At 47.2% G+C, this 72,089-nt stretch overlaps 1 protein-coding gene across 6 annotated transcripts; it reads right to left on the minus strand.

Annotated features, from left to right (window-relative positions):
- Positions 1 to 30,127: 30,127 nt before the first annotated feature.
- On the minus strand, positions 30,128 to 35,821 carry LOC123148284 (uncharacterized). 6 transcript variants are annotated; one of them, XM_044567688.1, is made up of 10 exons: positions 35,594 to 35,821; positions 35,456 to 35,484; positions 35,054 to 35,331; positions 34,384 to 34,928; positions 34,212 to 34,295; positions 34,058 to 34,105; positions 33,910 to 33,946; positions 31,368 to 31,475; positions 30,678 to 31,191; positions 30,128 to 30,601 (listed from the first exon to the last, which is right to left on the minus strand). In XM_044567688.1, exons 8-10 carry the CDS (start codon positions 31,457 to 31,459, stop codon positions 30,371 to 30,373), a joined length of 837 nt encoding a protein of 278 aa, XP_044423623.1. In that variant the 5' UTR covers positions 31,460 to 31,475; positions 33,910 to 33,946; positions 34,058 to 34,105; positions 34,212 to 34,295; positions 34,384 to 34,928; positions 35,054 to 35,331; positions 35,456 to 35,484; positions 35,594 to 35,821; the 3' UTR covers positions 30,128 to 30,370. The 6 variants fall into 6 exon arrangements, 5 of the variants coding, with proteins under 5 accessions (XP_044423623.1, XP_044423629.1, XP_044423608.1 ...); XM_044567694.1 differs by having other exon boundaries at positions 33,814 to 33,946; XR_006473753.1 differs by having other exon boundaries at positions 31,368 to 33,946.
- Positions 35,822 to 72,089: the final 36,268 nt, after the last annotated feature.

Here is a 72,089-nt window from a genome sequence, read left to right on the forward strand (position 1 = left end):
GATCTAGTGATGTTGAATTAATTTTTGCTTGGAATTAATTGGTCTGAGTTAACTGGATACCTCTATCCAGGTGCCTAGGGCTAGCTTGTAGTACTTTTAGTTCGTCAATTTGATGAATCAAATATATGTGTTAGGTTGGTCATAATGGGAGTAATTTAGCTAGTAAGAAAACGCACCCCAAAGCATTTTTGCTTATGTGAAAGTACGTAGTTAATGAGAAGACATGTGTTTGTGTTAACATAAATGTTATCGTGACATAACGTAGCTCAAGATAAAGATAAATCTACATCTAAATAAATGAACGCTTACTTGATACTCCTTCTTTCCGGTTTATAGGGCTCAAATGTGAAATTTCATCAACCAAGGCAGATAATAAGTGGAGGAATGTATCTCATACTTTATAAAACTACTTGTATTAAACTGATGCATTAATTTGGATTAATTGAGTGCATGCGTGCATAAGTAGAACATTATGCATCCGGGAGTTCTTTTTTAATTCTTTCATGCAAAGAGTTAATGCGCCTCGGAATCTCAATAGGAGATGAAGATGAGCCCTCTAAATTGGAAAAGTAAAAAAAAAGATAAACCCTCTAAACTGGAAAGGAGGGAGTACCACACTTATGTTACCTCCGTCATGGTTTATTAGTCCCCTCTTATTTAGGGTTATATTTTGACCATGTTTTTAACTAATAAAATACAAGTTATACATAGCAAAAAATATATTGTCGGAAACTATATTTAAATACGAATCCAGTGATATAATTTTTTGTGGCATGCATTAACATTTTGTTAGTTAAATTTATGTTAAAATTTAAATAAAATACGAAGGGGACCAATAAACTAGAATGAAGGTAGTAGTCACTACGAAGATAGTAACTTAGACTCACATATGTTACAATCTAAGTTACTTCTCACTTGCCATAGGTGAGTGTAACTTACACTAGTAACATACACATGACCCTAGGCCATGTTACTGCATTCATAGTGGATAGTAACATAAGTATGGTGTCATGCAAAGCTTCATTTATTAGATTATAGACTCATGACTTTTTCGTGTAGGGACTAAAAAAAGTCCCTCTTAGGAGTAAATTGCACAAAACCACCACTTTGAAGGCAAGGATTGCGAAAAACACTACAATACATTTTTTTTTGCAGAAAACACCATGTCTTCGGTAATCTTTTGGCAGAAAGCATTGATCGGCGGATCGGGCTCAGTTAAGTGAGATTATGACAGTTGGGGCCCGTCGGTTAGGCTGACGTGGCACCAATCTCTCACACCGTTACATCAAATCGTTTTGCTTGACAGGGGACCGGCTCGTCAGTGAAACACTCTCTGTGTCAGACCACTCAGTCATTTTATCGAGCAGGTGCAGCTCACCGCGGCCGTGTAGGTGTTGCAGGGCGTCGGAGGTTCCCCGAGGCGGTCTCCGGCGATGCAATGGGGGCGCGAAGCATGGATCCGGCAGAGATGACCCGATCCCGACGGGATCTGGACGAACTGGAGGGCGGCGAGGCGGTTCCCGACGGGTCCGGCTGCTGTCACCGCCGGCGAGGACTGCCCGAGCTAGGACAGACCAGCGGGCTCAGGCACACCACAAACCTCGAGATCCCGTCGTCGTTGGCGCCTGATCCATCGGGCCTGCCGCGCCGCTGGTGACGATGATGGTGCCTGGCCGGGGAGGGCGATGGGAACCACCAGCTGCTGCTCGTGCTGCCTCCTGGGGACTCGGGCTCCTCGTCCACCGGCCGCGGCAGCGACGAGGATGACGCGTCCGGCCTGGGCGAGGCAACGGCGGCGGCGGGCCTGGGCGAGGGAACGGCGGCGGCAGGCCTAGCGAGGCAACAGCGGCGACGAGCCTGGCGAGGCAACGGCGGTGGCGGGCCTAGGCGAGGGAACGGCAGCGGCGGGCCTAGCGAGGCAACGGCGGCGACGAGCCTGGCGAGGCAACAGCGACTGTGGACCTGGTGAAGATAAGATGAACCAGCTTTTTTCCTTTTTCTTCCAATGACAAGTGGACCCACATAGGGATGATAATGTTACCAGACGTTGCCGTTACATGCGAGATGTTAAGCGGTGCCACATCAGCCTGACATGGTGTTTTCTGAACTCACTTATCTGAGCCCGATCCGCCGATCAGTGTTTTCTGAAAAAATATTACCGAAGACATGGTGTTTTCTGCAAAAAAAAAATGTATTGTAGTGTTTTTCGCCAACATTGCCTTCAAAGTGGTGGTTTTATGCAATTTACTCCCCTCTTAGAGACTTTTTTACCAAACGGAAGGGACTTTTTAGGGACTAAACTAGGCATTTGGGACTAAATGAAGAAGACTCTCAAGGAGTCTTTTTGGGATTTTTTGGGACTTTTCCAACAATGCCCCTCCATGCACCCATTGGCCCGCCACCCATGGTGTTGTTTGATTGTTATTTTTCTATATACTAGGGGCAACATGGTCATTTAATAGCCTCTAGGAAGGGACTAGGGACTTTTTAGTCTCTGTAAATAAACAGGAAGGGACTTTTTAGGGACTAGGGACTTTTTAGTTGGGACTAGAAAAAGTTCTAGGACTAGAGAACCAAACACCACCTCATATTGTATTGGGATACTAGCTAAGTTTCTCAAATTACCTCTCTCCTCATTAACTCAATGCTACAATTTGCTGAGTTGGGCTATGTTAATTTTGAACTTACTCCCACTATGGCTATCACCAAATCATATAACGGATGGAGTTTCTAAGTGTATACCTTTTGTCATATATGATACATATCAAATTCCTGACCTAGAAGCATACACACGTCATGTGCACCCGGACAGAGGGAGTATGTAAGCGGGTTAATCAAATTTTCAGTTTATATGTTGGCTTCGAAATATATGTTCCTTTACTTTATTTAGAGCGGTAATACATTTTTTGCATCATTCAAATTGGCTGCATAATTTTTGTGTTGTTCTTGAATAGTATATCAATGCGGAGATCATTAACTTTAAAATAAGTATTTGTCTGTTGAGACACTCCCAGCGGATGTGGCCGCACCCGAGCTGACTAGTTGCAATTTTGTCGGATACTTGGGGCAAACCCAGAAATCCATAGGGACACGCAAGTGGTGGGGCACGCACGCGCCTAAATTGTGTCCAGATAGCCGATTGCTTTAATACTCGTAAACCTGTTTACTCTTAGCCCTGTGATTACCGTAGGTTGAGGTCCATCCATCCATCCGTGCTATTGGCAGCTTTTAAAAGAGCTGCATGCGGCATCCATCTCACAATCCATGTTTTTCCATCCATTATATTTTGAACCAAAAGTTCAAATTAAGTTTGTTTGCATATTTGCGTTCATCACAATGAAAACTTTTGAACAAGACCAGACAAATAGTTAAAAAAATCCATATTTCAAGGATTGAAAATTGTAGTCGTAACATTAAGTTTTACGAAGTTTCATATGCTTTAGGGTTTTAAGGTTCTGGGCTTTAGGGCATAGGGTTTAAGGTTTAGTTTTTGAAAGTTGCTAATTTCACATCGTTCATATCAAGTTTTAGTATTTGAAGCTTGCATGGCCGCCCGATTTGTCTCACAATCCCCACAGTCGTTGGATTCCGCACAGGACACATCAAGTTTTAAGTTTTAGTTTCTAAAACTTGCGATTTTGTCATTCGCTCGTATGAAGTCTTAGTAGTTGAAACATAAAAATAATATAAAGACACATCAGCATGTGTTCAAAATGAATCTTATTTGAAATCCCTTATCGCAGGAAATATGAATCTGAAAACAAAAACTAAATTGGACTTATCGTTCAAAAGCACTACAAGAAATATGTCAACTAGTGACCTTCTATCAGTGACCCTGGAAGAAATGGTCATAGATCTATGACCATTTCAGACCAATTGGTCAAAAGCTGTTCGGGGGGCTCCAAACCCTAAACCATTGCGATAATTTTGGTCAGAAAGGTCGTAATTTCCTTACATGAAATGGTCATAAAGCAAACAGCGCTAGTCCGCTGCCTTATTTCTAGTTGTTAACGACCAATATAGATGGTCATAGCCTTGTAAATTGTGGTGGGTTGCTATGACTAGGCGTCACCTCGTCAGTTTTGCCTATGTGTCATGTCCATGTAGCAGTTTTTGCCCTAGGTTGTGAAGCAACCTATATTTCTATCATTCCCAAAATTCCCAAAAAAATCTCATAAATTCTTTGGGTCATATCTTCATCAAATATGTAAAAACCTTTCTTGCCTAGTTCAAAAATAATTCAAAAATATTCATTTTCCTATTCTATTCAGAACAACATTTTATGAAGGAAGTACCACTTTGGCATGTCCAAATAGTATCCATTTTCTACAGTGCTTTCCTATGCCCAAATAACCATCACTAATAGATAAAGGGGCTTTTGTCCCGGTTGGTAAGGCCCTTTAGTCCCGGTTTTTGAACCGGGACTAAAGGGTCGTTACTAATGCCTCTCCCTTTAGTCTCGGTTCTTAAACGAACCGGGACTAAAGGCCGCGGCCACGTGGAGCTCCACCTTTAGTCCCGGTTGGTAACACCAACCGGGACTAAAGGAAATTTTACGATTTTTTTTTTATTTTTTTATTTTCAAATTTCTGAATTATTTTAATCTCTAATCTCTAATCACCACCCCTCATCACTGCTCAATTTATCCTCTAATCTCTAATCACCCATCATCATTCCAAATCATCTAACTTCCCGAACGGTCACCCATCCTCCCACTCCCCCAGCCTGAGCACGCTTAACTTTCGGGTTCTATTCTCCCTCGTTTCCAAGTCTGCACTTGTTGTTTTCCTGACAATAGTAAGATGTCAATCCTATTAACCTTCAGGAATTTTGCTTGAGCATGAAGTGACACATTTCACTGTTTGAGTTTGAAACTATCGTTTTAAAAAACAATAATTATTTAGTAAAACTAATATTTCTTGAATAATTAGTTTGACCATTGTTTGACCATTTTTGACCACAGTTTGACCATTGTTTGACCACAGTTTGACCATTGTTTGACCATAGTTTGACCAGATTTGAACAAAATTCAAAATAACTGAAATAATTATTTAGTAACACTAATATTGTAGAATAATTAGTTTGACCACAGTTTGAAAAAATTTCGATTTTTTCCACTCTAGATCTAAAAAGGCCCGTAACTTTTTTTCTGTTAGGTTTTTGAGGATTTTGAAAATGTTTAACGGGGTTCTCCCCGTTAAATTTGGATGTAACTTTTCGAGTAGATGATTTTTCATATAAAAAACTTTTTCATCCGAGTTCGTATGCAAAAGTTATGCCCATTTTACTAAATTCTAGAGAGATTTTGCAAATAAAGTCGAAATTCATATTTGTAAATTTTCCCAACAACTAGACCATATATAGCATGGGAAACTTATTTTCTTTTATTTTTTTGACATTTTCATCATTTTCTTTTATTTTTTTAAAACTGAAAAGGCGATCCACAGGGGGGTGGAGTTTGAAAATGGGACCTTTAGTATCGGTTCATGCCATGAACCGGTACTAATGCCTCAAACCCCATTAGTACCGGTTCGTGGCATGAACCGGGACTAAAGGTCTAACCCTTTAGTCCTGGTTGGTGCCACGAACCGGGACTAATGGGCATCGCACCCTTTAGTCCCGGTTCGTGGCACCAACCGGGACTAAAGGGTCCAGACGAACCGGGACAAATGGCCCACGTGGCCCCTGGGCGCACGAACCGGGACTAATGCCCCCATTAGTCCCGGTTCTATACTGAACCGGGACTAATGGGCTAAGCCGGGGTGGACCAAAGCCCTCTTTTCTACTAGTACATCCTCCACCAAATGCCAGCTCAATCCATTCATTATTTTGAGCCGAGCTTCAACATTCATAATTATGTCCAGTGTGGTAGTTTGCAAAGCAAGTACCACCTAGGCTCCTCCTTTTGAGCTGAAAATTTGTGAAGAGGGTCTTCTTAGTAACTGAGCATCCTCAGCCAAAACTCGCGCCCATTAGCCATGTACATTTCCCGAATCTCTAATCAAACACTTGGCTGCTAATTCATGTTTGAGCATCGATCGGTCTCCTCGTGAGAATCTTATGTTGTAATTTTCTTCCTAGCACCTACCTGGGGAGTGCCCAACCCACTAGACATGCCTAGCCTGCCCAGAACACATGGAAACACCACGGTCAGCAGAGGGCGATGGCACCGGTTATGGCGCAGGACCCGGGCACGGTTGGGGTGCTTGGTGACGATATCCTGGACTAAGGGGTATCAACCTAGATGGCCCACAGTCCATGGGTCAGAGCTTATGGCCCGCCGATCTCACAAGGAAGGACTCCAGGAACCCCGAACTCTAACGTGATCAAGACGGACACTGCCGAAGGCTTGGCGTGTACTTCAAGGACTACTCCAGCTATCGGTGTGTATATTTCTAGTTGGCAACCGACCATGTGTAACCCTAGACACCCCTGGTGCCTATATAAACCATGGGGTTAGTCCATAAAGACGTCAATCACGAGTACTAGCCTTAGGGTTTAGAGCACAACAAACGATCTCGAGCTAAATCACCTTGTACTCGATACTCCATCACCAATACAATCAAAGCAGAACGTAGGGTTTTACCTCTTCAAGAGGGCCCATACCAACCATCATGAACCTTTTGTCCATTTCACCATCGTTCCTAGATCCACAGTCGGGACTCCCTACCCGAGATCTGCCGGTTTCAGTATCAACATTGGTGGCCCATACAAGTCCTGTTGTGTGGTCAAAAAGGATCGATGGCTCATCTTCAGATCAATAACAACATCGGTTGTGACATCTTCGTACCCGGGCAGCTTTTCACGTTCAACAACATCATTCTTCATTCCAATTCGACTGGCCGGGTTGACCACGTCGAAAGCTTTGTCCCGAACCAAGTCATTATGTTTGGGAGTCTAGAATACACCGCTGACTCTCACGGTGATCTCGCCCTCTCTGGCTAGATGCCAGATTGGCTTGAGAACTCTTCAGACACCGTGGCCTTGACCCCGGAGCCCCTGATCCTGGTCTCGGATTAGATCTCACATCAGAGCCAACCTCGAGTATGGACCTGATCATCGTCACATCGGACCCAAACCCAAGCATGGGTCGGACCACTGTCTTATCGGATCTCGACCTCAAGTCAAGTCCGAGTTCAGAGTCGGCGTTAAGCTTGGATCCGATCTCGTAGCTGGTGGACTAGGAGTAAACCCTGGCCAGCCAAGACTCCGAAATTGCGTCAAGCAAACCGCAGAGCATATTTCATCCTTGGTTTTATGATCAAATCGTATGTAGTCGGGCCATGGACACCGAGGATCTCTCCCAGCTAAACGAGAGACTAGATCGAGTCCAGAATCTGGCAATTTCATCCTCGGTTTTATGATAAAATCGGATGTAAAGCCGATGATACGGAAAGTTACATCCCTCCCAGCACCCACCTAGTCGCTATGTTCGAAGACTTAACCGAGGTGTTAGACTATGCCTCCGATGAGGCAACTGACATGGATGAAGATATCAAGGGCGCATCAGGAGCGGCGTCGCCTATGGCCACATCCACACCGGCAACTAGGCCAGAACATCTACCTATGATGTCTACTTAAATTTGGATGTAACTTTTCGAGTAGATGTTTTTTCATATAAAAAACTTTTTCATCCGAGTTCGTATGCAAAAGTTATGCCCATTTTACTAAATTCTAGAGAGATTTTGCAAATAAAGTCGAAATTCATATTTGTAAATTCTCCCAACAACTAGACCATATATCACATGGGAAACTTATTTTCTTTTATTTTTTTGACATTTTCATCATTTTCTTTTATTTTTTTTAAAACTGAAAAGGCGATCCACAGGGGGGGTGGAGTTTGAAAATGGGACCTTTAGTACCGGTTCATGCCATGAACCGGTACTAATGGGGTTTGAGGCATTAGTCCCGGTTCGTGGCACCAACCGGGACTAAAGGGTCCAGACGAACCGGGACAAATGGCCCACGTGGCCCCTGGGCGCACGAATCGGGACTAATGCCCCCATTAGTCCCGGTTCTAGACTGAACCAGGACTAATGGGCTAACCCGGGGTGGACCAAAGCCCTCTTTTATACTAGTGCATCCTCCACCAAATGCCAGCTCAATCCATTCATTATTTTGAGCCGAGCTTCAACATTCGTAATTATGTCCAGTGTGGTAGTTTGCAAAGCAAGTACCACCTAGGCTCCTCCTTTTGAGTTGAAAATTTGTGAAGACGGTCTTCTTAGTAACTGATCATCCTCAGCCAAAACTCACGCCCATTAGCCATGTACATTTCCCGTACCTCTAATCAAACACTTGGCTGCTAATTCATATTTGAGCATCGATCGGTCTCCTTGTGAGAATCTTGTGTTGTAATTTTCTTCCTAGCACCTACCTGGGGAGTGCCCAACCCACTAGGCATGCCTAGGCTGCCCAGAACACATGCAACACCACGGTCAGCAGAGGGCGATGTGTTGGGGAACGTTGCATAAAATATAAAAATTCCTACGTTCACCAAGATCAATCTATGAGTTCATCTAGCAACGAGAGAGAGGAGTGCATCTACATACCATTGTAGATCGCGTGCGGAAGAGTTCAAGAGAACGGGGTTGAGGGAGTCGTTCTTGTCGTGATCCAAATCACCGGAGATCCTAGCGCCGAACGGACGGCACCTCCGCGTTCAACACATGTACGGTCAGCGTGACGTCTCCTCCGTCTTGATCCAGCAAGGGGGAAGGAGAGGTTGATGAAGATCCAGCAACACGACAACGTGGTGGTGGATGCAGCAGGGCTCCGGCAGGGCTTCGCCAAGCAACTACGGGAGGAGGAGGTGTAGCAGGGAGGGGAGGGAGGCGCCAGGGTGTTGGGTGCGGCTGCCCTCCCACCCCCCCCCCCTCTTTATATAGGGACCCTAGGGGGCCCGGCCCTAGAGATGGGATCTCTAGGGGGGCGGCGGCCAAGGGGGTAGAGTGCCCCCCAAGGCAAGTGGAGGCGCCCCCTCCCCTAGGGTTCCCAACCCTAGGCGCGGAGGGGGGCCCAGTGGGGGGCGCACCAGCCCACTAGGGGCTGGTTCCCCTCCCACTTCAGCCCATGGGGCCCTCCGGGATAGGTGGCCCCACCTGGTGGACCCCCGGGACCCTTCCGGTGGTCCCGGTACAATACCGGTGGACCCCGAAACTTTCCCGATGGCCGAAACTCGACTTCCCATATATAATTCTTTACCTCCGGACCATTCCGGAACTCCTCGTGACGTCCGAGATCTCATCCGGGACTCCGAACAACTTTCGGTTTGCTGCATACTCATATTCATACAACCCTAGCGTCACCGAACCTTAAGTGTGTAGACCCTACGGGTTCGGGAGACATGTAGACATGACCGAGACGGCTCTCTGGTCAATAACCAACAGCGGCATCTGGATACCCATGTTGGCTCCCACATACTCCTCGATGATTTCATCGGATGAACCATGATGTCGAGGATTTAAGCAACCCCGTATACAATTCCCTTTGTCAATCGGTACATTACTTGCCCGAGATTCGATCGTCGGTATCCCAATACCTCGTTCAATCTCGTTACCGGCAAGTCAGTTTACTCGTACCGTAATGCATGATCCCGTGACCAGACACTTGGTCACTTTGAGCTCATTATGATGATGCATTACCGAGTGGGCCCAGAGATACCTCTCCGTCATACGGAGTGACAAATCCCAGTCTCGATCCGTGTCAACCCAACAGACACTTTCGGAGATACCTGTAGTGCACCTTTATAGTCACCCAGTTACGTTGTGACGTTTGGTATACCCAAAGCACTCCTACGGTATCCGGAGTTACACGATCTCATGGTCTAAGGAAAGATACTTGACATTGGAAAAGCTCTAGCAAAACGAACTACATGATCTTGTGCTATGCTTACGATTGGGTCTTGTCCATCACATCATTCTCCTAATGATGTGATCCCGTTATCAATGACATCTAATGTCCATAGTCAGGAAACCATGACTATCTGTTGATCAACGAGCTAGTCAACTAGAGGCTCACTAGGGACACATTGTGGTCTATGTATTCACACGTGTATTACGATTTCCGGATAATACAATTATAGCATGAACAAAAGACAATTATCATGAACAAGGAAATATAATAATAATCCTTTTATTATTGCCTCTAGGGCACATTTCCAACACGATGGCACCGGTTATGGCGCAGGACCCGGGCATGGTTGGGGTGCTTGGTGACGATATCCTGGACTAAGGGGTATCAACCTAGATGGCCCACAGTCCATGGGCCAGAGCTTATGGCCCGCCGATCTCACAAGGAAGGACTCCAGGAACCCCGAACTCTAACGTGATCAAGACGGACACTGCCGAAGGCTTGGCGTGTACTTCAAGGACTACTCCAGCTATCGGTGTGTATATTTCTAGTTGGCAACCGACCATGTGTAACCCTAGACACCCCCGGTGCCTATATAAACCATGGGGTTAGTCCATAAAGACGTCAATCACGAGTACTAGCCATAGGGTTTAGAGCACAACAAACGATCTCGAGCTAAATCACCTTGTACTCGATACTCCATCACCAATACAATCAAAGCAGAACGTAGGGTTTTACCTCTTCAAGAGGGCCCATACCAACCATCATGAACCTTTTGTCCATTTCACCATCGTTCCTAGATCCACATCTCGGGACGCCCTACCCGAGATCTGCCGGTTTCAGTATCAACATTGGTGGCCCATACAAGTCCTGATGTGTGGTCAAAAAGGATCGATGGCTCATCTTCAGATCAATAACAACATCGGTTGTGACATCTTCGTACCTGGGCAGCTTTTCACGTTCAACAACATCATTCTTCATGCCAGTTCGACTGGCTGGGTTGACCACGTCGAAAGCTTTGTCCCGAACCAAGTCATTTTGTTTGGGAGTCTAGAATACACCGCTGACTCTCACGGTGATCTCGCCCTCTCTGGCTGGATGCCAGATCGGCTTGAGAACTCTTCAGACATCATGGCCTTGACCCCGGAGCCGTCCCCTGATCCTGGTTTCGGATCAGATCTCGCATCAGAGCCAACCTCGAGTATGGACCTGATCATCGTCGCATCGGACCCAAACCCAAGCATGGGTCGGACCACTGTCTTATCGGATCTCGACCTCGAGTCAAGTCCGAGTTCAGAGTCGGCGTTAAGCTTGGTTCCGATCTCGTAGCTGGTGGACTAGGAGTAAACCCTGGCCAGCCAAGACTCCGAAATTGCGTCAAGCAAACCGCACAGCATATTTCATCCTCGGTTTTATGATCAAATCGTATGTAGTCGGGCCATGGACACCGAGGATCTCTCCCAGCTAAATGAGAGGCTAGATCGAGTCCAGAATCTGGCAATTTCATCCTCGGTTTTATGATAAAATCGGATGTAAAGCCGACGATACAGAAATTTACGTCCCTCCCTGCACCCACCTATTCGCTACGTTCGAAGACCTAACCGAGGTGTTAGACTATGCCTCCGATGAGGCAACTGACATGGATGAAGATATCAAGGGCGCATCAGGAGAGGCGTCGCCTATGGCCACATCCCACACCGGCAACTAGGCCAGAACATCTACCAATGATGTCTACTTAAATTTGGATGTAACTTTTCGAGTAGATGATTTTTCATATAAAAAACTTTTTCATCCGAGTTCGTATGCAAAAGTTATGCCCATTTTACTAAATTCTAGAGAGATTTTGCAAATAAAGTCGAAATTCATATTTGTAAATTTTCCCAACAACTAGACCATATATCACATGGGAAACTTATTTTATTTTATTTTTTGACATTTTCATCATTTTCTTTTATTTTTTTAAAACTGAAAAGGCGATCCACGGGGGGGTGGGGGTGGAGTTTGAAAATGGGGCCTTTAGTACCGGTTTATGCCATGAACCGGTACTAATACCTCAAACCCCATTAGTATCGGTTCGTGGCATGAACCGGGACTAAAGGTCTAACCATTTAGTCTCGGTTGGTGCCACGAACCGGGACTAATGGGCATCGCACCCTTTAGTCCCGGTTTGTGGCACCAACCGGGACTAAAGGGTCCAGACGAACCAGGACAAATGGCCCACGTGGCCCCTGAGCGCACGAACCGGGACTAATGCCCCCATTAGTCCCGGTTCTAGACTGAACCGGGACTAATGGACTAACTCGGGGTGGACCAAAGCCCTCTTTTGTACTAGTGCATCCTCCACCAAATGCCATCTCAATCCATTCATTATTTTGAGCCGAGCTTCAACATTCGTAATTATGTCCAGTGTGGTAGTTTGCAAAGCAAGTACCACCTAGGCTCCTCCTTTTGAGCTGAAAATTTGTGAAGATGATCTACTTAGTAACTGATCATCCTCAGCCAAAACTCACGCCCATTAGCCATGTACATTTCCCGTACCTCTAATCAAACACTTGGCTGCTAATTCATGTTTGAGCATCGATCGGTCTCCTCGTGAGAATCTTATGTTGTAATTTTCTTCCTAGCACCTACCTGGGGAGTGCCCAACCCACTAGACATGCCTAGCCTGCCCAGAACACATGGCAACACCACGGTCAGCAGAGGGCGATGGCACCGGTTATGGCGCAGGACCCGGGCACGATTGGGGTGCTTGGTGACGATATCCTGGACTAAGGGGTATCAACCTAGATGGCCCACAGTCCATGGGACAGAGCTTATGGCCCGCCGATCTCACAAGGAAGGACTCCAGGAACCCCGAACTCTAACGTGATCAAGACAGACATTGCCGAAGGCTTGGCGTGTACTTCAAGGACTACTCCAGCTATCGGTGTGTATATTTCTAGTTGGCAACCGACCATGTGTAACCCTAGACACCCCTGGTGCCTATATAAACCATGGGGTTAGTCCATAAAGACGTCAATCACGAGTACTAGCCTTAGGGTATACAGCACAACAAACGATCTCGAGCTAAATCACCTTGTACTCGATACTCCATCACCAATACAATCAAAGCAGAACGTAGGGTTTTACCTCTTCAAGAGGGCCCATACCAACAATCATGAACCTTTTTTCCATTTCACCATCGTTCCTAGATCCACAGCTCGGGACTTCCTACCCGAGATCTGCCGGTTTCAGTATCAACATTGGTGGCCCATACAAGTCCTGCTGTGTGGTCAAAAAGGATCGATGGCTCATCTTCAGATCAATAACAACATCGGTTGTGACATCTTCGTACCCGGGCAGCTTTTCACGTTCAACAACATCATTCTTCATGCCAATTCGACTGGCCGGGTTGACCACGTCGAAAGCTTTGTCTCGAACCAAGTCATTAATTTTGGGAGTCTAGAATACACCGCTGACTCTCACGGTGATCTCGCCCTCTCTGGCTGGATGCCAGATCGGCTTGAGAACTCTTCAGACACCGTGGCCTTGACCCCGGAGCCGTCCCTTGATCCTGGTCTCGGATCAGATCTCGCATCAGAGCCAACCTCGAGTATGGACCTGATCATCATCGCATCGGACCCAAACCCAAGCATGGGTCGGACCACTGTCTTATTGGATCTCGACCTCGAGTCAAGTCTGAGTTCAGAGTCGGCGTTAAGCTTGGATCCAATCTCGTAGCTGGTGGACTAGGAGTAAACCCTGGCCAGCCAAGACTCCGAAATTGCGTCAAGCAAACCGCAGAGCATATTTCATCCTCGGTTTTATGATCAAATCGTATGTAGTCGGGCCATGGACACCAAGGATCTCTCCCAGCTAAACGAGAGGCTAGATCGAGGCCAGAATCTGGCAATTTCATCCTCGGTTTTATGATAAAATCGGATGTAAAGCCGACGATATGGAAAGTTACATCCCTCCCAGCACCCACCTAGTCGCTATGTTCGAAGACTTAACCGAGGTGTTAGACTATGCCTCCGATGAGGCAAGTGACATGGATGAAGATATCAAGGCCACATCAGGAGCGGCGTCGCCTATGGCCACATCCCACACCGGCAACTAGGCCAGAACATCTACCTATGATGTCTACTTAAATTTGGATGTAACTTTTCGAGTAGATGATTTTTCATATAAAAAACTTTTTCATCCGAGTTAGTATGCAAAAGTTATGCCCATTTTACTAAATTCTAGAGAGATTTTGCAAATAAAGTCGAAATTCATATTTGTAAATTTTCCCAACAACTAGACCATATATCACATGGGAAACTTATTTTCTTTTTTTTGTTGACATTTTCATCATTTTCTTTTATTTATTTTTTTTAAACGGAAAAGGCGATCCAAGGGGGGGTGGAGTTTGAAAATGGGACCTTTAGTACCGGTTCATGCCATGAAACGGTACTAATGCCTCAAACCCCATTAGTACCGGTTCGTGGCATCGCACCCTTTAGTCCCGGTTCGTGGCACCAACTGGGACTAATGGGCATCGCACCCTTTAGTCCCGGTTCGTGGCACCAACTGGGACTAAAGGGTCCAGACGAACCGGGACAAATGGCCCACGTGGCCCCTGGGCGCACAAACCGGGACTAATGCCCCCATTAGTCCCGGTTCTAGACTGAACCGGGACTAATGGGCTAACCCGGGGTGGACCAAAGCCCTCTTTTCTACTAGTGCATCCTCCACCAAATGCCAGCTCAATACATTCATTATTTTGAGTCGAGCTTCAACATTCGTAATTATGTCCAGTGTGGTAGTTTGCAAAGCAAGTACCACCTAGGCTCCTCCTTTTGAGCTGAAAATTTGTGAAGACGGTCTTCTTAGTAACTGATCATCCTCAGCCAAAACTCACGCCCATTAGCCAGGTACATTTCCCGTACCTCTAATCAAACACTTGGCTGCTAATTCATGTTTGAGCATCGATCGGTCTCCTCGTGAGAATCTTATGTTGTAATTTTCTTCCTAGCACCTACCTGGGGAGTGCCCAACCCACTAGACATGCCTAGGCTACCCAGAACACATGGCAACACCACGGTCACGCGGTGACCACGCGGCGGGCATGCGAGTTTATGCGCTCTAGAGTTGGGGGCCTCGGCCACCGCCCAAACCTCGACGTATCGCCACCAAACGATGTATTTATGATTAAATAGGTACTTATGTAACTAGAAATGATTTTTGGAAAAAATAAATAGCAAACTATGAGGCAGCTGCAGTTCAAATTTGACCCGCTTCCAGCTGAATCGGCGGAAATTTGTCTTTTTCACGAGAGGTGGATCAAAAAATTTTACACCCAACCATTTTGTCAATTGTGCATTAAATATGTCCTAGTATTTTATAAAATTGATTTGGTCCAATTTTGCAACAATTATTTGGCAGGACCTTCACAAAAAAAAACCTCCTTTGGGGCACTCAAAAAATGGAAAATGGTTTTTTCGTCCATAGAAAATGAAAACTTCCTTAGGCAACATTGTTTGCCATTCCAATATGCACCCTTGTGCACAATATGAGATCACTTTGAACAAACTATGCCATGAATGTGGCCATAAGATTGATCATTTGGCTTGAAAGCCATTGATCTCCACACGTGATAGCTCGTTTCTGACAACACTTTTTTAAAATAATTACCGTAATACAAGTTTGTTATTTTTTCTGGGAACTTTGCCACATATAATGACACAATGCGAAGGTTTCCCAATTTTTTGATTTTTTTTGAATTTTTTATGCTCGTTTCAAAATGCGGTCAAAACGGCAGGAATGACCGTTCCTAGCTAGTGGTTGAATCTTGGAATTTTTTTGGTGTTTCTCTGATTAAATAGATACTTATGTACCTAAAAATCTTTTTTGGAAAAAATAAATAGCAAACTACAAGGCAGCTACAATTCGAATTTGACCCGCTTCCAGCTGAATCGGCGGAAATTTGTCTTTTTCACGAGAGGTGGATCAAAACTTTTTACACCCAACCATTTGGTCAATTGTGCATTAAATATGTCCTAGTATTTTAGAAAATTGATTGTGGTCCAATTTTGCAACAATTAATTGGGAGGACCTTCACAAAAAAAACATCCTTTTGGGCACTCGAAAAATGGAAAATGGTTTTTCCGTCCAAAAAAAATGAAAACTTCCTTAGGCAACATTGTTTGCCATTCCAATATGCACCCTTGTGCACAATATGAGATCATTTGAACAAACTATGCCATGAATGTGGTCATAAGATTGATCATTTCAATTGAAAGCCATTGATCTCCACACGTGATAGCTCGTTTCTGAGAACACTTTTTTAAAATAATTGTTGTATTACAAGTTTGTTATTTTTCCTGGGAACTTGGCCACATATAATGACACAATGCGAAGGTTTCCCAATTTTTTGATTTTTTTGAATTTTTTATGCCCGTTTCAAAATGCGGTCAAAACGGCGGGAATGACCGTTCCTAGCTAGTGGTTGGATCTTGGAATTTTTTTGGTGTTTCTCTGATTAAATAGATACTTTTGTACCTAAAAATGATTTTTTGAAAAAAATAAAGAGCAAACTACAAGGCAGCTACAGTTCAAATTTGACCCGCTTCCTACTGAATCGGCGGAAATTTGTCTTTTTCACGAGAGGTGGATCAAAACTTTTTACACCCAACCATTTGATCAATTGTGCATTAAATATGGCCTAGTATTTTAGAAAAATGATTTGATCTAATTTTGCAACAATTATTTGTTAGGTCCTTCACAAAAAACCTCATTTGGGGCGCTCAAAAAATGGAAAATGATTTTTTGTGCAAAGAATATAAAAAATCCCTTTGTCGATACTGTTTACTATTCCAAGAATTAAACTTTTGCAGAGTATGATATCATTTGAACAAATATTTGGTAGGTCTTTTACAAAAAAGAACTCATTTTGAGCACTAAAAAATGGAAAATGGTTTTTTCGTGACCTATTTAGAAGGTCATAAAGTCTTCAAATTGTTTGTTGCATTCTGATTGGTCTATAGGCATATCACGCGGATCATGCATCAGAAACCGTCGGATGCTCCCGGATCCAACGGCGGACCTCATCCCCTCACCCTCTCACCCACGTAGCCCCCTCACCCACGCAGCCCCCACGCCCCCACTCCCCACCGTTCCCGCTCCCGCACCCGCACCCGCTCGCCAAATCCTAGCCGCCGCCGCCCCTGCTCGCCAAACCCTAGCCGCCGCCGCACCATGGCCGTCAACGGCGAGGAGCCCGAATCCCCACGCCTCACAAGCGCCTGAAACCCTAGCCCGCGGCGCAGCCATGGCGACCGAGCTCTGGATCTGCGGACTGGAGGTGCAACATCGGATCTGGTCCAGGGCGCCGCCATCATGCAGCAGCACCACCAGCTAGACCAGTGGCTCCCCGGCGGCGTGGGCGGGGTGCATGTGTCCTCCAGCGCCATCTGCGACTGTCTCCCGTCGCTAGGGTTTTACCCGGCATGGTCTGGCGACTCAGGTGCGTCCCTCCACTCCATCTCCTCCTCTTCACATCCGTCCGTCACTTCCTCACCTCGTGTTCTCTCCCTCCCAGATCCAAGATGTCGTACTTGCTCGAGCACCGGGACACCATGGGCAGGATGGCCTCTTCCTCCCCTGCCCTGACGCCATGGAGTGGCTAGATCTGGCCGTTGGCCATGAGCCCAGCCACCTCCTTGCGGCCGCATCGCCGGGATCTGGCCGGCGAGGATCCAGGCCACCCACACCCGCTCCCATCTGTAGATGCTCCGGATCCGCGCCGCCCGCGCTCCTCGATCTCGAGCTCCGCCCCGCCCGTCTGTCGCCGCTCCTGGCCTGGGCCCGAGCAGGAGCAGCAACTCATCCCACTGCCCTCGCCCAAGTCGTTGGCCGTGAGCCCAGCCACCTCCTCGTCCTAGAAAGGTGAGGCTCTCCTCTCTGTTCCTTCTGACTCGTGCTAGTAGTGGTAGCTGTGCTCACGGCCTGTAATCTTCTTACTGGTTGTTGTCCGTTATGTATTCAACCATGTATGTATTCGACAAGAGGCACTGCATTTGGGTCTGTAATCTTAGAAATGAAACTATCATTTGCTCTCTCATGCTTATGTTGCAAATCAGGTGGACGATAGGAAGAAATCAGTACTAACAATTATGTTGTTGTAGCATGTGTCTGAAACATGGACATATGGGCAACTCCATGAGATTTCTCTTCTTGGCTTCATGTTGAGTTGGTTGCCTGTTGCACTGTTTGCATTGCTGCAGATTATTTGCAACACAAACACATGTCCTGTAAATTTCTAGACATGTTAGGTTCAGTTTAATTTGTGGTCTGAATATATGTATGTATGTAGAAGCAGCTATTAGGTCTCAGCTGACTTAGAAATCTGACTGGGGTTTATCCTCCTTTTTTAAAGAGAACTGTGATTCTGAAATCTGAATTGACCATCGTTGATTACTACTAGATGTAGGATTCATGTCCTGAAAAAGACGTCTTCTTACTGGTTGTTGGCTGAATCAGGCAAATTAAGAAAACATGGTTAAGTGAACACTAGAACCATGTCAGCAAAGAGTATGACAATGGCCATCCATTCTTTAGAAAAAAAGGATAGTTACTACTAGTCGTTGTTGGTATGTATTACTTGCACGATGTTGGATTTCTGCGCAATGGTTATATCAAAATTGTTGTTGGTCTGTATTACTTGCTATCCATTCTTATTGTCCGTCTTAGATCGTTCCCAGTTCACCGAGTCAAGTTGCCTGACCTACCTATCAGGCAGGCTCACATAGCTGTAGATGTCGTGTCCTTTGCAGTTGTACATTTGACACCCAAGTGCCAGCCATTTTATTCTTACACCAACTTTTGAAGGTGTATATTTTCTGTGTGCTTGTGTGAATATATTGGAGTACATTTCTATCATGCTGCTGTAATATGTAGTGTAGTATTTATATAGTGCAGTATTCAAACTTGTATGCCGTTGTAGTTCAATATTTATATTCAGTAACAGCTGTATATAGTATTGCTGCCTACATTCTTCTGGCAACTCATGCTTTTAATTTTGCTCAGTTTTGTTGCTTCGATCGCTTCCTCCTTGACACCCCGATTTGGACAGCGGCAGCAGCGATGGTGTTGACACTCGAGCATGCCTACCTCTCCATCTATAACTGGTCCGTGTTCTTTGGACGGTTATCTGCTTCCTCCCCACTTTGAATTCTCGATCCCCTTTCTTGTTGATGACTCGTGGAATGATTCGCAGGGTGCAGGTGCTCTACTACGTGCTACTCCAGACGGGTCACCTGGACGTGTACGTCGGCAATCGAGAGGCCGCTCCAGCTCGCGCGGACCGTTGTCGGCAGAACAAGACTATTGATAAGGTATCTTGTGTTGCTTCTCCCCTGCTTAGTACTGTGAATCTGTTTCCTCTAGGCATTTAGATAGTGTGACTTCTTAGATATATTGCGTACTGAAAGTTAAGAACCCCAACTGATTTGTTCTCAATCTGATTGCTTGCTGGTTACTCGGTTTTTATATCTGGACAGTGTTGTAATACACTATTGTGTCCCTATGATATGAAAGTTATGGTCTGAATAGCTTTATATTAGGATCTGCTTGAGTCTCTATGATGTTCTCTCTTAGTATCATGTCATAAGCTCTGAGTCGTGCATATATAACTGAGTTGTATAAGACCAGCAAGTTTTTTTGCCAATTAGCTTTCTGTGTGCATGCTCTTAATCCCCGTAGCACTAAGAGAGGACCTTACTGATTCCCATATTACTAATTTCTGTATCAAACATTATTATTTTGTATCTATGTGCTAGCTCTGTCAAATATAATCAACCTGCCTATGTTCTATTTTGCTATTTGTACTTGGATAGAAAAGCTAAAATCTGTATAGTGCTCTTTGTGTAATACCAAGTTGTTCCTGTTATTTACAAACTGCTATTCTTATACACTGATCCACAACACCTTACATTACACATTTGAAATTAATTAAAATACATCTAAACACAGTGCTTCAACACAGATTTATCCTATGATTGTACCTGAGACATTAGTTTGTTTTTATGCTTTTGTTTCCCACAGTGCTTCAAGCTTGTTTATTAACTCGATTTGTTGTTATTCTGTTTAACAGGAGACTGTAGCAGAAGCAGAGAAGACGGATGCTACACCGACTCCATTGAGGCGCTCATGTTGTATCCGTAAACTGGCTTTTCCACTGAGCCAAGACAAACATGGTGCATTTTGGTGATGATTCTTCATGTGGTGCTGGGAGTTGTGGGAGACATCGCCTAGTTGTAACCCAACTATGAGTATATTTGGTGTTGTAGCTATAATGGCCTGATGTGCAAACGTGTATGTGCTGTTGCGAGTATTTGATTGAATGATTTCTGGAATTTAATCACTTAATTGAGATAGTATTGATTGTTTGTTGTTCAATATTGGTTGTTTGCTGTTCAAATGCGTAAACAGAAGTATGTGAATGAAAATTACCAATTGTTCTACTCAGATCAAATAATATGTGGGCTCTAAAAAGGCTGTGGCCCAAACAACAATGGATAGGAAACTAGTGGACCCATCTTTAGAAAAAAAACTGAAACTGTTGAGCTAGAAAGGCCGCGGCCCAAAACTAAAAAGGCTGCAATGTTGGGCTTGGTCCATGAAGCTGACAAAACATTCACAGGAAAAAAAATATAAATGGGCTGAATTAATGGGCTCGGCTCATATAAACATCAAATTGGACTGGGCTGATTCTTGTGCCACGTCGGATGCCTACGTGGCCTGGGGAGGCTGCTAGTGACCAAAACAAAACAGTAGGCATATTTTGGTCGTAAACGTCCACGACCTTCTCACAGAGAAGGTCGTTAATTTCAGTTTACGACCGCCAGCTTCTGACCTTTTGTTTTTGGTCAAAAAAAGGTCGCAAATGAAAAATAATGACCTTTCAGTGAACAATAGTTAAGGTCACAAGTTGACATATTTCTTGTAGTGAAGATATAGAAGATTCAAAATTAAAAAAAAGGATGTGAGGTGGTATGGGTGGAGTGGAGGTACCAAAAGTTGTGTGCATGGACCCCATCTAACCAGTGTAATTAAGGGCTAAAGCACATGCAAACAATAACCAATTTACGAATCACGAGGCAATCGGGCGGCCGCTGCGTGCCCCCGTTCCTGCGTGCTACGAGATGGTGCGACTTAAGCAAGATCTGTCACTATCAATGAACACTTGGACATCAACCATTGCGTGAGGTACCTGAAAGCAGCCTCTCTTCATCTGCAAGAGGAGCGAAACTTGCTACGAATGGATCCAAAAGATGTGATGACTCTTGGTTCTTGTCAGCTAGCTTGTGGTTTCCGTTGCCCCACTTTCTTCCGTCTGTTTTTACTAGCAAGACGTTTGTCTCCCTGGAGCGATGGTACATCCACGGATGCTGTTGTCAGGTTTTATTGGTCTCCCTACACGAAATTCAAGGTACATCCATGGAATTCAAGGGGGGAGAGAATTAAGAGGAAGGTTACATCACAACTTCGTAGGTGGAGGATTATTGGTCTCCCTGCATGCTGAACGGATGTTGGATGATACTCTTGGTTTCGTTTGGGAATAAACCGGAACTCACCAAATAAATTCATCATGGATAAATAATACCACGTGCCACTAGCGCAGAATGGTGCTATAAAGGCCCATCTATCACACACTCTAGCGTCGAACTCTGTGCAATGAAGGCATTGCACATGTTACAAATAAAACCACGTGCGAGGAAGTAAAATCGTGTGCGATGGCTAACTCATTGGGCATGACTTATAAAAGAGAGCCTTAAAAATGTAACTTCCGAGACCCCCGCGTCGCTCTCCCAGGAGCGGCACAGGCGGCACCTTGGCATCCTACTCCGGTCGTCCCCCTTCTCCTACCCTCCCCTCGCTGCCGCCAGCCAAAGCCCGCACGGCCTTGGTGGCGGCGGGGCCTTTCTCTCGCACGCCTTTGACGGATCTGATGGGAGGTAGCTTTCTCCGCCCCCATGGATCTGGAGCGGTGGTAGTTGACGGGCCGGCTCATCGGCGGGGCTTTTTGGGCTTGCGTGGGCGGCTCTATTGGTGCCACTGGAGGCTGGTAGGGCTGCTGGGGGCGGCTGCTGGTGCTCGTGGCGAGCGGCTGCCGGGATGGCGTCCCGAGGCTGTGTGGTGGTGGAGGGGATAGTCGGCCGCGGAACGCGGTGGTTCGTGCAATCCAATGCCACTCTTGATTTCTTAGGGTGGCGCTTGATCGGGATGGAGGTTTGTTAGGCTCCTGCTTCGGCCTTCACTGCACGGATCCGTCGGCTCGCACTCCAATCTGCAGCCATCACGGCGCACTAGCATCGGTGACGTGTGGGCTAGTTGTTGTTCCCGATGGATCTGATGTTGGCGGCCCAGCTTCGGCGTCGTCCATGGCTGACTCGGCGTGGTTGCCTGATTCAGATCTGGTGGTGATTCAGACCAGGTCAGTCAGGGGTGGTGTCTGCATAGCTACAACAACCTCCCGCAGGTCCATGATAGCAATGGTCACCGAAAGGTCTTCAGAGAGGGTTTATCTCTTCAGATCTAGTGGTTGACTTCAGCGGTGAGATGCAAACCATGGACGAAGACTTGATATAAAGGGATGGTTGTGCAACGGCGGCAGTCACATCGCATGTAGTTACTGGGATCACAGAAAAATGGTGGCGACAACACATAAGTGACTCCGGTGGTGGTGCTACATGCACCTGGTCTTCAGCTCCGTGGTGAAAGCCTATGTCTGACCCGAGTTGGTTACACATGGCAATGGTGACGTTCCCTGTCGTTACCTTGTGAAGGCATTTCTCGGATATGCTTGGACTGATTTTTCAGGGTGAAAACCTAGATTCTGACAGTGATGGTTGGATCCGGTGGCGGCGGCGCATGAGCGTTTATACCTTCTTGAAGGCGTTATTGTTGAAAAATTCGTCGTCAGTGTGTTGTCATGACATGTTGGTGCGGATATGGTCTTTGCTATAGATTGCCGATCCAATCTGAAGGCTTTGTTTTTTTCTTTCCTCGCCCACACATAACTTTCATCTTTTATGACTTTGCTAGTTGTTGGTGTGTTTTTGTGTACGTTAATGTTTGGTTGTGTGCATCCTAACTATGCAGAGGCCGGATGTGTGCTCATAGTATTTGTATCCTCTTGATGCTCTATTTAAGCTAATAAAATCCATCCTTTGTCGAAAAAATGTGATAGTTGGCACACAGTTCAGTCGTCTAGTGAGTATGTGATAACTCATGATGCTACACACGTTTGTTTTGCTTGAATCGCACTAGTAGAAAAAGGGCCATTTGTCCCGGTTCATAAGGCCCATCTGTCCCGGTTGGGGAACCGGGACTAAATGGTCGTTACTAATGCCCTAAACCTTTAGACCCGGTTTTTATACTAACTGGGACAGATGGGCCTCCACGTGGCCGTTCCGGCGAGCCCAAGCACGGGGGCCTTTGGTCCCGGTTGATAGCACCAACCGGGACCAATAAGCTTCTACGCGTCAGCATTTCAGGGGCTGGTTTTTTTTTGAAGGAGGTGGTTTAGGGGTTTTGGGGGTTAATTTAGGTTGGTATATAGGTAGATAATAGAGAGACGTGTCCTCTCTTATCTTGGTGCTACTGCTGCTGCTATGCCTAAACATGACTTAGATTGAAGTAAAGCAACATGTGGTGCATGTCGAAAATAATACTAATCCTAACTTGATCAAGTTTGGATTGTACTACTTTCGACATGCACCACATGCATGTTGCCTTCACTTCAATTCAATCCATGTTCATTTCACCCACTGATATATAATAACTCTTCATGCTCGCATCATGCATCATCGTATATAATAACAAGTCTACTAATCATTATCATACAACTTCTACTCGTTATCAATAACAAGTCATGCGATCATCATCCTCATAGTCATCGAACCAACCCTACTTAATTGTTCTTAGCACATGATCATCAATATTAGGCAGGACATAAATACCCTCTTTAAGGTGAAATAGAATAAAACAATATAGACCCTGACTCTCCATTATGGAGAAGGGAGATCATCCTGTCTCCAATTCTTGCGCTTCGCTTTCTTTTGCTTCCAAGAACCTCCTTACGACTGTCCATACATTTTTTTCCATCCTCTGATTAGCATGTCTCCACTTCTTTTAGAAATCCGGTATGGACAGTTGAAATTCGTAGGATGACCTGGATATATGTTCAAAACACGAAGGCTACCATTCTGATACATCAAATGAGGCACACAATCCTCTGGGATTCTCTGTTGAAAAACATAGTAATAACTTCATAGTTAGCAATGATGTACTAGTTTCAGAAGTATGCAAAAGATGCATGGATGTCGCAATAGTAAAAAATCTTACCAGGATATCTCCATGGTAGTTACCGTAGTTCAACACGTGCACTGGTGACACGCATTGACCATAATGTTGAGGAGTTTGATTGTAATTCTCAATATCAGTACAAAATCCGATCAGATGATTTTTCTCCTGATAAGTTAATTCGGAGCCATCGGTGTAGTGGGTTTTGTCTATCATGTTCTGCACATTGTTTGAACAATCAAAATAAGCTGTCAATGGAAATAAGCTGTCAACTATTCTGAAATAAACAATATAAATTAGGTAATAACTATGTTTGAGAAACTCACATAACGGTAGAATTGGAGGCGTATCAACAAGGACCCAAATGTCCATATTGTCTTGCTTGATTTCAGGATCACCAAGATCCATGGTGACAAGCATACCCTCATCAAAACCAAACATCTTGCAAAGTGCTTCCCATTTTTTGCAACTAAAATGGGTTACGCTCTCAGAATTGTAGAGCTTTACTTCAAAATCCACACCATGATGGGTCCTTAGGTGAATTTTCTTTGTTTCGAAACTTTCATGGTCTTTAAAACCCATCCTCTCCAAGACATAGCGTCTTGCATGTCATGGGATAAGCTAGTCGAATTGTAAAAGATAAAAAGTACACGTTGAAATATTTGAAGTCGTGCTTAATTACGAAAAAATAACACTTGTCGTCGTTGCGTACCGTTTCAACATCGAAGGTCTCCTCCAGCTTAATGCTGAAGCGCCGATCTTCATCCAGGTGAGGCCTGTCGCACTGACCTCGATCGTCGTGGCACCAGTCGCACTCCCCCGGAAGACTTTTGTCGTCCGAGTACGACAGTTCCTATATTCATAATTCAAATATTAAACATCTACAATTAAATATATGTACTAAAAACCTAAGTTAGATCATTATTATTCATCACGGGTTGACTATTGGTGTGTCGAGTCTTTTGTTGAAAACTCTCAGCTCACGTGGTGTATACATTCGACCATTGGTGATGGTCGCTCCTTCTTTCATCCCCGGGTGCATTACACCAAAATGTCTAGCACACGAGAATGAAGGAGAGAAGCGACCCCTACGACAACAGTCGGGATTCTTCGTCCTCTCATATATATATGGTGGCACTCTCCCTCACTGATTCCTCTCTGACATTTGCGACTGTCGGTGATGGTAGCTCCTCCTTTCGTTCCCGAGTGCATTACACCAAATTGTCTAGCACACAGGAACGAAGGAAAAGGTACCCCACGACAATTATCTTTCTAAAAGAGGATTTGGCTGGTCTCACCTCGAGGTCGAAGGGGGTCGGTGACAGGGACGACGGCGCGGATGATGGAGGGACCGGGGGCTCCTAGATTTCTGCGAAAACAAAAATCCTATAAGATATCAACTAATCATATGCATACACCTTGCATAGTGGTCGTTGAACCGACCAGGAGCTCGCCGTTGCCGTTGAACCGACCAAAAAATTAACCGTCTCGCTTTGGTCAGTTCAACGACAACGGCATGGGGCGGCGCCGGCGAACGGCGGGCCTCGATGGAGCCCACAAGTCAGCAAGGCGTGCCCCTGGCTTGTGGCCCCATGGAGGGTATTCTCCGGTACTTCTTTTTCTCTAGTATTATTTATATATTTCAAAATACTTCTTCATGAATTTCAGCTGCCGACAATCTTCCATTTTCGGTGTATCTTGCATTTTAAGAGAGAAAATACATTACAATTGCATTATAAAGTGGAATATAACTTCAAAACAATAACAATAGGATATCATGATACAAAATGGACGTATCAGAGCCTCTTCTGTACAACCGCGCAAACGGGGTTATTAATCTATCGATCGAGAGCCTGCAACTACCACACACGAGCATTGATTATCAAGTCTCGCATCAATCGCTCATGTTTAGTAATGCAAAGGTCCGCACACATATGAGATCGTGTAAACGACCCTGCATCTTGCTCGGGCCGGACCACCCACCGTATACGCGCGAGGCAGAACTCACCCGAGAAATCACTGGAAAAAATCTCGCCCCCACTTCCACCACTATATTTTTATGTCATAGAAGGCCCAAAGAACATCGTGCAGATACGACGCGGGCTCACCCAGGACCAAAATTTCATTTTCTGTCATAACCATTTTTTTAATAGAATTAGGTGCCCACCGTCCATGATAATAGGTGTTTTCATCACTAGTATCGTCTTGGAAGTGTCACTTTCATGACAAAAAATATTTTCGTTCAGGATAAAGATATCACGGCTATTTTGTTTTCTTGTAGTGGCGAGCGGGAGTGGGGAGGGGGTGGGTGAGAGGTTGGCAGTGCCGAGGGCCATCAGTGGTGTGGCCGACCGGTAAGGACCTTTTGGTATAGCACAACGAGGCTAACACATGTGGGAAAGAGAGGAGTGTTTGGGAAAGAATGAGGGCACATATGCGACATCGGCCTCGCGTGGATGCAAGGCATGTGCACGGAGCAGGCGAGATCGCGGCGGCACGCAGAAGAAGACAACACGACGATACGACACACAATTATTCTTATCAATTTGTGTGCAACACTTCAAATATCACACACAATTGATCACAACAAACCGTGTGATATGTGCTACATTTCCCATCATCGCACATAATTCGTTTTTATCTTACACGAATTGTCTTTACAAAACGCGTGCGGAACTTCGCACATTGCGAACATATTATGCAACATGTGCAATGCTCCACATCATCGCACACAAATGGTTTATCTCAACCATTTGCCATATAGCGCACACACGATCGATTCAAGCAAAACATCGACGTTGACGATGCCTATCCCGCATCCTCGTAGTCGACTCGGCGGAGGAGGCCAGCTTGATCAGAGGGGCCATGTCCGGGACTGGGCTCCGCCGGGCTGGTTTTGGAAGGTGCTACCTTCCGGAAGGCGTAGGTTGGTGAGGAGCCAGCCCGTCGTTGACCCGATCCTTGTTTGATGGCGGTCGCGTGGGCCAGTGACGGTGCTGAGGCTTTCGGACACCGCGGAGGTGGTACGTCACCGTGTCAGCGAGGAAGACGAGCACGTCCGTCGCTACATGGTTGCGTTGGAGGGCAGGTTCGACAATACCTGGCAGGTTCTTCAGGGATCTCACTGGAGCGATCATGTAATGGTTCCTTCTCTTTGGGTGTCCACCGCCCACGCCGATACCCGTCGGGCGCTACGGTTCTACCTGTACTGGCGATGCTATATGTATGATAGTATTCGAGGTGTATTAGTGATAATATTCGACGGTGTACGGACACATCGAGATGATGTAGTTTTGCTTATAATTGAATGCATCCTAATTTGAATACTACTTTATTTTGCGATTTGATTTTGCTTATTGAATGCTCTAATTGGAAAACTACTCCTACTTTGAATGCTAAAATTGGAGAGCACTATGCAAGGCGTATGCATATGATTAGTTGATAGCTTATAGGGTTTTTGTTTTCGCAGAAATCTAGGAGCCCCGGCCCCTCCATCATCCCCGCCGTCGTCCCCGTCACCGACCCCCTTCGACCTCGAGGTGAGACAAGCCAAACCCTCTTTTAGAAAGATAATTAAACGATATTTCGGGTTGACTTTAAGTCTGTCTAGTCTCCATCATATATGAGAGGACGAAGAATCCCGACTGTTGTCATGGGGGTAGCTTCTCCTTCGTTCCTGTGTGCTAGACAATTTGGTGTAATGCACTCGGGAACGAAAGGAGGAGCTACCATCACCGACGGTCGCAAATGTCAGAGAGGAATCAGTGAGGGAGAGTTCCACCATATATATATGAGAGGACGAAGAATCCCGACTGTTGTCGTGGGGGTCGCTTCTCTCCTTCATTCCCGTGTGCTAGACATTTTGGTGTAATGCACTCGAGGATGAAAGAAGAAGCGACCATCACCAACGAACGAATGTATACACCACGTGAGCTGAGAGTTTTCAACAAAAGACTCGACAGACCGATAGTCAATCCGTGATGAATAATAATGATCTAACTTAGGTTTTTTAGTACATATATTTAACTCGGACGACAAAAGTCTCCCGGGGGAGTGCGACTGGTGCCACGACGACCGAGGTCAGTGCGACAGGCCTCACCTGGACGAAGATCGGCGCTTCAGCATTAAGCTGGAGGAGACATTCGATGTAGAAACGGTACGCAACGACGACAAGTGTTATTTTTTCGTAATTAAGCACGACTTCAAATATCCGACAACTATACGCAACAGCAGTCCGAACTTGCATTTTAAATAATTGAATTTTAGAATATTTTTAAAAGTATGCACAAAGATACAAAAAACAAATTAACTTGCATGAAGCTACTTGGGTCTGCCCAATAGTAGCAACGGGAGGGCGCCCTTGAGGCGAGACCTCCTTCGGTCTCAGAACAGGTGAAACATAGCCGCTCCCGCCCCATCGGTATCGTGACTTCAGAAACGAAGGTGGAGAGTTTGACTGCATGTAGGGGTGGACCTTGCTTGACAAGCTGGCGGGCGTATGTTCATTGGATAAAGGAGAAACCAAAGTAATAAAGCCCAATACAAATGGAAGAAAGAAAAGCATCTTTGTTCGGGACTGCCTATACGCCGTGCGTTGGGTTCGATAGAGGCTCTTCACACAGGGTAGCCCGGTTGCGCCACCGACCCATTGGAGCGCGGACTGAAGCATGGGCCACAGAGCGCTTGACCACTGTAGCTCCTGATTATTGCAGCTGGTTACTATAGCAGTGACTTATGAAAGCGTGAACAATATATGAAAAAGGGGAACATTTTTCCAAATGCGATTTCTTTTCAAATTTCTGAACAAATTTTTTTTGAATCTTTGAAATTCTGAAGAAAAAAAATTAGGAAATGCCAAACACCTTTTGAAATTTCTAATTTTATAAAAACTCAAGCAGTTTCTGAAAATGTCTACATTCTTCTGAAAATAGAGACTTTGTTCTGAAATTTTGAACAAAGTTTGAAACACAGGCATTCTTTGATATCCGGAATTTGTTTGAAAACACAAACATTTTTTGAGTCTATGAATAAGTTTTTAAAATTTGCGAACAATTATTAAAATTATGGACAAAGTTTGATAACACGAACTTATCCATGAATTGCTAAGTAACCAAGGGTGTTATTTGTATATTCTGTAGAAAGGAGGTGAGCCTATTAAATCCTGTTCCCTGCAGTCCGATCCAACGTACCAAACTGCCTCGGAGCAGCGTAGCACATACTCGGTGGCCGCACTCCCTAGATGTGCTATAGGATCGACTTTGATCTCATTTGCTGGAGCTGTAATCGCTGGGTTGATCGGATGGATTTCCCGCCGGATACGGATGGCCGTGCCTCCTTTCTGATCAAAGAGAAACTCATTCGCACCGTATAACAGAAAACATAACACTGCTTATACAAGATCAATAAAAAAATTATATAGCTTATTTTTAGTTACATGAAGGGGAGCCTTGGCGCAGTGGTAAAGCTGCTGCCTTGTGACCATGAGGTCATGGGTTCAAGTCCTGGAAACAGCCTCTTACAGAAATGTAGGGAAAGACTGCGTACTATAGACCCAAAGTGGTCGGACCCTTCGCTGGCCCCTGCGCAAGCGGGAGCTACATGCACCAGGTTGCCCTTTTTATTTTTAGTTACATATCAGTTTGATTCAGAGCAGAGGGTAGCTTCAGGTTTCACAACGGCCAAGCAAATCTGTCTCAAGGTACAGAGTAAGCTTCCTGTATCACTCTGTCTGGCCAGGCAAATTATCTTGCAGAGTAAAGCTGTCAACGCAATCAAACAGTTTGCTGTCGCTAAAATTAAAACAATATTAAGAATCACCATCACCAAAATGGATTATCAAGTAAAAGAAGCATGTATATACACATTAGAGCGTGAAACAAGGAATACACATTAGAGTAAAGCTGTCAACGCAATCAAACAGTTTGCTGTCGCTAAAATTAAAACAATATTAAGAATCACCATCACCAAAATGGATTATCAAGTAAAAGAAGCATGTATATACACATTAGAGCGTGAAACAAGGAATACACATCAATTCGTCAAGCAACTATCGTAAGATCAATGAAACAATTCTGGAAGGGCACATCTGTTTCAAAAGCAACAGCAACATACAACAAAACTTCGTATCCACTCACAGCGGACAATCACCGTCATTTGAAACATCGGTGGATCCAGACAACTTGCGCAAGTATCACTCGGCATCACCATCTCCTCCACCTCCCCGTACCAAATCCTTCAAAGCTTGCCTTGCAAGCAACAGGCTGCTGGTCACGACACCCGCAACAACACTCTTGAAGGAGGAGCCAACTTCCGTGTTATCCTCGTAGCTTTTCCTCATTGCAGAGACAATTGCTTTGTTTTCTTCATAGCTTTTCCTTAGGTCCTGCACTCTTGTCGGAGCAGCCACAACCTTCTCCAGAAGCTTTAGACATGGAAATAGCATCAAGAACAATACAATGGCTGCACACAAGAATGTAGTAAGCAGAGTGGTTACTTACCGTGGTCATTTTGTCGGCACTTTCCAGACTCTCAGTGACGGTGGTGACTCCAGTCTTGACAGCGTCCGCAACTCTGTTCAATGAGCCAGGAGTTTGATTCCCCGGGGCAGGAGCAGCTATAGGAGCTGAGGTCTTTGGGGCAGGAGCAGAGACCTTCTCTGCGGCAGGAGAGGGGCCATCCACTTTGGAAGCAGAGGGGGCGTCCTCTAGGGCAGCTTTATAAAGCAACCAATTCTGATACCCCTCCCAGTTCTTATCAAAATCCGCCTTCCGCTGCTCCAAACTCTGATCTTTCTGATTCTCATAGCGATCCAAGCGACGCTCGCGCTTTTCCAACCTAACCTCACGATTCGCCAGCCAAGCCTCACGGTTCTCCAACCGAAGCTCCCGCTTCTCAAGCCTAACATCACACCTCTCCAGATGCAAGTCTTTCCCTCGTCGCATTACGCTTCTCAAGGCAACTATCAGGCCAGATGATTCCCATGGTGATTCGGCAACAATAGGACTGTCATACCTAAGAAAATCATTACACATAAGAGAGAAAGACAGATTGCAGTAGCTAGTAAAACTGACAATTTCAAAGCAATGAATAAACTTCTTGAAGCAAACTTCCATGTTCCCTATTTGTAGCAAGTCAAAACTGACAACTATAATAAGGAAACATCCAAACCAAGAAAAAATATTCCTTACTTGGAACGTTTTAAAATCTGTTCAGATTGATCCTCATCTTCCAGGTTCCTTTTGGACCTCGGGGAAACCACCTCAAGATGGCTAGCCGTCATGGATGCTCCCTCAGCCCTATGAGATGAAAGATAAAGCCATCAGATCGACATGCACACGTTGGAAGGCAATAACCAGGAGTTACTTATGACAGATTTGTGATGACTAAAAACAACAATCAGCAGGTTGTAGATAACAAAAACACAATTAGGAAATCAACAGGATAAAGATACATCTCACAATCAACATATGCAGTTACTGATGACAGGCTTGTGATGATTAAAACTACAATCAGCATATGATACACTACAATAGCACAGGAAGGACACAATAGGATGAAGATACATAACACATTCCACTCTTGAACATTCTGCAAAATAAACATGCAATTTAACAGTTAAAAAGGCCATAAAGGAGATTGATTAACTTTATGGTTTCCCCAAGAGAAAAAACTGGAGGAAGAACCATTCATGTAAAAACATTATGGAATTCAAAAATTAGGAGCAGCAGGTAGGTAAGTTGTTAAGAACTAAACGATGTAGAAGGAATTAAGTTCATTATGCGCAGTTTACAAAAGTGTCACAAAAGGTATCTACTTAGTACACAAGACCACAGATTTCATAAAAAAGGATAAAACTGAGAGCTATTAGTTAAGAAAATAATGGATACATTGTTTCACTCATCAACAAACTAAATTAGCCAGGAAAAAACTAAGGTTGTGTTCCTCCTATATTAGCTACAGACGCACACTTGGTGGAACAAGCACCAACACCTTCAGAAAAGTTGCAGATTACAGGCAACATCTTGGGAGTTACAGATGGCAGGCATATGATTATAAACAAGCAATATATTATGTTGCAACACAACAAGCATGGAAACACTTGGACGAAAGCAGATGAATTAATCTCACTTGGAACACTTATGACAGACTGATTGATTATAGATCAGCCAATAGTACACAACAACAGCACAAAAAGGAACACACCGGGATAAAAATATGTATCACTATACATACTTGCAGTTAGATTTGACAGGCTTGAAGTGATTAAAACACCAAAGAGCAGATAGCACAAACAGCGCATGATGAAACAGAAACAATCAGCACAATATACACGACAACAGCACATGAAGGAACAAAACAGGATAAAACATGTTTCACAATCACTGGTTTTGAGTCGCGCGACTAGTCGACGAGTCACACAGACAGGGTTGACTCAAACCCCTTGACCCCCTTGACTAGTCGACTCAAAAACCTTTCTCACAATCCATACTTGCAGTTACAGGTTACTTATGACAGGTTTGCAATGATTAAAACAACAATCAGTGTATTGTACAGAAACTGGATGATTAACCGAGTTAACCCAAAAATTCTGCTTATAAATTTGAATAATTAATCGTATCACAATTAGCATGCTAAATAGCTTGTTATTTCAACTAACAAATTCCACATGATCATATACATCTAATACCAATAGCAAATGCATAAATATACTAATGAAAGAGAAATGGGCAGACAAAGTATCACTGACGAGATTAATGTTTTCCTGAATAGCCTTCAAATTTTACCACTTGTGTTTCTACTTGTATCAGAGAAGAAGCATTTCTAAGAGGAGGCACAACCATTAAATGAGACAACATTATCGCTGGAACTCAAAAGATAGGAGGAGCAGCTAAGGAGGTGGTTAAGAACTCAAAGCAATGATGTAGCAGCTAAGTTCATTATGTAGAGATTGCAATTAAGTTCATTACGCCTCAATATATGTTCAGATACGTCCTGAACTTCTAAAGCTTCTTTTGGACTTGAGGGATACAGCCTCAACATCATCAACAATATGAGATGCAAGATAAAGCAATCAGATCAACATGCACGCCCACATATTGGAAGGCAACAAAGTTACTCGTGACAGACTCATGATACTCTAAACGACAATCAACCAATTGTAAGCAGCAACAGCACACTAAGGATCACGCCGGGATAAATAAAAATATTAACTATGTCTCACTAAACATTCTTGCAGTTCTGTCAGGCTCAAAATGATTAAAACAACAATTAGCAGATTGTAGACATCGACAGCACATGACAAAAAAGAATCAATCAGCATATTGTACACAACAACAGCATATGAAGGAACAGAACAGGATAAAATACGTCTCACAATCCATACTTGTAGTTATGGTTACTTATGGCAAGCTTGTGATGATTAAAACAGCAATTAGTATATTGTACACAGAAAAAGCAAAGGTAAGTAACTGGATTACTAACCGAGTTAATCCAAAAAAAATGGTTATACATTTGAATAACTAACCATTTCACAAATAGTGCACTAAATATCTTGTTATTTGAACTAACAAATTCCAGAGGATCAGAAGCATTTCTATGTGGAGGGAGAACCAATAAATGAGATAACATTATTACTGGAATGATGGCTAACACTCAAAAGCAATGATGCAGAAGCAATTAAGTTCAGCATGTCAGATCACAATGGGTGGAACAACCACTTCCTATCCTAACCGGTGGAACAAGCAGTCAAGCAGGCAACATCTTGTAACTGCAGGGGGAGATAACAAGCATATAAAGTTAATACAAATTGCAAACATTCGATTGGAACAACATCTTGTAGGTGCAGGCAGTCAGATAACAGGCAGATTCGTGGACTTACTTGGAGCGCTTCAGTGGCAAAACTTCCTCCTCACATCCAGCACAGCACCTGAAAAGATAGGAAACAAGGAATGTAAGCACCAGCAGTACAGATGAGAAAATAACACACAAGGACTGCAAGCGCAGAAATCAAACTTCATATTGAAGAGACTTACATAGCTCTTTTGAGTGTCTCCATTTTGTTGAGCGATCCATCGATATCATGAATCAGTGAATGGGTTAAATACTCTGCATGTGACCTGATAAGGTAGTAGAAAGGGTCTCATCTTAGGAACTGCTGATCTAAATAATTGGGGAGAACAGATTGGGGAGAATAGGTAGGCATACACTTCCTCGTCTGAGAGAATGAATCCATCGCTGGGCCCTTTCAGAGAGTCGCTGGTGCGCTTCAGAGAGTAGCCGGTTGTGCACTTGAGGCGAACGCGGGAGTCGTCGCCAACGGTGTCCTTGGAGGAGTCGGGAACGCGGTCGCCGCCAGCGGCCTTGGAGGAGTCGGGGACGCGGTCGCCGCCAGCGGCCTTGGAGGAGTCGGGGACGCTGTCGCCGCCAGCGGCCTTGGAGGAGTCGGGGACGCGGTCGCCGCCAGCGGCCTTGGAGGAGTCGGGGACGCGGTCGCCGCCAGCGGCCTTGGAGGAGTCGGGGCCGCGGTCGCCGCCCGCGGCCTTGGAGGAGTCGGGGCCGCGGCCTTGGAGGAGTCGTGGGCGTGGTCGCCGCCTGCGGCCTTTAAGGAGTCGCGGGCGAGGTCGGCGCCCGCGGCCTTGGAGGAGTCGCCGCCTGCGGCCTTGGAGGAGCCGCGGGCGAGGTCGCCGCCGGTGTCCTCCCCCTTGGTGAAGAGCACCGTCTTATGCCCTGGCTCGCCGTCCTCCTCTCCCCTGAGCTCAGAAATGCAACGAAACGGGCAGCGTGAGATCTACTAGAACAGGAAACAAATCGGAATGGAAGACGACGCGTCGATCGAGGGATCCATAGACGACTAGGAGAAACAGATGCGGCTTACCCTCCCGTCATCTCGCCGGAGTTGCTCAACGGCGGGGGCGGGGGCGGGGGATGGGGGTGCGACCGCTAGGGTTTCAGGTTCGGAGGGAGGAGGATAAGGTTGCGGCGGCTTAAGTATGCGCCGTACCGAGGTTGCTCGGGTCCGGTGCTTCGGGTTGCGCCGCCGATAGACTGGGTTCGATGGACCGGTCCATTCGTTTGCTTCGGGCTCGGTCGATCTGATCCATCCGGCGAGCCTGGTATGAGAGGGGGCTTGGATTGGTTCTTCATTCACATGTACTGTAGGATTAGATGAAAGGATTCGATCAATTTTTCGTGTAGGAAAGAGGACTGGATGATGATGTATTTGTAGAGAAGAAGTGAAAGAGATTGAAGAATTACTAGCACAAAGAAGAGAACCAACCTATGATGTTCTCCTCTCCTGAAGAATACCTGTGGTTATATCCATACATGAAATTTGTGAGCGCAGTTGGATGAATCCGAAACAGAACAACACGAATTGCATATATTATATGTGAAGAAAAATAAGAGATGGCCTTACCCTTTTCCCTTGAGCCTATGAACCAAATCGAGGAGGGGATTGGCAGGAGCTGTTATGAGGGGTTCAGAGCAAGGCCATGGGGCTGAGAGGGGTGCCGTGGCCAAGAGGTCGAGGGAGGATTTGCAGGAGCAGAGCTTGAGGCCATGGCCATGAGGTTGAGCTCCGAGCTTCATGAGGGTTGGGTAGGGGGGATTGTATTGGTAGAGGAGACGTATGGGGGGCCAGGCCAAAAACTTGCAAGCTTGGCTACACGCGGCTACTTATAGGCGGGCACATGGACACGAGTCATTCTCGCGCTGGATGAAAAATCTCTCAACTAACTATAGACGATTTTTTCCTAAACGACCGGCTCCGTTTTGATCTTTTTTGTCAACTAATTAAATCATTAGAGTAATTGTTTGCCTCAAATCAACGGGATTTTTTTTTAAAAAAGTTGCTACTCTATATAAGGCAGTATTTATAATTGGCAAGCTTTTATAATTGGAAAGTAATTATAAAAATGTATCCTGCGGAATTTTCTAGAATTTCCAAATATTGTAGGACAATTTTCATCGTTAACCAGAAAACAACAGTACTTACTACATATAAAATTCTCGAGAAACTGTATGTGTACAAGTATATAAAATTACCGGGAAACTATATTTGTAACTTTCATCGTCAAAGTAGGAGCACTTACAAGTATATGAATGAAATCCACCGAAAAAGATACTATAATAACACAAAAAACGTTGTTGTATTTATTAGAAAAAATAATAGTACATCGGTGGTGTTTTTGTTTGGCTGAGCTGAGAAGTGCTGCTGAGCTAGAGCTTGGGTAGATCTGGCTCTCCTGCTTTTGAGCAACTTTTTTTACACTAAATAAAATAAGTAAATGTTTACTGCGTACCACTGTGGCCAGCTCGTGTCAGTCAGTCTCACTAAAAATGAAAGAAAAAATGGTAAAGCTGGCTGGCCTTTGGAGTGGCCCAAGGGACACCGAGAGCACGCGAGGTGGAGCACGCCGCCAAAGCAATAATAAAGTTTGGCGGAACAATCGATGGCTCTTCACCGGAGTATATTTTTAAATCGTTCCAGCTCCATAAAAAAAACATCCGACTGGAGCGTGACAGTCCAAGCAGCGTGTTTTCCGGTGTATGCGCGTGTATATGAGCGCTTATGTCTGTACCGATGCTCAGAAATTTTTGTGAGTGCACACATTTTTTGCACGCATTTCTCCAAGGGAAAACTGTTAGCGGGATCGTTACGTGAAACGGCACGGCGGCAGCCCCGAGGATCCCTTGCTTCTCGTCTAACGACTAGTTCGGCGGCTCTGCTTGCCAGCAGTTGGCGGGCGAGCCAAGTGCGGAGGGACAAGTTAAAATCCAAACAACGGGATTAGTACCAAAGGGTCCACCACAGGGAAAGCGCTAAGGCGGTTGGGGGCGATCGCAGGGCGAATGTGCTTCAACGCTAGGGTTAGGGTTTTCTGCTGGGGGTGGCGCGGGTCTGACGGCGGCTGGGTCTGCGACGGCGCAGCCTGGACGCGGGTCGGCGACGCTGCTGACTGCTAGGGGCGGAGCCATGGCAGAGAAGGCGAGCGATGGGGCAACTGCCGGAACGGGGAGTCAAAGGCCCCGGGTTTTGTCGCTGGCGGTGGCGGCGGCCACTCCAACGAAGAAGCTTGGGGAATCTGCAGGCGGGGGGGGGGGGCGTCTAAGTCACCGGCGGAGTGCAAGACCCCGGATCCCGCATCTAGCCTCTCGGCGAGGATGGGGGGGATGGCTCTCCTTGACAAAGAGGCTGATGGATTCGTTTTTGAAGACGTTGATCAATGTCATCCCAAGGCATCAAAGTGGTCGGTTGTTGGGAAGGTATGTTCTTCAAAACTAATGAAGAAATCTGTCCTGGAGAGAACCTTGCCCCGGGCTTGGAGTTTGCATAAAGAGGCGAAGTTCAGGGATATGGGATCAAATATTTTTGTGGTTCACTTTGGTTGTGAGGGCGATTGGAAGCATGTGTTGCAGAATGGGCCTTGGCAGTTTGATTTCTCTGTGCTGACCATGAAAGACTATGAAGGGGCTGTGAGGCCATCGGAGTTGGTGTTTGATAGGATATACATTTGGGTTCGTGTGAGTGACTTACCACCGGACAAAAGAACTGAAAATTTTGGAAAAGCTCTTGGCAATTGGTTGGGGTCTGCGGTGAGAGTGGACACGGACAATGACGGCATTGCCCGTGGCCAGCACCTTCGAATTAGGACAACTATATCAGTGTTTGAACCCCTCATACGCGGCTTCAATCTGAAGAAGTCAAAGGAAGATATGGAAGGGACATGGTTTGATTTCCATTACGAGAAAATTCCTCATTTCTGCTTTGATTGTGGGAGACTGGTGCATTTAGGTGGGATCTGTAACCCCCCTGAGGATGCATATGTTCACTGGGGGGAGTGGTTTCGTGCCTCACCAGGAAGAAATACGACTGGGAAAGATGTCTCGACGGGCGGAGCAGCAAGTAGTAGTACCAGTCGTGCAAGCTCCTTTGGTGTTGAGGGTTTTGACAACAAGAAGGATTTCTTCCGTTCGAGGGATGTGCCTACAAAAAGGAATTTAGCCACCGATTTTACCTCCTCTGCAGCTCCACGCAATGGCGGGAGCTACGGACATGACAGTGAGGGCTTCTCTGCTCCCAGAGCTGACGGGGACCGCGGGGATCATGCTCGTGGTGACGATCTTAGGTGGGGGCTTGAACAGAAGAAGGAGAGGGATCTTCGGGACAGGCTGGTTGAGCAAGGCAACTACAGGAGCAGGGAACCTGAGAAAGAGGGCAGCTGGAATAGGAAGGGCAAGAATTCCAGGTTCGGACAAGCTTTTGATGGTAACGAGGAAAGGTTCCAAGGCCACCGGGCCCATGTAGGGGACAGAGCGGGCGAACCCTTTATGCATGGCAGACCCGCTATGCATGGGGAGCGGATGCGACGTAAAGGTCACTATGTTAGAAAGCCTCAGATGGAGGGTGAACACCAGCCGGGCAGCTCGTCTCTCTCAAGGTTGAACTTGGATAACAGGAAAAGAGGGCCAAAACAAGTGTGGGTGGCAAAGGGAGATCTGGACAGACAGGGTACTAATGATGGGTTCATTCGCGACATAAGGCGCAAGACGTCTTTGGTGCTTGACCGCATCACGGAGAAGAATGATGGATCGGTGGACCCCGATGATCGGGGCCGCCGGGAGCAATGAATATCTTAGCCTGGAACTGTCGGGGATTGGGGTTGGACTCGACAGTTGGAGAGCTCAGGGACCTAGTAAGGTCATACAACCCAGCGGTGGTGTTTTTGAGTGAAACAAAAAAGACAGCTAGAGCTTTGGAGAAACTTAAGTGGAGTTTGGGGTTTCGAGAGGGGGTGGCCGTTGATTGCAAAGGGAAAAGTGGTGGTATTGCTCTATGGTGGCGTGACAATGTGCAGGTGATGGTCCGGCCTTGGTGCCAATATTTCATTGACGCCGCGGTCGTTTTTGAGGGCAAGGCCTATAGAATCACTGGATTCTATGGGGAGCCAAAAACGGAACTCCGTTCAAAATCGTGGGATGCGTTGAGATATCTCCGACGTCAGGAGGATCAACCCTGGATCGTGGTAGGAGATTTTAACGAGGCACTGCTACTGACTAAGCAGCATGGTGGTAACATTCGAAGTTTCAGGCAGATGGACGATTTCAGAGAGTGTCTAACTGATTGCGGTCTAGCCGATTTGGGTTATTTTGGCTATCCGTTCACATGGGATAACAGACGGGAGGGGGCCGATAACATCCAAGTTAGGCTAGACCGGGCTGTGTGCAGTGATGGTTTCTTGACTTTGTTCCCTCACACGTCTGTTGAACACATCATCACCGAGGAATCTGACCATAATGCTATTTTGATTCGGGTTACGGAGACGACTCCTGAGACCGGACATAATGGGCCACTGAGGTTCATGTACGAGGAGATGTGGACTAAGCACGAGGGATACGATGCTATGCTCAGCGAGGCGTGGAACCAGGTGGCTGACAGGGGTCTGGGTGCTTTCAGCATGGGGGAGAAACTAAAGTTAGTGTGTGGTGACATGCAGCACTAGGGTCGCACGGTCTTTGGATCGGTTTGGCGGCAAATTAAGAAGCTGAAGGTAGATCTTGAGCATGCAAGGCAGCGGGCGCTCGTCTCTGGATCCTCACTGGAGGTCCGGGACCTGGAGGGCCAGCTTCGTGAGCTCTATGAATGGGAGGAAATCATGTATAAACAGAGATCTATAGTGGGCTGGCTGCGGGAGGGTGACCAGAGCACGCGCTACTTTCAAAACCGAGCCAGTCATAGAAGGAGGAAAACACCATTCAGGGGTTAAAGCGTGAGGATGGTAGCAAATGTACCACGGATGACGGTATGCGTGCAATGGCTGCGTCATTTTATGCCAACTTGTACACTTCAGAGGGGTCTGCAGGGACCGACAGGATATTGGGGCTGTTGGAGGGGGTCGTTACCCAGGATATGAATGGAGATCTGAATGCTGTTGTTTCTGATGAGGAAATCGAAGAAGCTCTATTCCAGATGGGGCCGACTAAGGCGCCAGGGCCGTACGGCCTGCCTGCGCTTTTCTACCAGAGACACTGGTCTCTACTGAAACATGATGTGTGTGCGGCTGTTCGTGACTTCCTTGCGGGACATGCAACTCTGGAGACTTTCAATGACACAACCCTCGTGATGATACCGAAGGTAAACTCTCCGGCGCTGCTATCTCAGTTCCGACCCATTAGTCTTTGTAATGTTTTATACAAGGTGGCCGCCAAGGTTTTAGCTAATAGACTCAAGAGGGTTTTGCCTGTTATGATCTCTAAGGAACAAAGTGCGTTTGTACCGGGGAGGCTCATCACTGATAATGTGCTAGTTGCTTATGAATGTGTTCATGCGATTTGCAAGAGGAAGAGGAAGAAACCTCTCTGTGCAGTCAAGCTCGATATGATGAAGGCATACAATCGGGTTGAATGGTCTTTTCTGGAGCAGGTGATGCGATGTTTGGGCTTTTGTGCAGGGGTGGATTGATATGATTATGCGGTGTGTAAGGTCTGCCCGCTTCACTGTAAAGCTCAATGGTGGCCTTTCAGAGCTTTTTCTTCCTTCCCGGGGGCTTAGACAAGGAGACCCACTATCACCGTGCTTGTTCTTACTTTGTGTGGAAGGTTTTTCTGCTCTTCTCAAGAGATTTCAACAGGAGAAAATGATTAGTGGAGTGTCATTTGGAGGCACTGGCCCCCATGTGACGCATCTTCTCTTCGCCGATGACAGTACTGTGTTTCTGGAAGGGTCCCGGGGCAACCTGGCGGCCCTCTGGAACATTCTTCAGGCTTAAGAGCTCGCGTCGGGGCAAAGGGTAAACTTACAGAAGTCATCCATCTTCTTTGGAAAGGGTTGCCTGGAGGATCGCAAGAATGAGTTGAAGGAGGTAATTGGAATCCACTCCAAAGCGTTAAGCGAGTAGTATCTCGGTCTACCGACGGCGGTAGGTCGATCTAAGGATGGCACCTTTAAATACGTCTGTGAGAGTTCTAAAGGGAAAGTGATGGGGTGGAAGGGCCAAGGACTGTCAAAGGCTGTGAAGGAAGTGCTTGCCAAATCTGGGCTGCAAGCGACACCGACCTTCACTATGAGCTGTTTTCAACTGTCAAAGAAAAAGTGTTGGAACCTGACTTCTATCTCCTCTAACTTCTGGTGGGGATTAGCTCATGGTGAGAACAAGGTGCACTGGGTGGCCTGGGACAAAATGTGCTTGTCAAAGCGAGAGGGGGGTATGGGTTTTCGGAATTTTTAAGTGTTCAACCAGGCTTTGTTGGGCAAGCAAGCATGGAGAATTATGCAATTCCCGGACTCGCTTTATGCTAGGGTTCTGAAGGCAAGATATTTCAAAGACTCTTCAATTATGAATGCTACGTGCCCATCAAACGAATCCTTCATGTTCCGGAGCATCCTACATGGTCGGGACCTGCTGCGGGAAGGAGCTGTGTGGCGGATTGGAGATGGCTCCAAGGTACATATTCACCACGACAATTGGATTCCCCGAAGGAGCTGCTTGCGGCCACTGGGCCAAACTTTCATCCAGGGGACGACTCGCGTGGCCGATCTGCTGTCACCTGATGGAAACTCATGGAACGAGACAAAGGTTGACGCAATGTTCACCCCAAGTGATGATGCTGACATCAAGCAAATCCCGATAGGAGCCAGGGTGTAGATGATTGTTGGAAATATGCCCTAGAGGCAATAATAAATTAGTTATTATTATATTTCCTTGTTCATGATAATCGTTTATTATCCATGCTATAATTGTATTGATAGGAAACTCAGATACATGTGTGGGTACATAGACAACACCATGTCCCTAGTAAGCCTCTAGTTGACTAGCTCGTTGATCAATAGATGGTTACGGTTTCCTGACCATGGACATTGGATGTCGTTGATATCGGGATCACATCATTAGGAGAATGATGTGATGGACAATACCCAATCCTAAGCCTAGCACAAAGATCATGTAGTTCGTATGCTAAAGCTTTTCTAATGTCAAGTATCATTTCCTTAGACCATGAGATTGTGCAACTCCCGGATACCGTAGGAATGCTTTGGGTGTACCAAACGTCACAAAGTAACTGGGTGGCTATAAAGGTACACTACGGGTATCTCCGAAAGTGTCTGTTGGGTTGGCACGAATCGAGACTGGGATTTGTCACTCCGTGTGACGGAGAGGTATCTCTGGGCCCACTCGGTAGGACATCATCATAATGTGCACAATGTGACCAAGGGTTTGATCACGGGATGATGTGTTACGGAACGAGTAAAGAGACTTGCTGGTAACAAGATTGAACAAGGTATCAGGATACCAACGATCGAATCTCGGGCAAGTACAATACTGCTAGACAAAGGGAATTGAATACGGGATCGATTGAGTCCTTGCCATTGTGGTTCATCCGATGAGATCATCGTGGAACATGTGGGAGCCAGCATGGGTATCTAGATCCCGCTGTTGGTTATTGACCGGAGAACGTCTCGGTCATGTCTGCATGGTTCCCGAACCCGTAGAGTCTACAAACTTAAGGTTCGATGACGCTAGGGTTATAGGGAATAGATATACGTGGTTACCGAATGTTGTTCGGAGTCCCAGATGAGATCCTGGACGTCACGAGGAGTTCCGAAATGGTCCGGAGGTAAAGATTTATATATGGGAAGTCCTGTTTTGGTCACCGGAAAAGTTTCGGGTTTTATCTGTAATGTACCGGGACCACCGGGAGGGTCCCGGGGGTCCACCAAGTGGGGCCACCGGCCCCAGAGGGCAGCATGGGCCAAGTGTGGGAGGGGACCAGCCCCAGGTGGGCTGGTGCGCCCCCCCCCACAAGGGCCCAAGGCGCCTAGGGTTTGGGGAGGGGGCACCCCACCTTGCTTGGGGGGCAAGTTTCCCCCTCTCCCCCCTTGGCCGCCACCCTAGATGGGTTTGTGGCTGCCGCACCCCTTGGGGTGGGAACCCTAGAGGGGGCGCACCCCCTCCCTCTCCCCTATATATACTTGAGGTATTTGGGCTGCAGACACAAGAGTTTCCACCTCTCCCTGGCGCAGCCCTACCTCTCTTTCTCCTCCTCTCCCGCGGTGCTTGGCGAAGCCCTGCAGGATTGCCACGCTCCTCCATCACCACCACACCGTTGTGCTGCTGCTGGATGGAGTCTTCCTCAACCTCTCCCTCTTTCCTTGCTGGATCAAGGCATGGGAGACGTCACCGGGTTGTACGTGTGTTGAACGCGGAGGTGCCGTCCGTTCGGCACTAGGATCTCCGGTGATTTGGATCACGACGAGTACGACTCCTTCAACCCCGTTCTCTTGAACGCTTCCGCTTAGCGATCTACAAGGGTATGTAGATGCACTCTCCTTCCCCTCGTTGCTAGTCTCTCCATAGATAGATCTTGGTGACTCGTAGGAAAATTTTGAATTTCTGCTACGTTCCCGAACAGTGGCATCATGAGCTAGGTCTATTGCGTAGATTCTATGCATGATTAGAACACAAAGTAGTTGTGGACATTGATTTTGTTCAATATGCTTACCGTTACTAGTCCAATGTTGATTCGGCGGCATTGTGGGATGAAGCGGCCTAGACCAACCTTACACGTACACTTACGTGAGACAGGTTCCACCGACTGACATGCACTTGTTGCATAAGGTGGCTAGCGGGTGCCAGTCTCTCCCACTTTAGTCGGATCGGATTCGATGAAAAGGGTCTTATGAAGGGTAAATAGCAATTGGCAAATCACGTTGTGGCTTTTGCGTAGGTAAGAAAAGTTCTTGCTAGAAACCCATAGCAGCCACGTAAAACATGCAAACAACAATTAGAGGACGTCTAACTTGTTTTTGCAGGGTATGCTATGTGATGTGATATGGCCAAGAAGAATGTGATGAATGATATGTGATGTATGAGATTGATCATGTTCTTGTAATAGGAATCACGACTTGCATGTCGATGAGTATGACAACCGGCAGGAGCCATAGGAGTTGTCTTTATTTATTGTATGACCTGCGTGTCATTGAACAACGCCATGTAATTACTTTACTTTATTGCTAACTCGTAGCCATAGTAGTAGAAGTAATAAGTTGGCGAGACAACTTCATGGAGACACAATGATGGAGATCATGATGATGGAGATCATGGTGTCATGCCGGTGAAGATGATGATCATGGAGCCCCGAAGATGGAGATCAAAAGGAGCAAAATGATATTGGCCATATCATGTCACTTTTTGATTGCATGTGATGTTTATCATGTTTATGCATCTTATTTGCTTAGAACGACGGTAGTAAATAAGATGATCCCTCATTAAAATTTCAAGAAAGTGTTCCCCCCAACTGTGCACCGTTGCGAAAGTTCGTCGTTTCGAAGCACCACGTGATGATCGTGTGTGATAGATTCTAATGTTAACATACAACGGGTGTAAGCCAGATTTACACACGCGAAATACTTAGGTTGACTTGACGAGCCTAGCATGTACAGACATGGCCTCGGAACACAAGAGACCGAAAGGTCGAGCATGAGTCGTATGGTAGATACGATCAACATGAAGATGTTCACCGATGATGACTAGTCCGTCTCACGTGATGATCGGACACGGCCTAGTTGACTCGGATCATGTAATCACTTAGATGACTAGAGGGATGTCTATCTGAGTGGGAGTTAATAAGATGAACTTAATTATCCTGAACATAGTCAAAAGGTTTTTGCAAATTATGTCATAGCTCGCGCTTAGTTCTACTATTTTAGATATGTTCCTAGAGAAAATTTAGTTGAAAGTTGATAGTAGCAATTATGCGGACTGGGTCCATAAACTGAGGATTGTCCTCGTTGCTTCATAGAAGGCTTATGTCCTTAATGCACCGCTCGGTGTGCTGAACCTCGAACGTCGTCTGTGGATGTTTCAAACATTTGACATACACGTTTTGATAACTACATGATAGTTCAGTTAAACGGTTTAGAGTTGAGGCACCAAAGACGATTTCGAAACGTCGCGGAACATATGAGATGTTTCGAGGGCTGAAATTGGAATTTCAGGCTCGTGCCCACGTCAAGAGGTATGAGACCTCCGACGGATTTCTTAGCCTACAAACTAAGGGAGAAAAGCTCAATCATTGAGCTTGTGCTCAGATTGTCTAAGTACAACAATCACTTGAATCGAGTGGGAGTTGATCTTCCAGATGAGATAGTGATGTTTCTCCAAAGTCATTGCCACCAAGCTACTAGAGCTTCGTGATGAACTATAACATATCAGGGATAGATATGATGATCCTTGAAGTATTCGTGATGTTTGACACCGCGAAAGTAGGAGCATCAATTGTTGATGGTTAGTGAAACCACTAGTTTCAAGAAGGGCAAGGGCAAGAAGGGATACTTCATGAAACGGCAAATCAGCTGCTGCTCCAGTGAAGAAACCCAATGTTGAACCCAACCCCGAGACTAAGTGCTTCTGTAATAAGGGGAACAACCACTGGAGCAGAATCACCCTAGATACTTGGTAGATGAGAAGGCTGACAAGGTCGATAGAAGTATATTGGATATACATTATGTTAATGTGTACTTTACTAGTACTCCTAGCAGCCCCAGGGTGTTAGATATCGGTTCGGTTGCTAAGTCTTAGTAACTCGAAATAAAAGGCTACGGAATAAACGGAGACTAGGTAAAGGTGAGTTGACGATATGTGTTGGAAGTGTTTTCCAATCTTGATGTGATCAAGCATCACACGCTCCCTCTACCATTGAGTTTGGTGTTTGCGTTGAGCATAGACATGGTTGGATTATGTCTATCGCAATACGGTTATTCATTTAAGGAGAATAATGGTTACTCTGTTTATTCGAATAATACCTTCAATGGTCTTGCACCCAAAATGAATGGTTTATTGAATCTCGATTGTAGTGATACGCATGTTCATGCCAAAAGATACAAGATAGTAATGATAGTACCACCTACTTGTGGCACTGCCATGTAAGTCATAAAACGCATGAAGAAGCTCCATGTTGATGGATCTTTGGACTCACTCGTTTTTGAAAAGTTTGAGACATGCAAACCATGTCTATTGGTATGTACGCATGAAGAAACTCCATGAAGATGGATCGTTTTGGACTCACTTGATTTTGAATCACTTGAGACATGCAAATCATACCACATGGGCAAGATGACTGAAAGCCTCATTTTCAGTAAAATGGAACAAGAAAGCAACTTGTTGGAAGTAATACATTTTGATGTGTGCAGTCCAATGAGTGCTGAGGCACGCAGTGGATATCGTTATGTTCTTACTTCACGGATGATTTGAGTAGATACTGAGTATATTTACTTAATGAAACACAAGTCTGAATTATTGAATGGTTCAAGTAATTTCAGAGTGAAGTTGAAGATCATCGTGACAAGAGGATAAAATGTCTATGATATGATCATAGAGATGAGTATCTGAGTTACGAGCTTTGGCACGCAATTAAGACATTGTGGAAATTGTTTCACAATTAATACCGCCTGGAACACCATAGTGTGATGGTGTGTCCGAACATCATAGTTGCACCCTATTGGATATGGTGCGTACCATGATGTCTCTTATCGAATTACCACTATCGTTCATGGGTTAGGCATTAGAGACAACCACACTCACTTTATAGGGCACCACGTAATTCCGTTGAGACAACACCGTTTGAACTATGGTTTGGAGAAACCTAAGTTGTCGTTTCTTAAAAGTTTGGGGCTGCGACGCTTATGTGAAAAGTTTCAGGTTGATAAGCTCGAACCCAAAGCGGATAAAATGCATCTTCATAGGACACCCAAAAAAAGTTGGGTATACCTCCTAATTCAGATCCGAAAGTAATAGGGATTGTTTCTTGAATCGGGTCCTTTCTCGAGAAAAGTTTCTCTCGAAAGAATTGAGTGGGAGGATGGTGGAGACTTGATAAGGTTATTGAACCGTCACTTCAACTAGTGTGTGGCAGGGCACAGGAAGTTGTTCCTGTGGCGCCTACACCAATTGAAGTAGAAGCTTATGATAGTGATCATGAAGTTTCGGATCAAGTCAATGCCGTACCTCGTAGGGTGACAAGGATGCGTACTACTTCAGAGTGGTACAGTAATCCTGTCTTGAAGGTCATGTTGCTAGACAACAATGAGCCTACGAGCTATGGAGAAGCGATGGTGGGCCCAAATTCCGACAAATGGTTAGAAGCCATGAAATCCGAGATAGGATCCATGTATCAAAACAAAGCATGGACTTTGGTGGACTTGCCCGATGATCGGCAAGCCATTGAGATAAATGGATCTTTAAGAAGAAGACGGACATGGACGGTAATGTCACCGTCTATGAAGCTCGACTTGTGGCGAAGAGTTTTTCACAAGTTTAAGGAGTTGACTATGATGAGATTTTCTCATCCGTAGCGATGCTTAAGTCCGTCGGAATCATGTTAGCATTAGCTGCATTTATGAAATCTAGCAGATGGATGTCAAAACGAGTTTCCTTCCCAGTTTTCGTAAGGAAAGGTTGTATGTGATACAATCAGAAAGGTTTTGTTGATCCTAAGGATGCTAAAAGGTATGCTAGCTCCAGCGATCCTTCCATGGACTTGAGTAAGCATCTCGGAGTTGGAATATGCACTTTGATAAGATGATCAAAGATTTTGGGTTTATACAAAGTTTGTGAGAAACTTGTATTTCCAAAGAAGTGAGTGGGAGCACTATAGAATTTCTGATGAGTATATGTTGTTGACATATTGTTGATCCGAAATGATGTAGAATTTCTGAAAAGCATATAGGGTTATTTGAAAGGTGTGTTTGAATAGAAAACCTGGATTAAGCTACTTGAACATTGAGCATCAAGATCTATGAGGATAGATCAAAAAACGCTTAATGGTACTTTCAAATGAGCATATACCTTGACATGATCTTGAAGGTGTTCAAGATGGATCAGTCAAAGAAGGAGTTCTTGCCTGAGTTGTAAGGTATGAAGTTAAGACTTAAAGCTCGACCACGACAGAAGAGAGAGAAAGGACGAAGGTCGTCCCCTATGCTTTAGACGTAGGCTCTACAGTATGCTATGCTGAGTACCGCACCTGATGTGTGTCTTGACACATGTCTGGCAAGAGGGTACAAAGGTGATCAAGGAGTGGATCACCAGATAGCGGTCAAAATTATCCTTAGAGGAATAAGGATATGTTTCTCGGTTATGGAGGTGATAAACAGTTCAACGTAAAGAGTTGCGTCGATGCAAGCTTAACACCTATCCGGATAGCTCTGAGTAGAGAAGCCGGATACGTATAGTGGAACAACCATTTGAAATAGCTCCAAGTGGAGCGTGGAAGCAACATTTACAATATGACCTAGAGATTTGCGAAGTACATATGGATCTGAATGTTGCAGACCCATTGACTAAAACCTCCCTCACAAGCAAAACATGATCAAACCCCTGAACTCATTGAGTCTTAATCATATGATGATGTGAACTAGTTTAGTGACACTAGTAAACTCTTTGGATGTTGGTCACATGGCGATGTGACCTGTGAGTGTTAATCACATGGCGATGTGAACTAGATTATTGACTCTAGTGCAAGTGGGAGTGTCGGTGTCAAAACCGGTGGATCTCGGGTAGGGGGTCCCAAACTGTGCGTCTAGGCGGATGGTAACAGGAGACAAGGGACACGATGTTTTACCCAGGTTCGGGCCCTCTTGATGGAGGTAAAACCCTACGTCCTGCTTGATTGATATTGATGATGTGTGTTACAAGAGTGGATCTACCACGAGATCAAGGAGGCTAAACCCTAGAAGCTAGCCTGTGGTATGATTGTTGTTCGTCCTAAGGACTAAAGCCATCCGGTTTATATAGACACCGGAGAGGGCTAGGGTTACACAGAGTCGGTTACAATGGTAGGAAATCTACATATCCGTATCGCCAAGCTTGCCTTCCACGCCAAGGAAAGTCCCATCCGGACACGGGACGAAGTCTTCAATCTTGTATCTTCATAGTCTTGGAGTCCGGCCGATGATGATAGTTCGGCTATCCGAACACCCCCTAGTCTGGAACTCCCTCAGTAGCCCCTGAACCAGGCTTCAATGACGACGAGTCCGGCGCGCATGTTGTCTTCGGCATTGCAAGGCGGGTTCTTCCTCCGAATAATTTATAGAAGATCGTGAACACCAGGATAGTGTCCGGCTCTACAAAATAAATTCCACATACCACCGTAGAGAGAATAATGTTACACAAGTTCAATCTGCTGACGTATTCTGTGGCGTGACGTCACACCATTACCAAGCCTTTACTTGAATTGTTTTTATTGTTCCACCTCCGCGCGTTTAGCGAGGCGGTTTCCTTGGCACATCTTGTCGAAGCAGAGATCGTGTTCCCCTTATTCCGGGATTCCCATCAATACGGACGTGGGTAACCCAACCGCGCCATTGATTGTGACGCTTGGGAGATAAGCGAGTTTTACCAGGCCGGTGGGGACACATGTTTTTGTCCGCCCATATAAGGGGATAAAGATCCAACCCTTTTACTTGCGCCTTCTTCCTCCTTGGCTTATCCATCTCCGCGAACTCGAGCTCCAGCGCCCAAGTCCGCACTTCTCACCTCAACCTTCTCCAACTATGCCCGGAGCAGGAGGCAAGTGGATGGCCTCCTCCGTCACGGAAGGGCAGATCCATAAGCTGCGCGACACCGGATATTTGTCCAGCGACATCGCGCATCGGCTCCCCGACGAGGGAGAGCTCATCCCCACCCCCAGGCCCGATGAGAGGGTAGTATTCCTTCCCCATTTCCTCCATGGACTGGGCTTCCCACTTCATCCCTTTGTCCGGGGGCTCATGTTCTACTACGGCCTAGATTTCCATGATCTGGCCCCGAATTTCATCCTCAACATCTCGGCGTTTATCGTTGTGTGCGAGGCCTTCCTCTGCATCCAGCCCCACTTCGGCTTGTGGCTCAAGACCTTCAGTGTCAAGCCGAAGGTCGTGAAGGGCAGCCAAGCGGAGTGCGGAGGCGCCATGGTGGGCAGGATGTCCCACGTTACATGGCTGGAGGGCACTTTCGTGGAAACCATTAAGGGGTGGCAATCAGGGTGGTTCTACATCACCGAGCCGCATGACCCTGATTGGGCAGCGGCCCCCGAATTCAGATCCGGCATCCCTACACGGCTCACCTCTTGGAAAGAGAGTGGCCGGATCTGGGGGGATTCGGAGGAGCTGACCGGAATCCAAGCCTGTATCCAGAAGCTGGTGGACAAGAAGCTCAAGCTTGTCAACATAGTCCAGGTCATGCTCATCCGTCGGATTCTCCCGTGCTAGCGATGGGGCTTCAACATGTGGGAGTTCGATCCGGCGCAGCACCAGACTCTGAGCGGGCTCTTCGACACTACATATGAAGATGTCTGGAAGGTGCTGTTCAAAGGCGTCGAGGCTCCCGCATCCGCTAACGAAGATCGCGGATTCCGCTCGCAGCGTCCAGCTGACGAGGTAAGTGATTTTGCCACTTGTTTTCCATAGTTTGACTATATGCGGGATCTAAACTCCCTTTACCTTTGACAGGACCGGCTGGCGAAGGCCAAACAGACTATCTGTCCGGCCCCATTGCCAAAGGACCTAGCGGACGCCCGCCTAACGGGGCTGCTGGCTCCGGCACCCCACGTGGTGCCGGAGAAGAAGGCCAAGAAGAAGGCCACGGGGACTCGGAAGAGTTCCCGTTTTCAGGTGCTATCGGATGATGAATCCGAGGCCGACTCCTCCCACCAAGGCGAGGAGGAGAAGAAGAAAGCCTCTCCCCAGCGGGGGGAGGGAAGAAAAGGAAGGCCTCCCCAACAAGGGAGGCCGAGGGGTCCAAGAAGGGAAAAACTCTTCCCCCGGACTGCTCCGCCAACGCCAGTGACGACGACGAGGACTGGCCTCCAAGGGCCAAGCCCCTGGCGAGATCGTAAGTATTCGGACTCCCGAATAACTTCAAGGTTTTTCCTTTTCGCCACATAATGTCTTTTTAATGCCGCATACAACCCTGCAGTCTGCCCAAGGATGATCTTCCCGCTTTGTCGAGCGGGTCCTTGGGTGCATCGGATATGGATTCCCTTCTGACTGCCTCCACCCCTCGCGCCGCGGATGATGCCGAGGTGGGATCCCAGGAAGGGACCCGTCAGGAGGCGGAGGCCCCGGAGGTGTCACAGGACAACCTCCCAGACTTTGCACCGGACTCGGCCCCGGAACCCATAGTGGCTCCGGAGTCCGGCGGGCGACCCCTTTGCAAGAAGGGCAAGACCATGACGCCGGCTGCCTCCGTCCAACCGGAGGTGTCGAATAATTTGCTGGAGGCGCTCAACGGCGCCTCCATCAAAGAGGAACACCGCACTGTTATGAGTGCGGTGATTCAGAAGGTGCAACTCGCCAAGAGCAGGCTGACCGAAGCCTGCAGAAGCCTTCTAACAGGCTTTGAGGTAAGAATTTCAATATGTATAAAATGGTACCGCATAGACAGTAGCCCCTGATGCTCGGTTCGGCGTTCAGGAAGAAAAGCCGGACTGAGGATCTAAAAAGATATACGCAGGAGTCCTAAAAAATATGTCAATATGGGATTGCAGGCTGCGCTGCTGACCTCTGCCGCACTGACTGCGGAGGTCAATACTTTAAAGGAAAACCTCGAGCGGTCCGAGAACGAGCTCGGCCGTGCCAAGAAGCAGCTCGAGGATAAGGAAGGTGAGTAACACCTTATTAAAATTGTACCTTACAGAAAAGGATTTTGGTTGCAGAAAGAATGACAAGGATAACGTGGGTATTACAGGGGCCACTAACGAGGTGGCGACCCTGAAAGAGACGGTGGCCGCGGCCGAACGCAATGCGGCCGCGGAGCGCACCGAGCGAGAGAAGCAGGAGGCGCGGGTGGCGGAGGTACAGCAAGAGCTCCAGGATCTCGTCAAAAAACATGAGAGCCTGGAGCGTGACTCGAAGACTCGAGAGTCTGAGCTTGCAACGGCTCTTGAGAATGCCAAATCCGCTAAGGCCGAAGCCTACAAGGCCCTCCAGGAGATTGAGGCGGTGAATAAAATAGCAGCGGGTAAGGCATTTTTCATGCAAAGTAAGCATGCGAGTGTTAATTACCTGTTGCTTACCCGAATTCGGAGCTCTCCAGGAGCGTTCGCAGATCTTCCTCGCAGCGTTTCCGATGCTGCCGCATTCTACCGGGCCGAGGAGGGGAGCTCGACGGAGAAGGTCTTCTGGTCTCAGTATGCTGAGGCCGGACATCCGGTGCCCCTTAGCGACCAACTGAAGCAGCTGGTCGAGCTCCACAAGGCGGCCGAACAGGCCATGAAGGGCCTCATAGTTCGGCTGTGGCCTAAGGAGGCCATGCCTGGGAGCTATTTCGGCCTGGTGCGGCGGCTGGTGGATGCGTGCCCGTGGGTTGAAGTCATCAAGCACTCCGCCTGTATTGAGGGTGCCCGTCGGGCCCTTGCCCGCGCAAAGGTGCACTGGGGCAAGATGGATGCCCAGAAGCTTGTGACGGACCCGCCACCAGATGGCAAGGAGCATCGCACACCCGAGATGTATTATAAGAGTGTGCTGAAGGGCGCCCGCACTATTGTGGGGGAGTGCTCCAAAGATGTAATTTTTGAGTAGAATCGCATTTTGTTATCCTGTGCGCTGAAAACTTAGTTCATATGCGCTAAGCAACGCTTGTTAATTTAAAATATTACCTTCTGTGCGGCTGTTTATCAAATCTGAGAGATGGCAAGTTGTCGACTTCAGCCCCCATGCCACGAGTGCTGGGGTGTTCGGGATAAACTTGAGCACTCTTGTTCCCATTTTTGGGTCCATCTAGGGAGGCGCTCAACACAGCGAACAAGGCAACCGGACTTATAATGCTTGAACACTCTCACTTAGCCATAGAATTCTATAATTTTAAATTTCGGCGAAGCCCCTAGTCTTCGGAAAGCCGAATTTGGGGCGCTATCCACGCCTGGGCCGGACAAGATCCAGCTCCTCGCTCTAAGCGGCATAAGTCTTTAAGGACTCGCAAAAACCTCTCGAACAGCGACCGGCTCTTGCCTCATCATGACGGTCAGTTTTAGCTTTCTCCACTGAGGCGTTAACCCAGCTCAACTGGGGCGCAATCGCAGTGGTTCTCCCAGTGCTACCTTAGCCGATACAACGGAACGTAAGGTACCAAAACATGGGAGCCGGGCAAACCCAACTATTGACCCAAGACATGATTCGGAGCCGATGCATATAATGCTATAAGTTCGGGGTGCCGCACTTGTGAAAGTGTTCGGACTTATCACACCACGCTGCGGGAAGCATAAGCCCCTGGTGTGTTTTTAGCCGTACCAAAGTGTACGGATGCGACATGTCATAGATGAACATATGTATAAAAAAGGAATGCAATTATAAGCAAAAAGGTGCTGCATTGTTTTATTCGATAAGTGCTGCTATGAATGCAGAACGATACAAATAGTGCGATAAGCAAGGGATGGGACTGTTAAACATATCCCCCTCCAGGGGTAGGCTGCGGACTGGTGTATAAAAATGCTCGTAATGGAGACCACCTGTATATTCGTTGTAGCCTGTATCCTTCCCTGGCTGTTGCATCGTGAGTTCGGCCGGTCTGCTGCCGGACAGGGCCTCTGACGAACGGAGTCCTGTGGGTAAAAAATAAAAGGTAAAAAAAAGAACGTCACACTTGAGAGCCCCTGGTGTGGTTGAGCCGTAGTCTGGGCTTATTGTGGTCGTGCCCCTCTCCCCATGCCCATGGTATCTTCAGAGCATAATGGTGTACGCGAAGGACCTGTTTGGACGTTTTGCAGGGGCAGGGGTTGGGGCCGCACTGCTACGCGTGCTCGGAACATGCCAGGTGGTCTTGTTGTAGGTTACTCCGGGCGCGCTTAGCTATGTCCGGCCGCTTAATGGCCGGACTCGAGAATTGCCTTAAGAGGCTGCATTGTACTTCTGCCGCGAGAGCCGCTGTATGTTCCTCCGTTCGGAGAGAGCGTTCAGTGTTTCCGTTGACCGTGATGACTCCTCTAGGGCCTGGCATCTTGAGCTTGAGGTATGTGTAGTGCGGCACCACGTTGAACTTTGCAAACGCGGTACGTCCGAGCAAGGCATGATAGCCGCTGCGGAACGGGACTATGTCGAAGATTAACTCCTCGCTTCGGAAGTTATCCGGGGATCCGAAGACCATTTCCAGTGTAACTGAGCCTGTACAGTTGGCTTCTACACCTGGTATGACGCCTTTAAAGGTCATCTTGGTAGGTTTAATCTTTGAGGGGTCTATGCCCATTTTGTGCACTGTATCCTGATAAAGCAGGTTCAGGCTACTGCCGCCGTCCATTAGGACTCTGGTGAGGTGAAATCCATCGACGATTGGGTCTAAGACCAATGCGGCGAATCCACCATGGTGGATGCTGGTGGGGTGGTCCCTTCGGTCAAAAGTGATCGGGCAGGAGGACCATGGATTGAACTTCGGGGCGACTGGCTCCATCGCGTATACATCCCTGAGTGCACGCTTCCGCTCCCTTTTGGGTATGTGCGTTGCGTATATCATGTTCACCGTCCGCACCTGTGGGGGGAAACCCTTCTGTCCTCTATTGTTCGGCGGTCGGGTCTCTTCCTCGTCATCGCTATGCAGCCCCTTGTCGTTGTTTTCGGCAATTAACTTGCATGCCTGCTTGAATACCCAACAGTCCTTATTGGTGTGGTTAGCTGGCTTTTCGGGGGTGCCATGTATCTGGCACAAGCGGTCGAGTATTCGGTCCAAATTGGATGGACCCGGAGCAGTTCTTTTGAATGGCTTTTTCCGCTGACCTGGTTTGGAGCCTCTGAATCTGGCATTGACTGCCGTATCCTCACTATTGTCGCCGTTGATGCGGCGTTTGCTTTTGTTACGACGCGACCTGCCATTCCGGTCCTTGAAATCCGGACTGCCAGAATTTTTGCTGAGGTTGTTGCTGCATGCTAGCCAGCTGTCCTCACCCGCGCAAAAGCGGGTCATGAGTGATGTAAGGGCTGCCATGGATTTCGGATTTTCCTGTCCCAGATGCCGGGCAAGCCACTCGTCGCGGATGTTATGCTTGAAGGCTGCGAGGGCCACCGCATCCGGACAGTCGACGATTTGGTTTTTCTTGGTTAAGAACCGTGTCCAGAATTGTCTGGCCGATTCGTCTGGCTGCTGAATTATGTGGCTTAGGTCATCAGCATTTGGCAGTTGCACATACATGCCTTGGAAGTTATCGAGGAATGCGGCTTCCAGGTCTTCCCAACTCCCAATTGACTCTGCTGGCAAGCTGTTAAGCCAATGCCGGGATGGTCCTTTAAGCTTGAGGGGGAGATATTTGATGGCGTGAAGATCGTCGCCGCGGGCCATGTGGATGTGAAGAAGATAGTCTTCGATCCAAACCGCGGGGTCTGTTGTGCCATCGTAAGATTCGATATTCATGGGTTTAAACCCTTCGGGGATTTGATGATCCATTACTTCATCTGTGAAGCATAGTGGGTGTGCGGCGCCTCTGTACTGGGGGATATCACGACGGAGCTCAAAAGAGCTTTGTCTATTTTTTTGGCCCGGCCGGACTGACTGTGTCCGGCGCGACGGTTGTCGTCACGTACCGTGGGGCGCCCACGCGATCCATAGATCGATCTTGATTGTCTTGCCTTATCCTCCAATATATCTCGCAAGTCCGGAGCGTGCCCCTGTGGTCTTGTGCTTTTCGAGCGGTGCCAGGGTACGGGTCTAGTGAAGGGCCTAGAGGCCTCTCTGTCGCGACCACGGGGTGGTCGGTCAGCCGTATTGTCTCCTGGTGATGCGGGTTCATACGCTTCCTCCTCTAATCGGGGGAGCAGCTTGTGTTTAGGGTAGCTTTTGGAGGGGCGTTCGAGCTCATGCTCTTCGGCCGCGAGGACTTCAGTCCATCTGTCGGCTAGCAGATCTTGATCAGCTCTAAGCTGTTGCTGCTTTTTCTTGAGGCTGTTCGCCGTGGCCATAAGCCTGCGCTTAAAACGCTCTTGTTCGACGGGATCCTCAGGCACGACGAATTCATCATCGTCGAGGCTTGCTTCGTCTCCGGAGGGAGGCATATAATCCTCTACCTCTTCTTCTGCCGCTCTCTCATGAGGGCTGGCATCTCCATCCTCCTACGCTGGATCTTGCTGGAGTGGGTTGTCTTCGGCACTGTCCGGTGTATTGTTATCTCTGGTGCCGGAATCTTCATTCTTGCTGTGGCGGGATTTAGAGCGGCGCCGCTGACGCCGGCGCTTGGGCTGTTTCTTGGAGGGGTCATCCTCCTCTGTTCCTTCGCCATTCCCATCCTTTGGGATATCCACCATGTATATGTCATATGATGAGGTGGCTTTCCAGTGCCCGGTAGGCGCTGGTTCTTGTTCGTCTCCGGCATCATCGTCCATACCGTCGATGTCTTCGGAGTCATAGTCTAGCATGTCGGTTAGATCGTCGACAACGGCTACCAAGTGGGTGGTGGGTGGGATTCGAATTTCTTCGTCGTACGCATCCCAACCGTCCTGGCCACAGTCCGGCCAGGGCTCTCCTGATAACGAGAGATACTTTAGCGAACTCAGGATGTCGCTGAAAGGTGAGTGTTGAAAGATGTCCGCTGCGGTGAACTCCATGATCGGCGCCCAATCGGATTCGATCGGGGGGGGGGGGAGGTTCGGAGTTCGGCAGGGAGTCCGGCACCTCGGAGTCACGAGCTTTATGAGGGACAAGGTCAGTGTTCGGCTCTATCACCATAGAGGTTGCAGCCCCCGAGGCGGTGTCTAGCCACCCGTCCTCGATCTGCGCAGCCGGCTCCGAATTGAAGATCGGAGCGAGTTCGAGTGCGGCCTCCAGGGTACTGTCCGGCTGTAGAGCTAAATCATGCTCGCCGTGACAGTGCGGCCCACTCGGCTGCGGCTCGAATCCATCGAGGATCAAGTCCCCGCGGATGTCAGCCGTGAAGTTCAAACTTCCAAACCTGACCTGACGGCCAGGGGCGTAGCTTTCGATCTGCTCCAGATGGCCAAGCGAATTGGCCCGCAGTGCGAAGCCGCCGAATACGAAGATCTGTCCGGGGAGAAAGGTCTCACCCTGGACTGCGTCGTTGATGATGGTCGAAGAAGCCATCGAGCCTATCGGTGATGACACAGAGGAACTCTCGATGAAAGCACCAATGTCGGTGTCAAAACCGGCAGATCTCGGGTAGGGGGTCCCGAACTGTGCGTCTAGGCGGATGGTAACAGGAGACAAGGGACACGATGTTTTACCCAGGTTCGGGCCCTCTTGATGGAGGTAAAACCCTACGTCCTGCTTGATTGATATTGATGATGTGTGTTACAAGAGTGGATCTACCACGAGATCAAGGAGGCTAAACCCTAGAAGCTAGCCTATGGTATGATTGTTGTTCGTCCTAAGGACTAAAGCCATCTGGTTTATATAGACACCGGAGAGGGCTAGGGTTACACATAGTCGGTTACAATGGTAGGAAATCTACATATCCGTATCGCCAAGCTTGCCTTCCACGCCAAGGAAAGTCCCATCCGAACACGGGACGAAGTCTTCAATCTTGTATCTTCATAGTCTTGGAGTCCGGCCGATGATGATAGTTCGGCTATCCGGACACCCCCTAGTCCGGAACTCCCTCAGGGAGACTATTGGAAATATGCCCTAGAGGCAATAATAAATTAGTTATTATTATATTTCCTTGTTCATGATAATCGTTTATTATCCATGCTATAATTGTATTGATAGGAAACTCAGATACATGTGTGGGTACATAGACAACACCATGTCCCTAGTAAGCCTCTAGTTGACTAGCTCGTTGATCAATAGATGGTTACGGTTTCCTGACCATGGACATTGGATGTCGTTGATATCGGGATCACATCATTAGGAGAATGATGTGATGGACAAGACCCAATCCTAAGCCTAGCACAAAGATCATGTAGTTCGTATGCTAAAGCTTTTCTAATGTCAAGTATCATTTCCTTAGACCATGAGATTGTGCAACTCCCGGATACCGTAGGAATGCTTTGGGTGTACCAAACGTCACAACGTAACTGGGTGGCTATAAAGGTACACTATGGGTATCTCCGAAAGTGTCTGTTGGGTTGGCACGAATCGAGACTGGGATTTGTCACTCCGTGTGACGGAGAGGTATCTCTGGGCCCACCCGGTAGGACATCATCATAATGTGCACAATGTGACCAAGGGGTTGATCACGGGATGATGTGTTACGGAACGAGTAAAGAGACTTGCTGGTAACGAGATTGAACAAGGTATCGGGATACCAACGACCGAATCTCGGGCAAGTACAATACCTCTAGACAAAGGGAATTGAATACGGGATCGATTGAGTCCTTGACATCGTGGTTCATCCGATGAGATCATCGTGGAACATGTGGGAGCCAACATGGGTATCCAGATCCCGCTGTTGGTTATTGACCGGAGAACGTCTCGGTCACGTCTGCATGGTTCCCGAACCCGTAGGGTCTACACACTTAAGGTTCGATGATGCTAGGGTTATAGGGAATAGATATACGTGGTTACCGAATGTTGTTCGGAGTCCCGGATGAGATCCCGGACGTTACGAGGAGTTCCGGAATGGTCCAGAGGTAAAGATTTATATATGGGAATTCCTGTTTTGGTCACCGGAAAAGTTTCGGGTTTTATCGGTAATGTACCGGGACCACCGGGAGGGTCCCGGGGGTCCACCAAGTGGGGCCACCGGCCCCAGAGGGCAGCATGGGCCAAGTGTGGGAGGGGACCAGCCCCAGGTGGGCTGGTGCGCCCCCCACAAGGGCCCAAGGTGCCTAGGGTTTGGGGAGGGGGCGCCCCACCTTGCTTGGGGGGCAAGTTTCCCCCTCTCCCCCCTTGGCCGCCACCCTAGATGGGTTTGGGGCTGCCGCACCCCTTGGGGTGGGAACCCTAGAGGGGGCGCACCCCCCTCCCTCTCCCCTATATATACTTGAGGTATTTGGGGCTGCAGACACAAGAGTTTCCACCTCTCCCTCGCGCAACCCTAGCTCTCTTTCTCCTCCTCTCCCGCGGTGCTTGGTGAAGCCGTGCAGGATTGCCACGCTCCTCCATCACCACCACGCCGTTGTGCTGCTGCTGGATGGAGTCTTCCTCAACCTCTCCCTCTTTCCTTGCTGGATCAAGGCATGAGAGACGTCACCGGACTGTACGTGTGTTGAACGCGGAGGTGCTGTCCGTTCGGCACTAGGATCTCCGGTGATTTTGATCACGACGAGTACGACTCCTTCAACCCCGTTCTCTTGAACGCTTTCGCTTAGCGATCTACAAGGGTATGTAGATGCACTCTCCTTCCCCTCGTTGCTAGTCTCTCCATAGATAGATCTTGGTGACTCGTATGAAAATTTTGAATTTCTGCTACGTTCCCCAACAATGATTTCCTTGCCTGGAACTATACCAAGGACGGCGTCTACTCCGTTCGGTCTGCTTACCATATTGCTATGTCTATGAGGAGGGCTCGGTCGAACAGCCCTGGATCTTCGTCCTCGGTCTCGTCCCACAGGAATTGGCTGGCAATGTGGAGTACTCATGTCCCGAATAAAATCAAAGTGCATACATGGAGACTGCTTCGCAATGGGCTGGCCACGGGGTCTAAGCTGCTGCAAAGATGGATCAAGCCGGGTATTTTCTGCCCTGCCTGTGGAAGGGAGTAGACTTTGCTGCACCGCTTCTGGAGCTGCCATCATTCGAGCCGGTTCTGGAGTGCGCTGTCAGACTTGCGCTCTGTCCATGCCGCCTTTCCACCGGACGGCGCCCTATCCAACCACGAGGTGGGTCGGTGGCTCTGGAACTGGATGGGGGGCGCTCGGGACGAGGAGAAAGAGATGGCCATGCAGAGACTATATGGACTTTGGCTGGCGAGAAATGAGGCCCGCGATAGGGTGCGGATTAAGAATCCTGAGGAACTGGCTGCTAAGGTGTTTGCACTAATGGATGAATGGGCAGAGACGGTGACGAAGAAGATGAGGTTGGTTGCTAAACCTCCACCCGAGAAGTGGTTGCCTCCGGAGGCTGACTGGGTCAAGCTGAATGCGGATGGAGCTGTCTCTTTGGCATCCGGCAATGGTGGCGGTGGTGTGGTGGCCCGAGATCACGAGGGGGCTTTTCGTGGTGCGTCGGCGCAACTGTTCCCAAACTGTTCCAGACCGGAGCTGGTAGAGTTGATGGCTTGTCATCAGGCATTAGTCTTTGGGCGTGAGCTGGGCATCCAACGGGTTCACGTCGAAATGGATTGCAGGGAGGCAGTTAGTATGGTAAACTCAGCGACTAGGAATCTGTCGGTTGCTGGGCCAATTGTGGAAGATGTCAAAACGCTTATGCGAGGCTGGGTGGGATGCAAGATCACGTGGAGGAGAAGAACGGCGAATCATGCTGCTCACACTCTTGCAAAGGCTGCTGTAGGCGATGGCATTTCTCAGGTCTGGAGAAATGCTCCTCCTGATTGTATTTTCTCTGTAATAGCGAATGAGCTACCTGACTCATCTTAATCTAAGGTTGTGTTTCCCTCAAAAAAAAATCCAAACAACGGGAGCGCGCGTCGGGCGGTCTTCCGGCGAAAATTTTCGTTCTCGTTTTCCCCGGAGTGCGCGTGCTCGTCCATCTCACGTCCTCTCTTTCCCCGGCAAGTGGCCCAACCACAAGTTCCTCCTTTTTTTTGCGGAAAACCACAAGTTCCTCCTGAAAGAGTAGTAGTAATAAGCAATGAATAGATAAATCTATATACTGATCATACACCATTAGTACCACTAATGCTGTCGCTAGAGATGAAACAGGTGATAGTAGTGGGGTGCTGGTATCTCTGGTGGACTCGCCGGCGCATAACACATAGTGAGACTTGCCCGCCTGTGGTGAGATGGCCTCTATCTGTCCTGGCGATCACGAGCAATTGCCATAAGGCCTCGGCGACGAATGTTACAACGGAAGAACCAAAGTGGTCGAAACCACATCCACAATTTGTTAAACTCAACATTGATGCAGCTTTTCATTCAGGAAGGAGTTGGAGCGACAGCGGCGATCATTAAAGGCGAAAAGGGCATATTCCTTGTAGCTCAATGTAAGTTCATTCCTAATGCAGCAGATGTCATGACTACTGAGGCAACGGCAATGTGAGACGGGTTAAACTTGACAAATAATCTGGGGTTCCATCAGGTAGAAGCAGAATCTGATTCTCTAGATGTGATCAACTTCTGTAACGGCCAGAACTCTTGGTGCGATGCAGCAGCAGCAATTTTTGCAGATTGTGTGTACTTTGATTGGGAACGTCAATTTTAAGCATTGTTTACGTTATGCAAATCAAGTGGCGCATGTGCTAGCTAAATATAGTTACTGTAATAAAGTGTCTATTAGTTGGTCTGACGAGCCTCCAGATTGTCTGGTGAGTAAGCTCGTAGATGATGTATCCATGCCGTTTGATCAATAAAGCTAGCCATGATGGCCTTCCCTCCGAAAAATAGATAAATATCCTCCTAAAGTTCTCCTTGCACCAGGAGTGAACCAAGAAACATTCTCTTGTGTTATTATCAAAAATAAACACTCGCTAATTCCATGAGCATTTCCTTGCTTCCAACTAGTATTCGTCGAGCTCAGTTGCTGGGGAAATCCATCATAGACGGGTTTCGTTGCTTGGGTCGCACCTCGCTCACATCTAACATGCAAAATCCAGCTTGTTTGTGCCCTGTGTGGCATCCTCTTAGATGCAAAAGGAGGCCTTTAAGAGTATTACTAGTAAAGCCCCCAAATCCCTAAAAATAACTATTTTTTTACAGTTTTTGCGGAAAAAACGCCGTAGACTAGAACCTCTAAACCCTCAAACCCGTAAAAAAATTTAGAGGTCCAACCCTCAAACCAGTTTGCAATCCGTAGAAATAGGGGTTGAGAGGAAAATCGCTCCCCCAACCCGCACTCCTCCTCCTCGCTCGCGCGGGAGCCAACTGCTCCTCCTCCCGGCCGCCTCCTGCCACGCCGGCCATGGTGGGCCTCACCGCCGCCGCGCCGGCCTTGGCAGCCTCGCCTGCTCCCGCCGCCTCGCCTACCCCCGCCCACCCGATCGTGGCCGACGTGGTGGCGGCGACCCACGTCGGGGCCAAGCGGCGGCGGGCGGGCCTCGCAGCGCCTCGTCCCGCCTCCCCGGCTCCCGCCCCCGCCACCGACGCCGCGCCCGCCCCCAAGAAGAGCCGGCCGAAGGCGGCCGGCCGTGGGCCTCGTGGGGCTTCCTCCAAGGTCGTCGGCTCGTCCCCGGCCGTGAAGAAGCCGCGGAAGAAGCCCGCCGCCGCGGCCGTGGCCCCGCCCGCCACCGTCACTGAACCTCATGCCGCCGCGCACGAGGTGTTCGAGGAAATGGCAACCCCATCCTCGTTCATGGACCTCCTCCAAAACGCGGAGGTGGACCTCGGAGCTCCGCCTCTAGACCCCTTTAGGGTTGATGACGACTTGGAGGAAAAGGAGGAAGATGAGGAGGATGAAGGGGATGACGAGGAGGAGGTGGCCGAGATAGGGGTGGAGGCATTCACCGCCGCTTCCCGCCCACACGCGCGGTCGACAAACTACACCGAGGTGGAAGATGTCCTCTTGGTTCGTGCTTGGGCAGCTGTGGGAATGGATGCAACCACCGGCACCGATCAAACCGGTAAACTGTATTGGCAAAGAATCGAGGACGTTTATTGTAGGATCAAGTCGAAGAATAGTGGGTTCACCCATCGCTCTTTCCGGTCGCTTCAAGGCCGGTGGGAGTTGATCAAGCCCGCTTGTTCTCGTTGGAGTGCGGCCATGGACCAAGTGAGGGATGCACCACCTAGTGGAACCGTGGAGAGTGACTATGTGAGTACATATTTCTTCACTATTTTGATTATGTGTGTGCACTATGCTATTGGTGGGTTCTTATGTGATTTATGTGTGGTTGATAGGAGACAATTGCCGGCTTGAGGTACAAGGAGATGGCCGCTTCTAAGGGCAAGCCATTCCCATTTAAGCATGTTTGGTCAATTCTTCAAACCTTTGACAAGTGAAAGTTGAGGGATCAAGAGACCGCACCCAAGAAGTCGGCAATGCTAAGGATGAACAATAGTGAAGATGAGGAGGAGAGAAACTTGGGCAAGCCCGAGGGAAACAAGAAGGGCAAGCTAAGGGTGAAGATGAAAGAAGAGGCGTCAAGCCTAAGGGAGAAGATGGACCACATGATGAAGGCAAGAGAGGAATTGACAACGAAGACATTGGAGATGAAGCTTCTTATCACCGAGAAGAAGAAAGAGGTCAAGCTTGCACAAGTTGAAGCAAAGCATGAAGAAGCAAAGCGCAAGGCCGAGTTGGAGGAGAGGATGATCAAGCTCAAAGAGGCAAAGGTATGGAAAGAACTCATGGTGGAAGAGAAAGAGCACATGATGATGTCCAAGAAGGACATGGATCAAGACCAATTGCAATGGTGGAAGGACTACAAGGAGGACATCGCAGAGAGGAAGAGGATGTTCCGTGTTGCGTCCTCTACTTTTCGAGGTGACACTCCGATGAGTAGTTGTAGTGATGGCGGTGTGTACGACTTCACCGGTGCCGATGGAGATGCTTGATGGAGCCCGCTTGTGGTCTAGACTAGAAGATGGCGCCGAGGTGCAACTTTTGGTGATGGTGCCGATGAGAGGAGGAAGATGATGATTTTGTGATGTAAACTATTAAATCATGCATCAATGATTGTCATTTGGTAGTTTGTTTGGAAGTTGATTGTGTTCTTGTTGTCATAAATTATGATATGTAAAATTATAGTTTTAAAGGTTGGGGTTAAGGCAAAGACTAGAACCCTCAAATCCAACTCTTAAAGCAGTTTAAGGGTTGGGTTTGAGGGTTCTAGTATTTGCCCCTGTTTTTCAATCCTTAAAAGTGTCAAAAAGTGGCACTTCTCAACCCTTAAAACTGCTTTAAGAATTTGAGGGTTTGAGGGTTCTACTAGTAATGCTGTGAGCCAGGCTGAGAGGAACGCGGGTTTCGGGCGTTTCCACCATCCGCTGTCAAAACTCCGTCGCCAACACTACCTTGGCAACTCTGCCAGATCCACACCCCATCCACCAGAGCGAGGTGGGTGGCAGCCGGAGCCCCCCGCCAACTCTACCTTGACAACGATGGTTGCTCTGCCAGATCCACACTCCATCGACCGGAGCGGGGTGGGGGGCCGCCGGAGCCCCGCCACCAACGCTGCCTTGACAAGGTGGTTGCTCCGCGCCAGATCCACACCCCATCGACCGGAGCGGGGTGGCTGGCAGCCGGAGCCCCGCCGCCAACGCTGCCTTCTCGACGCCCTTGCTCGGCCAAATCTACAACCCCGTCAATCAGAGCGGAATGGATGGGAGCCAGAGGCCCAGGTTATGAGGTGCCAACTTGTCTGTTTGTCGTCCCTTCCAAAAAGCACCAGCAGCCGCCGCCCAACGTCTACCACGTCCGTTCAATTTTTTTCTTCGAAGGTCATGTGATTTGCTCATGAATGGCACAATGTGCTTTCATTTGTTACATGTTTGTTTCCGATCTTGTATTTGGTATTCCTAATCTCCCAATCTTTGATCTTGTTTTTGCTCTGAATGATGACCGACAAAAGAATGTTCACTTAATCACAAGGATAGTCTAAGAAACAATTTGTCAACTGGTGTTAATCTTTTCATATTGTTTGTGTGTTAGCATTTGCATTCATTGTACAAATTGCTAGCTGGTGGTGTTATTTGGTTGTTGATGGCACATTTCCGTAAGTAGTCAAGGGAGGCGAGACATTCGTATTGGCGGCTTAGTTACTCACCTTGCCGAGCACTTACAGTTGCCAATACTCCCTCCGTTCCTAAATAATTGTTTTTCTAGAGATTTCAACAAATGACTACACACGGAGCAAAATGAGTGAATCTACAATTTAAAACATGTCTACATATATCCGTATATTGTAGTCCATTTGAAATGGCTAGAGAGACAAATATTTGGAAACGGAGGGAGTAGTTGGTAGTATCATAACTTAGTATATCATGTATATGATACTAGTGTATGATACTACCTCCATTTTTAAATATAGGGTGTATTGTTTTTGACATGGAAATTAAAGAACGCACGTGGAGAGAAAATTTCACAAGTTTTGGGCGAGATTACACATGACTAATTGACATGACAAAATAAAGGAGCTTACCTGATATAAAGAAATGTAATCAAATCCCTAAAAAAATATCCAAACGAATGGTGCAACACAATACACCTTATATTTAGGATTTTTCTCTCAAAAATCTATACACCTTATATCAACAAGCAGAAAGAGTAGATAACTTATTTATTGTCATGCATGACCCATAATAATATAGCATTTATTATGATACAACCCTCTATTTTTTTATTTAATTCTATGCCACCTCATCAAAATTGCCTAGTTCGCATGCATGATACTAGCCATGATACTCCCGTTACGACCAGCCTAACTTGAAAGGGCTTGACCATATTATTGGGCACACGATACTGAACAAAAGGCTTACTCCCTCCTTCCATCTATATAGGGCCTAATGTGTTTTTCGAGGTTGACTTTGGCCAAACGTTAGAGCAATAATATATGACATGCAACTTACACAATGCATATCGTCAAATTCATATATGAAAGGAGCTTTCAATGATATAATTTTCACATTATGCATGTCATGTACTATTAATCTTGTCAATAGTCGAAGGCGTTCTTGAAAATTGCATTAGGCTCTGTATAGATGAAAGGAGGGAGTATGATTAATTGTTAATTCATTGGTCCGGTTGAAATGCATAGTGGGGCCATTGTTTAAGTGCCCATTGCCTGGAGCAAAGGAGGTACTTGTTCGCTTGCCTCCTGTGCAAGTTTTTTTTGGTGAGCACTCGCAATGAGTGGCTACTCACCCTCGCTGAGATTAACGAGGCTAAGAACGCAATAGGTCTCGGGGGGCAATGCCCATGTCGAGCCTACACTGGAGTGGGACGCCGCAACAGAGGGTGATGGCACCGGTTATGGCGCAGGACTCGGGCACGGTTGGGGTGCTTGGTGACGATATCCTGGACTAAGGGGTATCAACCTAGATGGCCCACATCAACCTAGATGGCCCACAGTCCATGGGCCAGAGCTTATGGCCCGCCGATCTCACAAGGAAGGACTACAGGAACCCCCAACTCTAACGTGATCAAGACGGACACTGCCGAAGACTTGACGTGTACTTCAAGAACTACTCCAGCTATCGGCGTGTATATTTCTAGTTGGCAACCGACCATGTGTAACCCTAGACACCCCCGGTGCCTATATAAACCATGGGGTTAGTCCATAAAGACGTCAATCACGAGTACTAGCCTTAGGGTTTAGAGCACAACAAACGATCTCGAGCTAAATCACCTTGTACTCGATACTCCATCACCAATACAATCAAAGCAGAACGTAGGGTTTACCTCTTCAAGAGGGCCCATACCTGGGTAACCATCATGAACCTTTTGTCCATTTCACCATCGTTCCTAGATCCACAGCTCGGGAGTCCCTACCCGAGATCTGCCGGTTTCGGTATCAACATTGGTGGCCCATACAAGTCCTGTTGTGTGGTCAAAAAGGATCGATGGCTCATCTTCAGATCAATAACAACATCGGTTGTGACATCTTCGTACCTGGGCAGCTTTTCACGTTCAACAACATCATTCTTCATGCCAATTCGACTGGCCGGGTTGACCACGTCGAAAGCTTTGTCCCGAACCAAGTCATTATGTTTGGGAGTCTGTAGAGCATATTTCATCCTCGGTTTTATGATCAAATCGTATGTAGTCGGGCCATGGACATCAAGGATCTCTCCCGGCTAAACGAGAGGCTAGATCGAGTCCAGAATCTGGCAATTTCATCCTCGATTTTATGATAAGATCGGATGTAAAGCCGACGATACGGAAAGTTACGTCCCTCCCAGCACCCACCTAGTCGCTACGTTCGAAGACTTAACCGACGTGTTGGACTGTGCCTTCGATGAGGCAACTGACATGGATGAAGATATCAAGGGCGCATCAGGAGCGGCGTCGCCTATGGCCACATCCCACACCGGCAACTAGGCCACAACATCTACCTATGATGTCTACATGGTGGACACACCCAAGTACCCCCCCCCCCCCCCAAAACGCCAACACCCTCATAGGCGACCAAAGGGTAGCGGTGGGGGCAAGAGCCAAATCAACAATACGGATGCCACCGATGACGACGCCACCCCAGATAACGCCGAGGACCAGGCCAGCGACAACAATGCCACGCCCACTCAGGTCAATGGCCCTGCAGGGATGTCCGATAATGGGGACCTCAAAGATCCCGAGGCCGGGGAGAAAAGTGACTACCTCACTGGATCTAAGGAGGATGCGAGCCTCGAACCCGAGGACTTCATCGTCCCCGAGGACCCATACGAGGCAAAATAACACAATCATTAAATGCACGGAATCCCCTACTAGGTAGTCGCCGACCTCTTAACTCTAAATCGGGGGAAGACGACGGTCAACAATGAAGTGGGAGGGGAAGGAATACGTATTATTTTCGCAAGTCAATTGGGCGACTTAGTGTTTTTTCCAGGCTTAGTGCTTTTGTATTGAACATTTCTTCCCAGTTCAAACCTTCAAGTTTTCTTTTCCCAGTTTTTATAACCAAAATAATATGTTCTTCTTTTTATAGAGGCCAGGTGCAAGACAATAGGCAAGATGATATAAACAACACAAATGAGGAGCTTGGCATCTTCTTTACCAACCAAGTTCAACAGGGGAGGGGGAGGCAAGAAATATGCAGTTTTTTTTTGTAAGATCCACGTCAAGTTTGCAACAGGAGACGTTTTGCAAACTAGTATATCACACGAGAGGGAACAAATGGAGAGTTCTACTAGATCAAAATTTAAACACGATCATGCCTTTGTTTCTGGCCAAAAATAGAGGTCCTTACCTGGGTGTGATTCACGGGGCAGAATTTTGCTCACTTCCTGACAATTTCTTGGAGTCGTTTTTCTAGAGAGTTGCCTGATCCGCAATACAGAGTTGCAAACAAATGTTTGTTCTCTAGGGTTTTTTTGTCTGATTTTTCTTTGTTTTTTGCTGCGAGGGAGCTCCCCCTCCTGGTTAGGCCATGGCGTGCGGCGGCGGCCAGAAGAAATAGCGGCGGGAAGGGGGAGGAAGAGTTGCTGGGGGAAAATTGTCTAGTGAGGTGGGGTGGGGGGATCACGTGCGTGGGGAGGGGGCGTTGTCCTTTTTCTTTTCTTCCTTTTTTGATAGGATGTGTCAACGCAATAATCCTAGACATACATGGCTTTATGGGGTTATTACGGGCGAGACAGTTTGTGATTCATCAAAAAATTCGCCGCCTCCCTGATTTCAGGTGGGGGGGCATCCCCCAACTAATAGCATGTCTCCAAATCACCTCCTTCGTAATCTTCTGTAGAAAAAATCCGTATATGTAGCATTACTGGTGGCAACGTGGGCAAGGAGAGACGGACTTCCTTTTTCGAGTAGGGTGGGGACCGCACGTGGGCTCTTGTATGGCCAAGAACCCGCTTACCTTCTCTCTCCTCTTTTCTTTCCTTCAACTAACCAAGAGTATACTAATTTACTTCTTATTGTCAGCTGACTCAGCTCTATTGTACCTGCTCTTAGTCGACTCTCCGTGTTCCTCCTTGGTGTTCGTAAGCAACATGTTATATGCATCAATTCACATCATTGCAGAAACAAGGTAGTCTTTTAATTATAGAAACTGCAAAGTAGTCGATCTGTTAAATGCTAATCTCCATCTTTTCCCTATGCTCAAGCAATTGAAATGATCTCAGTGGCACTTCTCGCAGCAACTGCATTTGTTGTCTTCATGCTGTTAGTTCTTGCTGAAGCTGCATTTGTTGTCATCTCGACTTCCAGGAATCTGCTTTCCTGATGGTAGTCCGTGAGTTTACACAAGGGAGACGCCACCAAGGAAGCAGGACAGGGAGAAGCTCTGACGAATTTGAGAGTGGTGGGCCCTGATGGCAGCTGTTCATGTACAGATGATTTTTCAAGAGGACGCCAATTTTTTTTTCTTTTCAAAACTGAACATCTCATGATCTACTCGGCACTTGGTACCTTAGTTCTTAAAAGTACTCTATTTGGAGAATGTGTAGATTGGAGAGATTACGGATGAGGACTGGCCTATGTATAATCTTTCATTTTTTTGGTTATGTTTATTAGAATAGAGTTGTTCCCACTACATGTACGGGGAAAATAATCGCTTGTTACCTCACCACTATTGGTGTGTGACATAATTGACCATCAAGTTGAGTGACTAAGTGGAGAAGAAAGAAGACCCTTTGGCTAGGGTTTCTCGTGCCTCCCGCTGCTACCGCTGCCTGTCTACCTCGTCTTCTGTGGTCTTAGGGCCATGGAGGCGTGGCGGATCCCGGCCCTTGCCGGCGGGAGGGCCCCGTTTTTTCATACTCTTTTAAGTTTTGTTAGGGTTTGTGTCCTGCTCATATAGGCGAGGTGCCGGCGCCTTTCTGCAGAATAAGGTTCTCCTCGCCTTGTCTCCATCCCCATGGTGTTTCTAGCATTGTCAGAGGGCTTCTGGAGGTTTGTCTTCGGCGAATCTTCCGGGATTCGGTTGGCGTTTGTCTTTGGTGGATTCACATGGATCTTGTCTTCGTTCGTCTGTGTTCGGGTGTCTACAGATTGGATCTTTCTGATCTACGCTTCTCTTCACCGCCGGTGGATTTTGTTCTGGTGCGCTGGTCCTATGGGGCCTTAGCACGATGACTTCCAGACTATCTACTACAACAAGGTTTGCTCGGCTCCGATGAGGGAGGGGCGAAGACGGCGGCGCACCTTTGGCTCACTCCAGTGCTAGTAGGCGTCGCTAGGTGGTCAACGGACCTAGATGTATTTTTTACTTTTAGTGTTCTTTGTACTATCTTGACAGTTAATGAATAAATCAGAACTTATTCTCACAAAAAAAAAAGTTGAGCGACTAAGTTGGAAACTTGTCTCATGCTGTGAAATTGTGAAATCGCTAGAGGCTGGCCTAGAGCAACTTCCTCTACTTATCTAAAAGAATCTAAGGTTTCTTTTCCTGCCGACGGACCACGTTCTGCCCACCTTCGTCCATCCATCCCATCTTTTTTTCCTCGGTTGGCAAGTGACGATTCGATTCAATCACCATAATTACATGACCCAATGGGCGTCACACCTTCCCTTTAAAAAATTGCAATCATCATAATTATATGCCCCAGACGTCATACCTTTCCTTAGAAAATCGCAATCATCATAATTACAAGATTTAGCTCCCGTAGCAACGCACGGGCACATACCTAGTTATTATGTAATTTCTTTTTGTGGTGCAAGTACTACTACTGGTTTTCCATCCCAATGTTGTATGAGCTGCACTTCATCATGCTCCCTAGAAGATTTTTCTTCTACAACTTAACTTTTTTTTACATGTCAGCCTTAAGAAGCAGCAGCAGCTGCTGCGAACTCCTTATTTCAATTTTTTCAGCAAACATAAAACAGGGAGACACCAAAATAGATATAGCATAACATCTAGACAACTTGGTACTAACCAATATAGTTTGGTCATACAAAGCAATCAATGGTTGTCAATGTAAGAACACATTAACAACCTTTTTATTAGACCTGTACCACCGAGACCATTTCAATTTACGAAAAAGGGTTTCCACCACTTTATATTATAAAGCAACAACCGAGCATACAACCACTGATACCACAAAAAGAAAGAAGAAGAAGAAAAAAGAAGGCGACAGAGGATACAAGATGCAACCAGACAACAACAGTCCTGACGACCCTAGAAGCTAGGACATCGAGGACCCCGGTGTTGGAAATATGCCCTAGAGGCAATAATAAAAGCATTATTATTATATTTCCTTGTTCATGATAATTGTCTTTTATTCATGCTATAATTGTATTATTCGGAAATTGTAATACACGTGTGAATACATAGACCACAATACGTCCCTAGTAAGCCTCTAGTTGACTAGCTCGTTAGTCAACAGATAGTCATGGTTTCCTGACTATGGACATTAGATGTCGTTGACAACGGGATCACATTATTAGAAGAATGATGTGATGGACAAGACCCAATCCTAAGCATAGCTCAAGATCGTGTAGTTCGTTTTGCTAGAGCTTTTCCAATGTCAAGTATCTTTTCCTTAGACCATGAGATCGTGTAACTCCCGGATACCGTAGGAGTGCTTCGGGTGTACCAAACGTCACAACGTAACTGGTGACTATAAAGATGCACTACAGGTATCTCCGAAAGTGTCTGTTGGGTTGACACGGATCGAGACTGGGATTTGTCACTCCGTATGACGGAGAGGTATCTCTGGGCCCACTCGGTAATGCATCATCATAATGAGCTCAAAGTGACCAAGTGTTTGGTCACGGGATCATGCATTACGGTACGAGTAAAGTGACTTGCCGGTAACGAGGCTGAACGAGGTATTGGGATACCGATGATCGAGTCTCGGGCTTGTAACGTACCGATTGACAAAGGGAATAGTATACGGGGTTGCTTGAATCCTCGACATCGTGGTTCATCCGATGACATCATCGAGGAGCATGTGGGAGCCAACATGGGTATCCAGATCCCGCTGTTGGTTATTGACCGGAGAGCCGTCTCGGTCATGTCTGCATGTCTCCCGAACCCGTAGGGTCTACACACTTAAGGTTCGGTGACGCTAGGGTTATTAGGAAGACTTGTATGTGATTACCGAATGTTGTTCGGAGTCCCGGATGAGATCCCGGACGTCACGAGGAGTTCCAGAAGGGTCCGGAGGTAAAGATTTATATATGGGAAGTTGTCATGCGGACACCGGAAAGTTTCGGGGCATATCGGTATTGTACCGGGGCCACCGGAGGGGTTCCGGGGGTCCACCGGGAGGGGCCACCCCTCTTGGTGGGCCACATGGGCCGCGTAGGGCAGGGCACCAGCCCCTGGAGGGCTGGGCGTGCCCCCCCCTTGGGCCC

Source organism: Triticum aestivum, chromosome 1B, assembly GCF_018294505.1.
Source record: "Triticum aestivum cultivar Chinese Spring chromosome 1B, IWGSC CS RefSeq v2.1, whole genome shotgun sequence".
NCBI classification, from domain to species: Eukaryota; Viridiplantae; Streptophyta; class Magnoliopsida; order Poales; family Poaceae; genus Triticum; species Triticum aestivum.

What these genes read in the sequence shown, in the direction of transcription:
- LOC123148284 (XM_044567680.1), bottom strand. Translation starts at nt 34,234, where the DNA reads ATGGAGACACTCAAAAGAGCTAT. An exon ending in TTGCCACTGAAGCGCTCCAA is followed by an intron (nt 31,476 to 34,057) that starts GTAAGTCCACGA and finishes TTCATCTCATAG; the next exon opens with GGCTGAGGGAGCATCCATGA. An exon ending in GTGCCGACAAAATGACCACG is followed by an intron (nt 30,602 to 30,677) that starts GTAAGTAACCAC and finishes CCATGTCTAAAG; the next exon opens with CTTCTGGAGAAGGTTGTGGC.